Source organism: Rhopalosiphum padi, chromosome 4 (genome assembly GCF_020882245.1).
Source record: "Rhopalosiphum padi isolate XX-2018 chromosome 4, ASM2088224v1, whole genome shotgun sequence".
Lineage (NCBI taxonomy): Eukaryota > Metazoa > Arthropoda > Insecta > Hemiptera > Aphididae > Rhopalosiphum > Rhopalosiphum padi.
Genome location: NC_083600.1, coordinates 31,291,938 through 31,352,885, shown reverse-complemented (window position 1 = coordinate 31,352,885; position 60,948 = coordinate 31,291,938). Strand labels below are relative to the sequence as shown.

Below are 60,948 nucleotides of genomic sequence, written 5' to 3'. Positions count from 1 at the left end.
TATACAAGGATTTTTCACAGTACAAAAAATTTTTTATTTACTTATGGATCATAGTGCCGTTATGTAATAATTGTATTTTATACAACTGTGTATACTTTAATGTAAATGCAATATTATGTAATATTGTAATATAATTGCATACATTTATGTAATACAAAATATTTTCAATAAGTTTTAATAATTGTACAAAATATTTTCAATAAGTTTTAATAATTGTACAAAATGTTTAAGTGGTTAAGTCTAATATGATCATATTGAAAATAAAATAAATTCATTGGAAAATGTATTCTACATGCTTTTTATTTATGATCAAACTTCTAAGCTTCTATAGGAGGTCACAAATATTTTATAGTCCTGAATCCTGTTCTAAAATACACACAATAATATACATAAACTCGTCATATGAACTAACGTATTATGACTGATAGTTGATAGTTGATACACGTCAAAAGTAGAAGGATACCAATTGTATTTTCTACAAACATAAATAAGAACTGACGAGAACAACTGCCGTGGCTTGTTTTTCATTATCTTAACATTATTCGAATATCGGATATGGCCACAAGAATAACTATTTTGTATAACACCATTAAAAAATTATTAATTGCGTTATTTCATTGTCAAACCTATCATATCTATGTAAGTAAATGTGATAAATATGTAATATATATCAAAATTTAACATAATTTATATCTAATGATTAATATATAAATATTTATAAAATTATTCCAATTATAATTAGGTTAAGTTAAAATATTTTAGTTTATTATTTATATCACGCCAAACAGCATTTATAAAGTTATATACAGACAGGAATAATAAATAATAATAATAAACAAACATTATTGTAGTTATTAAGTCATGTCATAAAAATTGTAATGTATGGATTTTGATATGAATTTATATCAAACTCTGAGGAGCTCTTGCGGTAGTATTAGAGAACCTTAATATTAGAGTTATTAATTACAACAATAGACAATAGTAATGACAAGGTTAGACAAAGAAATTAGATAATATACTCACCGCTTACTAATAGATTTGTTTATAGTATTAGAGAATAGATATTTTATAACAGTATTAGAATACATACAATAGAATAAATTGAATAAAATAATACTAAGATAAGATAGAAAAATCATTACATAAAATTAAAATTAGATTTATACTTAGGCACTTTATTACAATATAATAAATAAAAAAAATAAAAGTTTTAACAGTCCAAACCGTTGTAGTATTTAGGGAATACCTACATTTTCCGTTATAATTACATTAATTAACAATGTATGAATACATTTTAAAATCACATACGATTTCATTATAAGTTTTATTATGCATACAATCTAAAACAAAGATCTCCGGATGAAAATAATTTTCTATTATCTTTTTTTTTTTTTGTCACTGCTATACAGATTGATGTATAAATTATAAAATACCTATATTGTCTATCAATATCACAAATCTATTCACACTCTTTTATGGTGACGTTGTAATTGAAAAAGTAAATAACAATAATATAATGTAGACAATGTAGTAATATAAATAATAAATATATACCTATTACTATAAAAATTAAATATTAATAATATCTATAAATGCAGTTTTCGGTAAAAATTAAATAAATTCACCGTAATACTTATAATAAAATAAATAACTTCAATTGCTATATCAAAAAAACAGGATCGTTAAATTGGGTCCCAGATGACCTTATCTTAGTAAATGAATTGGGACCTAGAAAAAAAAGGTAGTAAAAAAGTTGAATTCCGGAAAAAAAGAAGTAAGTAAATTGAGTCCTGGAAAAAAATGTTAGTACGTCGTTTATTCCATTTATTTAATATCTAATCAGATAAATAATAAAGATTTATTAGAAGTCAAATTTTAAAATTATGGTATAAGTATTATATATTTGGTATACATTCAAAATATATATGTGTTTTTATAACATTATTTCTAAATAAATATACGGTAAAAATAATTTAAAAAATCTTACTGTATAAATTAAAAAATATATTTCATTTCTATAAATATTAAATACTTTTATTTAAATTACAATCACGTTAGGTACCTAACGTTTTTTTTATCACGTTACATTACTTTTTCATTTAAAAAATAGGACGTTGCAAATAAAGTTATTTTTTTTTTTTGTCATTTTTAGATAACGCAGATAACAATTTGGTAATAAAATCATAGACATATTAGTAAATTCTTCATCAGTAATTAGTTGATAGTCAACATGAAAAATAATAAACATAATAAGTAATTATATTAAGATTTTTAGAATATTCTGTAAAAGTAAACTAGGGAGTTTTTGCATTATTTCATGGTATATCATTTTGTACATTATGTAGCACTATATCACCTTGACTAGACTACACAAAGGTATATTAAACATTATTAACGCAATTTAAAACTGGTGATGTGAAACATTGTAGCAATAAAGTAGGTTTATCAGTAATAAATGTCAAATAATAACATTAATTATTATTTTAGATAGACTAACAAATAACAAATCATAAGTCATTATTAATTTTAGATTTGAGCTAAATTATAATTTTTTATACTAATTCTTAAATTTTCTGTCAATAACATTAATATTTGACCACTTAGGTATCTCTAGTAATATTGTTAATTATCATTTTCAAAATAAAAAATTAATTTGATTAGTATTTAATTTTTCTCAAATATCCTAGCCCCTACGTTTTGTTACAAATTCTACATTTATAATCATATCTTATTTTAATAAAGTGGAAAATAACATGTTATTCCGTAGAAATTATTTTTAAAAAGGTAATGAAATTACTAATGTAATTTAAAAAACAATTTTGTTCAGTAATTTGTGATTTTTGTTACGTTACTATCTGGCACTGAATTCAATACAACCATTACAGTGACCATTACAGATTTAATATAAATATTATTTATTTAATTATAGTTGATCTTTCAGGGCGTTGCTTATAACAAATAAAATTAGGCACGTATACAGGGGGAGGTGTTTTGGAGGTTCATCCAAAAAAAAAAAAAAATGAAATAATTTCAAGGAGGAAAAAAATGTTGTATTATGTTGCAGCACAATTTTTATTGCTATATTTTGTAATCTCCCCTCCACCAAATTTTTTTTTTGTACACGTGTCTGAATAAAATAATATACTTACTAATGTATTTATTCTGTTTTAAACTTAATTAAATACATAAGCTATACAAATCATATTTTTACACATTAATTTGGAAGATTTTGACCGAATATAAAATGCAGGTGTGAAATTATATAAAGTTATAGTAATTAATGGAATTGTTTTATTTTTGTAACATATGGAAACCCAATACAAATAAAAAAAACTGTCGTTCTTCGTAAACTAACAAACCTTTTTATGTCTCGTTCTTTAAAATGAAATATTTTAACAAATTTGATTCGAGGATAAAACCGTATAGGATTACTTATATATTGAATTTCAGAACCTTGAATATTATGACTTACTACCTGTAAATCGCTAATATAAATATAATGATAACAACATTTTAATTTTAATTCACTTAGTTATAGATTATTTCGGGTACTTAATGTGTATCAAACTATCAACATATACTCTTACATTTTATAGTCGTACGTTGGTGGGTGGATATCGGAAAAATAATAAAAAACATAAATCACAACTGGCGTCTGGCAGTGTACGCGCGGTTACCAAATTTGCCAAGTAGGATTTAAATACAGTTTAATAGTAAGTAATGATGTGTGTATAATGCATGTATATTTGTATATATTTTACTATACATGATTAATCTAAAACAATAATATTTTGTGCCTGTAACATGTGCTTGTTAAATGTATACAATATAACCATTGAAATCAAATTAGTATTGTTTTTAATTATAACATTTGAAAATTTCTTTTTGACTAAGCATAGTACATCCTCAAAAATATATTTATATTTATAATATTTAATTATTTTTATTGATAAAATATGTTATAACATCAATTTAAAATAAAAAATTTAATTCCAGATTACTATATATATTAATTTATAAATAAACTGATCTACAAATTGACAACTGAAATATTACATATATCTTTTATTTACTAAATTAAATAAAACAAGCAAAGAATGAAAAAATGTTTCAATATTTTGACATCTCCCATGGTCTTACTAGGTTGAATTCCAACGCAACGCATCCAAGTAGTTTATTCTTTTTATTTTTTATACTTATTACGCCTTTATATTTTCCGTAATAATACACTTTTGGAAAGTTATGATCTTGTAAATACTTTATGTCGAGCCCTTTTGTTGTATATGTGCCCTATAAATAGATAATTAATAAGTATAATTTTACAATATAATATAAATAGTTTAACCTATAAGTTTATAATATATAACGAGTCTAAAAAAATTGTTCCGTTAAAAGTAGAAACAGGGGTTAATATTGGTTAATACCAGAGTGACATTAACCGTTAATTATTGGTTTGGTTCTTTAATTCGTCTTTGAACTTTATTTGCAATAAACGTTAAATTAAGTTATGTTTAAAAAACGTTTATGGGTCTAGCGTTATAAATTAAATGGGTTATTAAAAATTTTACTAGAAAAACGTTAAAAATGTTTTATAAAAACAATATTTTCTTACCCGAGGTAATGGACAGTGATTGGAAATATTGAAACTACTCGTGGCTGAAAACCAAACATTTCCCATCACATATTTCAACTTGCTACATGCATTATCAGTTAAATATACGTATGAATTTTTTTTCCAACCACCAATTAAGCTCCAGGATGACAGGTTAATATCTAGCTATAAATTAGAATACAAAATTGCAATATAATAACAGTTACAATACAAAATTAAATATTGTTATATTGTTTATACTACATGATTCTATTTAGAACCTATTTATGCATCGTAGTTTATATTAATGTTTTTTGTTCAATATTTAACAAAAATTTGAGTTTTATACAACTTTCATAAATCAAATTCTAACTTATCTAAGTTAATATTACCTTCACAATTTATAAATATAGTTACATAATAAAAGTAAAAACCTCTAACTTGTATTAGTTCAAATTGCGTTATACAGTTACACAATTACCTGCTACTTGGTTACCTACCTATCATAATACATCTCCGGTGATATACAAAATTATTTAAAAATTATAATAAATTGTATAACATGTTATAATATTGCAATTTGTATTATTTTAATCAATTTCAGGTACCTATAATGCCTTATACTTTTAACATAATTTCTTTATTTAAATTGCTGCTAGTGGATTGGCTACCGGTATATTTGCACCCTTTTTGCACTAAAAATAAATATCAGAGACGAATATCTACATTACGGTTTTATTGACTAGTCCTATATTCACAGAAAATATGCATCTAAAATAAAAAAAATACAAACTCAATTTCGTTAAAAATTGGACATGTCCTCTTTGTGCAATTAGTGATTTTTTAGTTTTTAATTATATTTCAAAAACAATAGTGATAGAGTTCCTTTTACATTTTAGTGTTATTATATCGTATTTTATTAAAACAAATCACAATGGCTGTTGATCAGTGGCGTACCTACCTATGTAAGATTTCTTTGGGCGGAAAGATATGACTAAAATTTTCAATGCCAAACGTCCCTGCATATTATCGTCTACTAATAAAATTATAAATGAAACAAACACAACTATTACCACATAAATATAATCAAAAAATAAATGATTCAAATGGGAAAAATTTCTCCCAAATCTATAATAATTGTAAACGAAATACGAATGATTGTATTTCAGAGCTACCACATAAAATTATTCATCGTGAACTAATGGCAATTGAAAATATAGACCTATTACATGATAATAATATTTATCTAGAACAAGAAAATCCATACATAGACAATGTCGAAAAATAATTCTCACAGCACCTACTTCATTAAACGAATTCATCCAACAATTATTAAAAATCAATATAATTCAACTACCTATTGTAATTCAAATTTTGTATTTAATAAAAGTGTTATGTAATAAATAATTAAAACCTCAAAATATACTTTTGGATTTTAATTATCTATTAATAATGCCATTATGTGTATTTTTCCAAATGTATAATTTAAATGTTGTTGGTTTTATCTTGAACAATCATGGTACAGACGAATTTGAAAATTGGGACTTAAACTGAATACGACATAAATGAATCGAAAATGTCATATTGGTTAAAGTATTTCTTTAAATTGGCTTTTCTATATCTTCTACTGAAATTTCAAATATATTTATAAACTATTTACTATTGTATCTGATGATTTTAAGATATTATAGCATTTTCTGAGCCGTTTTGATAGGTTAAGCAACCTGCAGACAAGCTAAAGACTACCAATAGTCCAGAATAATATGAATCAGCGTCGTTTGAAATAGTGTCACCGATTTTTGCCAAAAATTAACTTTCCATTTTCCACAAAATTATAAAAAACTATTTATTAAATTATAAATTATAGAATTTTAAAGTTTGGTAACCCTTACGTTAAGCTTCAATAATATTATATTTTTTAGTAATAAAAATGTGTATAAAGGTACCAATACACAGTATACACTATATAATAATCGTACATCTTCAACTGTTTAATTCATTACGCACGGTTTTTTCAAGTTTTTATACAATATGTATAAGTACAGTAATATTATAAAGATATTATATAAATTATTAAAAAGATGACCAAAACAAAACATATAAAATAAATTATTTTTCTTAGAACAATCACTAATTTAAGTATAATAATTAAAAAGTAATAAGATACAAAAATTTTGTTTTATATAAAAAAAAAAAAATTAAGTACATAATATTATTATTGTGTAAAGTTATTAATATATTTGCTTATTTACTGAATGCAGTAAATTTGCATAGTTTTGATAAAAATATCAAAGAACAATAAAATTGTATAACGCACACCCATCAATTGATAATTTTATTGAAGTATACTAAATGAACACCAAGCAAAGGTTTACATTACAATTTACAACGATAAAATGTTTAGTCATGCGAGTATTATAAACAAACAATTTAAAAACAAATATACAGGAAAAATTGTAATCGAAATGTTGAAAAAATACATCTGCTAGACCTTAAAAATTACTAAGTTATTTATAACAATGCACTAAATAATATACACAATTGCACAACGATGTTACATTAATGCAAAAAGCAATATACAAGTACGATAAGATAAGAAAAAAGTACACAATATTTCTAAATTCTCTAAATGAAGCTATATGGGGCAAGCCGGCAGGGCATATGGTTATATCTCAACTGAGAAAACAATAAATTTGTTTTTGGAACCTATGATTTACTAATAAATCTATAATAAGTAAACTTACAAATAGGGTTATAGAAATTTGATTTATATCAAACAAAATTCAATAATATAAATTAAAATTTTCATTTTTCAATCATTTTAAAATTACTAATATCTACTTTTAAACTACTTAACACGTTTTTATGTATTCTTGTGCAGTGATAACATGGATGTTGGTACTAAAAACGTTTATTTACAGCAACTATATTTGTAATTTTTCATCAATCCATATTTAAAACAATATTATTAATTAAAGAACACTATTTAATGTATTAATTTTAAACACACAACTTAAAATAATATACATTCATAACATAACATAAATTCATACATAAAATTGAAAATAATATCGATAATATTGTATGTGGCTAAAAGACAAATAAGTGTTACTTACTTTAGAAGAATCATCAAAAGATTCTTTGAATGTTAAATTTCCTTTCATTTCAGTTGTGTTTTGTGACTTTTTACTAAAATATAAATTCCATCCAAGAATTTGATCTTTTGTAGATTCACAAGGATATATTGCTAAAAATATAATCCTATACTCTCCCTGTAATAAAACATATTATTCTTAATTATTATTATCCTAAAATTAATTGTACAACAAAATTTTACATAATAATAATTAATGTACTCATAAAACATAATAATAAATTAATAAATAATAATATCGTAAAAACTATACATATACTATAATATACAATATAGAGTTCCATGACTTTTAAATTACCAAAGGTAAGTTTGGAAAAAAATTTATTTGTGGTTTTGCCATTAAACATAATCCAACTAGCACAATATACACTTTTAATAAAACCATTGTGTGGAAGTTATTTTTAAATATTGACAATTTTTTCCAGGTTTATTTTATATTTATATTTTTTAAATTTTTAAATAATTTTAAACAAAAATATATGACAATGTATAAATATTTTTTTATCAACTTTTACCATCTTTCAAGGTCCATCGATCGTTATCACTGTTATCAGTAATATATATTTTTATATGCACAATGCTAATAAATAATAAAAAACAAATAGGTATTACGGTAGAATCTCGGTAATACCACAGATATCAGACCACGCTACTGCTGGATTAACGAAAACGGCAGATTAATGAGGATTCACATAAAAACACATTTTTACTTATTAAAAATTTAAAAAATTATTTATTTGTTATTAAAAAATGAATAACCTTATTGTACTTCAATGTTAACTGAATAAAAATAAAATATCTAATAATTTTATTCAAATTTAATCTGTTATTACTTAGTTTTATCTAACGTTTTATCGTTTAAGACAGTAACTTTATATACAAATACATAATATATAGCTGGACCATTGGACGTAACGGATTATCGAACGGCCGGATTACCGAGATTCTACTGTAATATGTATGTCTTGTATGATTTGTATGTACCTAATTGTAAATACTTTTTTTATTTGCTTGTACAATTTGTGAACTAAGTGTATTATAATATGTTTTAAAATTAATTATGATGAATAGTAATTTTCGATGTAGAAGAATATTTTAAATCGATACCATTTACGTTCTTCTGAAGATGGTTTTAACTGTACTTATTTTGCATTTAAAATACCTTTTTTTCTAATTTAAGTGCTTATTTTATTGTTTATACTTTATATTACCTCAAATTCTGAATCTTATTTTTTTACTATTCGTAAATTAAATTTTTCTGTCTACTGTGTACTGATCGTTAAGTATAATAAAATTATAAAGCGGTGGAATGGAACAACATCGTCCATATAATTATTCTAATAGTCAAAAGCCATGCATCCTTCTGATGTATTTGTGCGACGATATCCCAGAAAAAGATTTTCCGCCATCAAAGTACAAGTGCAAGTATTGCATTCAAATATTCGATATAATAATTTGTTCATCCACATCAAGAATAACGACGTCGATAATGTCTGATCGTTAGAGTTTTCGTAAATACGATATTTTTTAATAAATTTGTTATATTATACAATATACAATTTTAATTATGTGCATTTATTAAGCACTGTGATCTCCGAGTTATATCACGTTTTTAAATTTTTAAAATAATAACTGTTTATGGGATAACTAAATCATGAACAGATTGAATAGCGATATACTAACATTAAGTTATCCAACTATGATACACAATACGGTAAGACAGTACTCTGCAGTGTGCACCGTCTGAAAGGATATAAAAGAATTCGTAGAAAACTATATCAGAAAACTTATCGAGTTTAAGAATGATGAGATCCTGAAATAAATTAACCGGTTGTTATGAATATTAAGGAAGTCAGGATAGGACAATAGATTTTCATTTAGTACAACTCCATTATATTTATACAAACTAAATAAATACTAACTAAATGTTAGCGAGATCGAAAGTCTATGAATGTGTAAAACGATTATTTCTTTGATGAAATACATACATCATATTATATAATGCTAGACGAATTACGCTGATGTAGACTTTTTTTCTACATGCCTTTAAACTACATGTTAAATACATACTCTATAATAGTATAATCTATATTATTTTTATTCAATATTCTTTACACATGTTATTAATTACTGAAAAATTATGAAAACGAATTCCAAATTAATTACCTTATACGACTGTAGCTAGTTTCCGATACACTAGTTAAAAAAGATGATACCTTAAACCATATGGCTTATACATACTAAAAACAAATTTATACACATTTTGAAAACTGTGACACTTAAGCTATTGAAAAGTAATTGTGCGACGAAATCCCGGAGAGAGATTTTCCACCATCAAAGTACAAGTGCAAGCAATGCATTCGAATATTTGATATAATAATTTGTTCACCCACATCAAGAATAACGACGACGATAACGTCAGGTTTTCGTAAATACGATATTTTTAATAAATTGATATTAGATTATGCATAGAATTTTTATAATGTGTATTTTTTAAACACTGTGATCTCTGAGTTATATCAACTTTTTAAAAAAATTTGGATAATATCCGTCAAACAAAATCATGAACAGATTGAATAGCGATATACCATCATCAAGTTTTCAATGAAAATTAATTTATGCAGTAACAGTCTATCAGCATATATTTCTAATTATATTTTATTATTTAGTTGTATCGTTAAAACTTATAAGCTATAAGTATTCATATTTGACAAAAAAAAAAACAAATTTCTTATTATAATATTATTTAATTTAGTATAACTCACTGTTCTTAACTGATAAACCATAAACATTACTAGTGTAGGTTTTCTTTTATAATAATTCCAGTAAAGACGACTTTATTAAAAAAAATTGACAACAGTGGTTATGTCTAATTATTTAATTTTGTTGGTAAAACAGTGGTGAAAAACAAATGCCGATAAAATAAAAAACTGCATTTTATTATATTTTATAGTATGTACACTGATTTCATTTTAAATGTATTCAATTACAATATTTCCTTACACCACATGTATTTAATTATACGCAAGATTCATTCATTAAATTGATTCCCATGGCCGTACAAAGCTTAACTCAGCAGCTATACAACCAAGTAGCTTATTATTTTTGTTTTTTACTTTACCTACATATTTATATTTTCCATAAAAATATACTTTAGGAAAATTGTTGTCATTAAAAAGTGTTGTGTCGTATCCCGATGATTTATATATACCCTGTAAATATCCAATAACAATATTAACAATACGTCAATAAAACATATAAATTATTTAATTAAGTATTTTTAATTTTTACTATAAAACATGTAATGAATTCCTCTGTTTCTTTTAATAAAAATGTATGAATAAAATAGCTTGATTTTTTTGTTAAAAAAGGTGTGGATACATAATATTTATTTCTATAGTCTTATTTTAATATTTTTGAAATTTTTTATTAAATGGCTATTCTTTTATAAATATATTATTGAAATTCTTTATTGAAATGTATTTAGAAACATTTATCTATAGTGCGCCGATCCTCGTTCGAAATTTATAAATTTATAGTACTAACATTATTACTTAAATATCTTAATAAATAGGGCCATTTCAAATGTTTTAATATAGTTCGAATTCAGAACGTCAGAAATCGTGAACGCATCAAAGACAAGCGGCTAAAACTGCGATATCAAAAGCATATACGTATTTACGATTCATTGATTTTTCTTGCATAAGAGAAAATATGAAGTATTATTCTAAGTGCCCATACTGTAATCAAACAGATGTTTGTATATGTAACTTGATCATGTTCCAGTTTTTTAAAGGCCATAGAAATTTTTTTAAGTATGTAATTATTGTGTTCATACATTTAATATAACTGGTCGTTTATTCCTTGTACTCAGGTTAATATTTCTTTTCATTTTATCAGAAATAGATAAATGTAAATATCTAATTATTTCAGTAAGCATATGATTTCAAATGATTTCATTTTATAATTTTATACCATTCGAAATGATCACATATAACTTAAACCAGAATTTTACAAACAATTATACAAAATATAAGTTAACATTAAATATTACCTTTGGTATCGGGCAGTTTGCTGTTGATGCATTGAAAACCTTTGTAAACGCAATCCATGCATTTCCAAGAATACTTTTCATTTTAGAACAGGCATTATTAGTGACATAAATAAGAGAATTTGGTTTCCAACCACCAGTTAAACTCCAAGAAGAAAAGTTGACATCCAACTAGGTATACACAAATTTAAACCATATTCAATGTTATATTAGTAATTAAAAATTAAAAATTGTTTAGCTGATAATAGATCATCAATAGTAATACTAAATGGTAAATATATTATACTCATTAAATAAACTGTTGTTTTCCGGTATTTACAGAAAGATGTTATTAAATTTAGATTAATAAAAAATGATTTGTTATAGTAAAAATATTAAATATATATTATTAAATAAGTAAATATTAATAATATATAAATCAATATACTCCAATAAATGTATATGAATCTACTGTACTATAATAAATAAATACATTTTTATGTTTTTTTTATTATTTTTAGATTGTAATGTACCAATATTAAAAATTAGGTTGACAACCGTCTCCGCTACTACGTTTGTTGAATACAATAAATTATACTATATAATATTACGTAAGTCATTTTATAGGTACTTAATGCACCTACAACAGAATGGTATTTCGACCTACCTTAATTTTTAATAATTGGTTTTTAAAATAACTTAGACAAAATTTGCTATACTTTTTAAATAGTATTATTTTTTTTAGAAAAAATAATTATTCAATTTGTAGTTTAAAAACCTAATATTTAGCAACAAATAACAATTATTGTTGATATAGACGATATAGTTACACAAGATATACATAATTATTATTATTAAATTATATTTTATTTGGTACCACCTAATAATAGTTATTTCTAAAACATAACTTTAAAGAAAAATTATATAGTTTTATACATAGCCAAATATTCCATTTTTAAATGAATATTCATAATACCTATCCTAATAATATATAATAATTATGTGTTATTACATAATTTTACAGAACCTTATAATTAATAATTTTTGAATTATATCATAACAAAATTATGCACTAATACTGAAAATATATTTATAATCCTATTGACCAACTCCGATTTAAATTTTTAATAATTAACAATTAAAATTAAAAATTATTTTAATACTATAATAATAAAGGTATCTTTATTATTAGTATTATCACATACTATGTAAAAATCTATTGAATTCAATTTATTGTAAACTGAAATAGCATACTATTTAAATATACTTACTACTAAAGAATCGTCAAATGGTATCTCCAATGTTAAATTCCCTCTAATTTCGGTTATATTAGATGACTTTTTACTCAAATATAAATTTACCTTGAACGGTAGATCTTTTGTTTCTCCACATTGATACATTGCTGTTACTATTATTCGATATTCTCCCTATTACAATACAAATTATGTAACAGTTAAAACTTATTAAATAAATGTATAACATAAAATATGTTTTTTTTTTAATAATCTAGGAATTTATTAATTTACCAAAGGCAAGTTGGGCATAAATTTTGTTTGTGCATTAGATACGGTTAAGAAGCCAATTAACAGGTACAATTTTAAAAAAATCATTTTGATATTCTTCGACCAGCTTTCATAAAACTAATAATCAATTTGTATATAAGTTATTGAGAATGAAATAAATATATTATTAATTATTATATTGTGTAACTGTTGATATAGACTGTACATTTAAAATATGGATCATGAATCTAATCTAGTATACATTTACATTTTACTTTGCATTGTATTAGTAACGTAAGTACGTCATATATTACAATAGATTTTTTATTGCCATGACCGTAATATAATTTTTTCACACTATAAAAAACACAATGCACCATGGATAATAGGTAAGTAATACAAAACAACTTTAAATATAAAATAATTTAAAAATTAATGTGATATTGATTCTAATCATCATCCGTTTTATATTTTTATTTAATGATTTTATCATTGATATTATTATTCTATTTTTATTATTTGCATTTACTGTACTTATGTAATATAAATATTAATTTATTGTATGTTTTACTATGTGCACAATTTGATCTCATAGTTATATCAAATTTTCAATAGTTTAAATATATAATCATCCATTTAATGGGATAACTATATTATCATGGACAGATACAACCATGAAACACAATAGGGAAGGACAGTTTTCTGCAGTGTTCACTGAAGGGGTATACAAGAATACATAGAGAACTGTATCCAAAAGTCGATGGAGTTAAAGGATGATGAGATACTGAAGCTCAATTAACAGGTTATTAAGAATATGCACCAGGATTATTTAAGGACGTCGGAATAGAACAATAGATTTTAATTTAGCATAATTTCATTATATTTATACGAACTAAACAAAAATATTAAGCGAGATCGAAAGTCAATTACACTGTAAAACGATTGTTGCTTTTCTATAATATACAGCTCCTAAATATTGCTAGACGAATTACACAAGCATAACACTGCTACTCTAGCATAGTGTTAAAATGTTACCTAAACTTTCCTGCAACTGATATGAATTTCGAGTATACTAGATGATTGCGTACTATGTATGTCACTGTAAAGTTGAATTGTATTATAAACCATTATTTATGATGACAATTATTGTATGCAGTAACAGTTTATTAGCCTATGTCTCTAAGGTTATTTTATTGAATTAGTTGTATCGTTATAAACTTATAACACTTATAATTACTATTCATGTTTGACAAAAAACAAATTTTTTATTACAATATTATTTCATTTATATGTACTAACTGTTCTTAACTAATAAACTTTCATAAAATTAATAATCAATTAATTTAAGTTATTAATAATGAAATAAATGTATTATTGATTATTATGTGTAACTGTTGCTAAAGACTATACATTCGAAATGTGTATGGATCTAGTCTAGTATACATTTACATTAAAATTTGCCTTGTATTAGTAACATAATATATTACAATAGATTTTTTATTATCACGACCGTAATATAATTTTTTTACACTATAAAAAACACAATACAACATGGATAATAGGTAAGTAATACAAAACAACATTAAATATAAAAAAAATTACAAATCAATGTGATATTGATTATAATCATCATCCGTTTTATATTTTTATCTAATGATTTTATCATAGATATAATTGTTATTGAATTTTTGTTATTTGCATTTACTGTATGTTTTACTATTTCCATACTGCGATCTCTTAATTATATCAAATTTTTAATATTTTAAGTATATAATCCGGTTATAGATGCATGAAACATAATAAAGAAGGACAGTCTTCGGCAGTGTGCACACTATGAAGGGATATAACAGAGTTCGTAGAGAACTACATACAAAATCCTATCGAGTTTAAGGATGATGAGATCCTCAAATTGAATTCACGGGTTATTAAGAATACGCACCAGGATGATTTAAGGACGTCGGGATAGAACAATAGATATTAATTTAGTACAACTATAATATTTATAAAAACTAAATAAAAATGTCAGCGAGATCAATGTCTATAAACGTGTAAAGCGATTGTTGCTTTAATGTAATACATATACATCCTATATAATGCTACACGAATTACGCTGGCGTAAGACTACACACCTCTAGCACTGTGATAAAAAATATTTTTTTTATTTTTTACTACAATAGGTACTTTATGTATATTAAACAACTTGTTAAATACATTCTCGATATTATTTTTATTCAATAGTCTTTACTCATTTTATTGTTTACTGAAGAATTATGAAAATGAGTTCCAAATTAATTTGGTACCTTATAGTTATAAGACTTTAGTTTCCGTTACACTAGTTAATATAGACTATACTTTAAACCTTGTAAAAATATATTGATACACATTTTGAAATAATTGTAACTTAAGCGATTGATAATAGATAGAATATCATTGGTCCTTGGCTGTCCCGTCCGTATTCGGGACCAAACAGTCTTATACTTTAGTAATTTGAGGTAGGTATTAGGTTTATTTAAAGAAATATAATATTATTTTACTATTATTACAAAAAGAACATACAAACTTATAAAATTATGAATCTATGTTTCATAAAAATCATTTAAATTATAACAACGATACAAAATAGTATACAATGAATAGGTACAATGCGTAGTATGTAGAAAGGAAAAAACCATGGAAATGTAACCTAAACTTGCGGCTGTAATGAGTGTCGAGTATACCACATCATTATGGGTTGAAAAGTTGAATCGTATTATAAACCATTATTTATGATAAAAACTAATAGTATGCAGTAACATTTTATCAGCATACATTTCTAAGAATATTTTATTATATAATTATTAATTATACCGTTATAACTATTCATATTTAAATATTTGGCAAAAAAACAAGATATTACGATATTATTTAATATAGCATTACTCACTGTTCATGACTGATTAACTATACAAATTATTAGCATAGGATTTATTTGATAATAATTCTAATGAGAAAAATTTTATTTTAAAAATGACAATAAAATAGAAAAATTGCATTTATATTACATTTTCCAATTTTACTCTGGTTTAATTTTAAATGTATACAATTACAATATTTCCTTATAACACAGACATTTTATTTTAACTACTATAGGTAATACCTAATACACAATATTCATTCATAAAATCGTTTCCCATGGCCGTACAATACTTAACTCAGCAGCTATACAACCAAGTAGCTTATTATTTTTGTTTTTTAGCTTACCCACATATTTATATTTTCCATAAAAATACACTTTAGGAAAATTGTTGTCATTTAAAAGTGTTGTGCCATATCCCGATGATTTATATATACCCTGTAAATATCAAAAAAAGGTATGAATACATAATATTTATTTATTTAGTCTTATTTTGCTATTTGTGTTAATTTTTATTAAATGGCTATATTTCTACAAATAGATCATTAAAATTTCTTATCGAAATGTATTTAGAAACATTTATCTGCATATCGTCAATATTTCCTTGTTCAAAATGTATAGTAGTATCACAAAAACTTATCTTTATAAATAGAGCTATTTTTAAATTGTAATTATAAGTACGAATTTAGTACGTCAGAAATCATAATACAAATTTAGACGCATTATAGACGAACGTCTAAATCAGCGATACCAAAAATTTACCTATCTTCCACTCATTATTATTTCTTGCAATGGAAAAAATATGAAGTAACATTCTTCGTGCCCGTCCTATAATCGTCAAACAGATGTTTGTTTATGTAACTATTGTTCTCTTCACAACCGTCTTTTATTATGGCATCAACATTTTTTCAAATAATTGTGATCATACATTATTTTGTAACTGTTCCTTTATTCTTTGTATCCTAGTTAATATTTCTTTTCATTTTATCAGAAATAGATAAATGTAAATATCTAATTATTTCAGTAAGCATATGATTTCAAATGATTTCATTTTATAATTTTATACCATTCGAAATGATCACATATAACTTAAACCAGAATTTTACAAACAATTATACAAAATATAAGTTAACATTAAATATTACCTTTGGTATCGGGCAGTTTGCTGTTGATGCATTGAAAACCTTTATAAACGCAATCCATGCATTTCCAAGAATACTTTTCACTTTAGAACAGGCATTATTAGTTACATAAACGATGGAATTTGGTTTCCAACCACCAGTTAAACTCCAAGAAGCAAAGTTTGCATCAAACTAAGTACACACAAATTTAAACCATATTTAATATTATATTAGTTAAGTTTTAGTTTAAAATTGTTTTAAGGTTTAGTTAAAAATAGTTAAACAATAATACTAAATCGTAAATACATAATAAAAAATTTTTGAGTTGTGGATTATCTAGATATTTTTTAAAAAAAACATTGATGGTCAAAAATGTTATGTAATAAAATAAAAATATTATAAAATATACCCGGCGGTAATTCAATTATTAAGCCCTAATCAATATTACAAGATTATATTAAATATTGGTTCTTAGTATTTTTATTATAGAGTAGTTAACGATTAGGGCTTTCAATGGACGCTAAAATATAGTCTTTAATAGTGGTTTTCAACCTGTGCATTGCGACTAACAGAGGCGTCGTTGGTTATTCTTATTATCAAAGAAGCTGCGTTCATGTTATAAACCAAAAATAAAATTGCAAAAATCTTTTTTTATTATTTCCATTATTCATATATGAGAGCCGTATAGGTATGTGATTCAAAATTTAAAAGGAGCCGTGGAACCAAAAAGATTGAAAACAACTGGTCTATAAGACGATTAATACGTAAACCATTAAGTTTTAATTTAAAACATTTATAATAAAAACCCAATTGACATTAAATGTACGGAATAGCTGATCAACTTCCCTGCCTTTATAATAACTTTTTTTTTAAATAATAGGGACAATTTAAAAGGATTTTTAAATAGTATGGTTCTCCTTTTTTAAAATAACAATACAATTTATAGTTAAAAAAGATAAAACTTTAAAAAAAATTTTGGTGAAATTACACTATACATTTTTAGTAGTATTAAATTATACATTTCTACAACATAACTTTTAAGAAAAAATTAGTTTTATACATACTCTAATATTCCATTTTTAAATTAAAATTCAAAAATATTTCAAAAATGTCATAATAATATGGATATATGTTATTGTTTAATTTTACAGAACCCTAAAATTAATATTTTTTTAATTATATCACAATAAAATTATGCACTAATACTAAAAATATATTTATAACTCTATATTGACCAACCCGAATTTAAATTTTTAAAATTCAACAATTACACTTAAAAAAAATGTTATGAATACAATAAAGGAGGTATCTTATATTATCATTAATATATAAAAATCAATGTTATTCAATTCATTGTAAACTGAAATCGCATATGATTTTAAATAGACTTACTACTATAGAATCGTCAAATGGTATTTCAGATGTCAAATTCCCTCTGATTTCGGTTAAATTAGATGACTTTTTACTCAAATATACATTAAACTTGATCGGTAGATCTTTTGTTTCTTCTGCACATTGATAAATTGCTGTTAATATCATTCGATATTCTCCCTATTACAATACAAATTATGTAACAGTTGAAACTTATTAAATAAATGTATAACATAAAATATGTTTTTTTTTTAATAATCTAGGAATTTATTAATTTACCAAAGGCAAGTTGGGCATAAATTTTGTTTTTGCATTAGATACGGTTAAGAAGCCAATTAACAGGTACAATTTAAAAAAAATCATTTTGATATTCTTTGACCAGCTTTCATAAAACTAATAATCAATTTAAATTTAAGTTATTGATAATGAAATAAATATATTATTAATTATTATATTGTGTAACTGTTGCTACAAATAATATATTTAAAATGTGGATCATGGATTTAGTCTAGTATATATTTACATTACAATTTGCCTTGTATTAGTAACGTAATATATTACGATAGATTTTTTATTACCATGACCGTAAAATATGTTTTTCACATTATAAAAACACAATACAACATGAATAATAGGTAATTAACACAAAACAACTTTAAATATAAAATAATTTAAAAATCAATGTGATATTGATTCTAATCATCATCCGTTTTATATTTTTATTTAATGATTTTATCATTGATATTATTAAACTATTTTTTTCATTTGCATTTACTGTACTTATGTAATATAAATATTAATTTATTGTATGTTTTACTATGTGCACAAAGTGATCTCGTAGTTATATCAAATTCTCAATAGTTTAAATATATAATCATCCATTTAATGGGATAACTATATTATCATGGACAGATACAACCATGAAACACAATAGGGAAGGACAGTTTTCTGCAGTGTTCACTGAAGGGATATACAAGAATACATAGAGAACTGTATCCAAAAGTCGATGGAGTTAAAGGATGATGAGATACTGAAGCTCAATTAACAGGTTATTAAGAATATGCACCAGGATTATTTAAGGACGTCGGAATAGAACAATAGATTTTAATTTAGCATAATTCCATTATATTTATACGAACTAAACAAAAATATTAAGCGAGATCGAAAGTCAATTACACTGTAAAACGATTGTTGCTTTTCTATAATATACAGCTCCTAAATATTGCTAGACGAATTACACAAGCATAACACTGCTACTCTAGCATAGTGTTAAAATATAACCTAAACTGGCTAAATTTACCTGCAACTGTTATGTTTGTCGAGTATAACACATGATTGTATGTATCATGTATGTCACTGTAAAGTTGAATTATATTATTATAAATCTTTATTTATGATGAAAATTAATTGTATGCAATAACAACTAACAGTTTATCAGCCTGAATTTCTAAGAATGTTTTATTATATAGGTGTATTGTTATAAACTTATAACACTTATAACTTACTATTCATTTTTGACAAAAAACAAATTTATTATTACAATATTATTTAATTTAGATTTACTCAATATTCTTAACTGATAAACTATACTAATTATTAGCATAGGTTTTATTTAATAACAATTCCAATAAAGACGACTTCATTTTAAAAATGTAGACAACGGTGATTATTATTTTTTTTTACTTTCTTGGAAAACAGCTGTGGTAAACAAATACTAATAAAATAGAAAATTGTATTTTTATTACATTTTCCAATATTTAGACTGATTTCATGTTAAATTTATACAATTACAATATTTCCTTATACCACAGATATATTTTTTTTTTAACTAGGTAATACCTAATACGCAAGATTCATTCATAAAATCGATTCCCATGGCCGTACAAGATTAAACTCAATAACTAAACAACCAAGTAGCTTATTATTTTTGTTTTTTAGCTTACCCACATATTTATATTTTCCATAAAAATACATTTTAGGAAAATTGTTGTCTTTAATAAATGTTGTGTCGAGTCCTGATGATTTAAAAATACCCTGTAAATATCCAATAATATTATTATTAATACGTCAACAACACATACAAAATATTAAATAATATATTTTAATTTTTTACTGTACCTAATGAAAACACGTAATGAATCTCTTTCGTTCTTTTAATAAAAATGTAAGAATAAAATAGCTTGATTTTTGGTAAAAATTTGTGAATACATTATTATTTATAAAGGGAATACTATGTGTATAATATGTATGTAGGCTCGACTAAAAGGGCTATGCTTCCACTGTGTGTCTGTGTTTAAAATGTTATCGGATATTATCGTTGCTATTAAATTATGAAAAATGAGATCAGTATCACTACGGCCGCTACAGGTTTAGCTCACCGCGTATACATTGTACATACCTACTATTCGTTTATCTGAATTATACAAATAATTAAAAAAAGGAACACTCATGGGATTGTTGAAAATGTGTGAAAATGTATTTGTTACAGGAACGGCTAAATGGCCTAACACTTATGGTAGTTTATAAAAATATTTAATTACAACAGAAGAAATTTTAGACGAACTAACAAAAAAAAAGAGAAAATTAGATTTGTTAAATTAATTTTTATTATTTTATTTATATATTTAATGATGTAGCATATCATAATACAAAAGTTTTGACTTTATGGAGTATTGGAGTGGATAATCTTCCATATTGTGTTTATTGTGAACATCGAATCAATTCAAATTATATTCATTGTTGAATTGTTCCATATTTGTTCCTATATTTTACTCCTAAAGTAAAAAGTTTTAAGAGGGTGGGGGTTATTCCAATTTCCCCTCCCATATAACTATATATATATGTCGTTTTCTTTTTTTGATCCCCCTCCCCACATTCAGAAATTATGTCTACGCCACTGATTACATAAACTAAAACTTCACATACAATTTTACAAAAATATAAGTTGATATTAATTATTACCGTTGGCTGAGGGCAGTTCGCTGTTGGTATATTGAAAACCTTTACTTACGTAATCCCATGCATTTCCAAGAATATTTCTCAATTTAGAACAGCCATTATTAGTGACATAAACAATAGAATTTGGTTTCCAACCGCCAGTTAAACTCCAAGAAGCAATGTTTACATCCCACTAGGTATACACAAATTTAAACCATATTCAATATTAGTAAATAAAAGTTTAAAATTGTTTAATGTTTAGCTGAAAATATTTCAACAATAATACTAAATCGTAAATACATATTAAATCATTTTTGAGTTGTGAATTATCTAGATATTTTTTTAGAAAAACATTGATGGTCAAAAGTGTTATGTACCTCATAAAATTAATAAAAAATAAATATTATCAAATATACCCAGGTAATTCAATTATTATACTTAATCAAAATTACAAGATTATATTTGCAATTGGTTCTTAGTATTTTTATAATAGAGTACATAACAATTAATAACCTATAAGGCGTAAATACCAACTCCGTTCATAATTGTTTTTGAATTAAGTGGAATATTATTGAATTTAATTTAAAACATCCATAATAAAGACTCACTTGCCATTTAATGTACGGAATAGCGGATCAACTTTCCTACCTTTTATTAAAAATAATATGGACAATTTAATAGGATTTTTAAATAGTATGGTTCTATTTTTATACATAACCATACAATTTATAGTTAAAAAACATAAAACTTTAAAAAAAATGTTGGAATGGTTACATTATACATTTTTTTTAATATTAAATTATATTTCATTAGGTATCACTTAATAATTGTTATTTCTACAACATAACTTTTAAGAAAAAATTAGTTTTATACATACTTTAATGTTCCATTTTTAAGTTACTATTCTAAAATATTTCAAAAATGTCATAATATAGCCTTTAGGTATATATATGTTATTGTTTAATTTTATAGAACCCTACAATTAATATTTTTTTAATTATATCACTAATATAAATTCATAACACTATTGACCAACTCTGATTTAAATTTTTAAGATTTCACAATTAAACATAAAAAAAGGTGGGCAAGTGGGTATCGCTCTGCTGTATAGTAGTGATGGAGAATAGGTCACTATAATAGATGTGTTAAATTTTAATGCAATGACAAGTATCATTATATACGAAAAACGATTCTGAACGAAGATGATCTGTCAATCTAGGATAATAATTAGTAGGATATATTATATTATTACTTATATTTAAATTGTAATATATCATTATTTAACTCGATTTCGTAAAAAAAAAAATTTCATACGCTCATAAAATGTTTTCTATATTAACACTGGAGTTTTTTTCTACAGTTATCTGAAGAAAAAGTTATGGAGAACTTAGTGTTGGGTTTTTTAACCTTAGATATAAATTGCAACAATTTTATGAATTTTCAACTTCTAAATTCCTTGCAGATTTTCGCGATTTCGACATATTTTGTAAACATTTGAACTTTTAATGCTTATAAACAAAAATTGTTACTAACGATTTTTGATTTTTAATTTACTACAATAAGAACAACGTATAGCCTTGTATTAAATTTTAAAGATGTTTTGGAAAGCCAAATTTTTTTTTATCGGCATTTCAAGAAAAAATTTTTAGAAAAATCAAAAATTTCAATGGTATATAAATAGTTTAAAAAGATTCTAAATATTTTGAAAATGTAATAGTTAATAAATAACGTTAATATAAAAATTTTGTGAACATTTCAAGTATTTACAATGATTCGTTTTTGAGTTACAGCAAAATCAAAAAATCGATTTTTTCGAAAACTGAAAAGTGGCTATGTGTAAAAATTCCCGTTTTTCCGTTACTTTTACAGGATATTTCCCGACGCTTTTGAAAAATACTGAAAATTGCGTATAATTGTAAATACACTTACTACTGTAGAATCATCAAATGGCATTGTATACGTTAAATTCCCTCTGATTTCGGTTATATTAGATGACTTTTTACTCAAATGTACATTAAACTTGATCGGTAGATCTTTTGTTTCTTCACATTGATAAATTGCTGTTAATATCATTCGATATTCTTCCTATTACAATACAAATTAATAATTATTTAACAGTTGAAACTTATCGAATACATTTTCAATGACATAAAATATTTTTGTTATTCTCCGACCAGCTTTCATAAAACAAACAATCAATTTGTATATAAGTTATTGAGAATGAAATAAATATATTAATTTTTATGTGTAACTGTTGCTACAGACTATACACTTAAATTATGAATCGTGGACCTAGTCTAGACAAGTTTAGTATTCATTTACATTACTACGTATATTTGCTTTTGTTAGTAACATAAAATACTACAATAGGATATTGTAGTATCATAACCGTGATATCATTTTTTTGCACTGTTAAAAATACGATACGACGTGGGTAATAAGTAGATAACACAAAAGTACAAAACAACTTTAAATATTATATAATTTACAAACCAATCTGATACTGATTCTAATCATCTTCCGTTATTTATTTTGATATAATTATTTCATCATAGATATTATTATTCAGTGGCGTATCCAGCACAAAATAATTTTTGTTAAAATTGTAGATGCTATTCTAAAAGAAGTACATATAATTTAAATTTTTTGACCCTTATATTATAAAAAACCACTATAAACTTTTGATTTTAAAGTGGCAACATACAATAAAAATATCATAACTTAATAAAACTTTATTTTATGAATTTTCGTGTCAATAATTGTATTTTTCGTTAATATCCTGCCGAGTTATAGAAAATTTGTCATATTAAATATAATTACAATATTATTAAACACTTTAAAAAGAGAAAAAAACTAAAATTTTTAAATAAAAAAATAATAAAAATAAAAATTAATAAAATATAACAGAGTTATTTATTATATACATAAAATCTTAATTCATAAATATTAAATATTAAAATTTTGAATCAAGACAAATATTTCGATCAATAAGATCCAATGAAACGTATGTTGCAAGAGAATACTCACCAAGAACGATTTAAAAATGTTTACATTTAATTGAATATTTTCCAAATTGTCTTTAAATGTATTGTTATATAATTATTTATTTAATTTTACAAATATAAATGAAAAAAAAGTTTAGTAAAAAGTAAATAATTTAAATGTGTTTTTGAAATTGTTTAAGTTTCTTAAATATTTTATTAATGATTAATAAAATTTATAACACACAATTTCAGTATATATTGAATAAATTATTACGATATGCATATATTCTGATTTCTGAACTCCCCAAAAAACTGATTACTATATTCGTAACGAGATATTAAATTTCAAGTAGGTACCTAGCTATTATCTAATAAGGCTCAAATTAAAATTATTAATAATTGTGGAGTACACAAACACAAAATTATTTACTCTATTATAATATAAAAAATCATACAAGTTAAACATTTTTATAAACAATAATTTTAATTACTTTTACATACATATTATAAAAATATAAAATGCAATTTATGGTATTTATCTAGTAATATTTTCATATGATAATATTGATAGTTGACAATGTCTAACGTCTTCAGTTTTTAGCTATCTCGATAAATTTTTACTTTAACACGTGACTAGGTATAATAAATATCCCCACGACATTATTGCTCTACATCAATAGACCTCCTCTTTTGATAGGTCACACGATTTTCTATTTTTAGTCTATATAACAGCTTGGCGAACAATTGGAAAAAATCACCCACTACTTATTTTGAGGGTTTTAAGAGTAAAAATACATTTCTCGCTTCGCTCAGATCATACAATAAAATACACTATAAAATCTATGACCGCTCTTAAACTACATATTATTTAAGTTACATCATGAATAGTAAAATATACTAAAACGTCTAAAACCCAGTTAGAGATTTATAATTCATCAGCTAATAAAATGTTTAGTTTAATTTATAATGAAGCAAACCAGATATTAACATCGACTTTTTCATCAAAAATAAAAACCTTTACGATTATAATGACGTTTATTATCTTAGTTATGCTCATTCCTGTTTGTACCAGATGGGTCGTACTAATAAAATTTATAGTTTTTGTGTAGGAGAATAATAATTTTTGGAGTTTTAACTAAAATATTTAAGTAATCACCTATGTCTATATTTATGTTAACTTTTATTATTAATCTGTTTAATAAGTATAATATTCACATTATTTTACTTCGCCTAGATAATTTTAACAGGTACTCGATTTATTTCATTGTGACTATAAATCTCTGTCAAATCGAAAATTTATGTGTGGGAAGAAAACGTTAAAATATAATTTACATAAAGTACGTAAGTACTAAGTATGATGTAAACATGGTGTACACAATATATATTTTAAATATTAGGTAGGTATACATATTATATTTGTTCTGTAATAAAAAAAAATAAAATATTTTATTAATTAAATTGTGATGACAAGATTTGAAATCTTTAAATATATAGAATTCATGGCATAAAATATAAATTAATAATTTATTGTAATGTTACCTACTATACTGTTTAAGTTTATCTTTGACCTGATTTATACAGTACCCATATACGTTCAAATTTAAAAAAATAGCACTTAAAGATTATAAATAAAAATATTTCGATATCAGATTTTTTGATAAGAGACATTTTTACACAATATGAATCGTACGAGTATTGGATATACATTGCGTAAAAATGTTTTTGGATGGAAACTTAATTATTGAAACTGCGATTGCCATTTAAATAAGCTGATTAAAATGGCAAGAACCATCAGTCTAGATTATGTTATATAATTTAGTTTCAAACACACATAATATTTTTATACTAACCAATAAACAAATTCAATGTAAATTTATTTTTAAAATTTTTATTTTAATCTACTTTGTATAGAAATTATTTTTATCAGTGAGTGCTGAAAGTACCGTTCTACGTATACATAACAGTGTAAACGTGTAATTTTATTCAAATTATTATAGGAAAAAAAAAGTATAATAACAACTTCCGAGTTTCGACGGTCGACGAGTATCTATTAAAATATTTTATACCGTCGAACCATCGCACATACGCGCAGTGATCGTAATAATATTATAATAATATCAAATATAGTATATTAGTATAGCACGTACACGTAGTATTATATTTATAAATATTTTATTTATTTATTTTATTATTAATATATATCATGTATAAGGTGACGACGTTTCAATGAAAAATGCCCTATGTCTACGGCACGTAACTACGCGTGCGGCCGTGGCAGTCGTGCGTCGATAAGCATTCGACGTGTGAGATTATTAAGACAAGTGTCGTACCTACCTATATTATCTTGTATTTTGGCATCGAACATTGCTCGTCGTGCGTGTGTATCGTAATGGGCGCGAGTACGGCACACACCTACATTTGCCCGAGGGCTGGGTTTAAAAATAATTTATAACGTTCTTGAAGTCACGTTGTCATCTTTCGTTTCTCGGCCGCGGTCGCTTTTTTTTGGCAGTTCAATAACGGCCGCACTCGCCGTCGCACTGCGCACTCTTCGTTGTGTCGCCACCGTCAGTCGTGTAAGGTGTCATTTTGTTTTTGTTCGGTTTTTATTATTTTTATTATTATCATTATTATTTTGGTTTACAATAATATGTTTTGATTTCGGATACGATGATAGTGCGCTGGTGTCTGTAAAACTCTAACGATGTCGTGTTACTGTCCGAACTGGATGAACGAGAGCCCGCTGGAAGTGCCCATCAATCTCGATCATCAATCGGATCTACTTAAGGTCCGTAATAAAAATAGCACAACCATAGAACTATATAGTAGTAGAGCAGTGGTATTGTTTCTTAGTCTGCTGTAATAAGAACCTATGCATCATACAATAAACGAATTACGATATTATGTGCTATTATACTCGAGAAGATTTAAAATGATGAGTCATCTCGATAAAAAAAAACATGCCGGTAACCTTATAAAATGATCAAATTAAATAATATTATACCTAATGTTAGTTATTATATTTTAAATGGTATGTACCAACCAGTAACCGACTATCGCTGCATAGGTAAGAATGTGTATGCATTTCGTTGCTACAATAATTATTGTTTACGAAAACTGTGGAATATTATTTTGTTTTTTTACAATGTTTTCGATTACGGTTAATTTTTAAATTCAGGTCGTAAGTTTAAAAATACTTTTAGACATTATGTGGACTTAATGACCACTAATAGTCGACAATATTGAGATCGGGATAGCTATTTCGGGAAAACGAGGAGCTACGAGCCACCACGCGCTCGTTAAATTATGTTTACTTGCATACCTATGCCAAACAATAATTTGTTAATTCAACGTACACGTACCTACCCTGTGCATGACTGTTTGAACACTTTATTCGTCGTCCATTACAAATATTCAATATGTGGTTTAGCTTACAGTACATGATTTGTAAGAAATAGTTTAATCGCTTGGTTGAAATATAATCAATCAAAATACAATGTTATTATAAATATTTTAATGATATAACAAGTGTTAACGAGAGCAATAAATAATAATATAATAATAATAATATTGGGATAAGTTAAATGTTTTGATTAGTATTGACAAAATATAAGATAATCATCTTAAATCGAATTACTTTTAATAAGTTATTTAATGCAAGTATAAGTAGGTACCATCTAATTTTTACATTAAATTATATTATTGATAACTAGGTATCTCACAAAACTTAAAATAAAAATATAACGTAGGTATAATACTTCGTTATATACTATCAACTTAGAATTTATTGAACAAAATCTATCGGTTCTTTTCAAAATTAATTGTATTTATTTAATTTTGATGGATAAAACAATTTTGGTTCTACATCAAACCTCTACTTATAGGTATAAAATATTAATTATGTTATTGTATAAGTACTAAGTATTTTTAATAGTTTTTATTTTACAAAACGTAAATTTTTATAAGGGTTCAAATGATTAATGATTATTTGGCTTGATTCTACTTTATAATAATTATTAACAATGATATAAAATAATCTTATATTATAAAACTTGACACATATTTTTTCACTATTTAGATCAAGTGTATTAGCAATCATTATGTGTCTAATACATATTAATTAAATTCTAAGATACATTTTCTCCACAACGCCAGACAGTAGTACAGCACGACGTTTATAAACACTATAACCATACCTCGGACCGGTGTTAACTCTAGACGTCGGCCGCGTCAAGATGCTACAGGGAAACCGCACTTGCCACTTATGTACATTGTACAAATAATAATTAATATTATATATATATATATGTATATGCCATATGAATATTAGTTATACATAAACATAAATTATATAACATCCACAAGAAAATTTTAAAAATTCAACCCAGTTATACATACTTGAAACGATCGTGAGAATACAACCACTTATCAAAAAAAAATTCAGACTATCAAATAAAAAAAAAAATGATAATGGTAATAGTTAAGTACCTACTATTAATATAAAACAACAAAAAGGTTAAGAATTGTTTTCTCATGTTCCTAAATGTCTAAAAATATTGTTATATTTATCTATCAAATATTGGGTACAATTACAATAAAAAATTTAATTTAGTGTTGGAAGTCAAAATTGTATAAATCTGTGGAACATTGTTTTACTTTAACACATACCTACTGATGATTGACACATTCAACATTACACGGAGTACCAAATACTATGGTCGATAAATTTGGTTTTTTTTTATTATTTATAGCAAAACTGTTTTGGTATGTTTTGTATTGATATGAAAATGATTTGATTGGACTTAACCTTAATTTTTAACGCTTAAATTTATGGTAAATATTAAATACTTTTCAATGTGATCAAGCATATTATATTTTCATAATTGTATTACAATAACAAATAAAATAAATTATTATGCCCATTATATTCATAATACAATTATTATTATGTTATGGTGTCTACAAATTTACTATTTATTTGTCAATAGAGAATATTTAAAACATAATAGTGTTATTTTTTATTACAAGCAGTAAAAAAAGTAATCACTAATATAAGTAATAACTAATGTCGTAAAAATAAATGTATTTAATTCTTTTTTTAAACTAAATTTTTAACAATTTAAAAATTGTATACATTATGACATTTTTACACTTAACATGTATATGTATGTTATAACGTATTTTTAATTGTCTTATTTTAATTTCATATGTTTTTAATAATAACTCATTATTTTTTTTTAATGTAAACATACCTATTAGTTATATTAATTTTAAAACTAAGTTATTGAATAAAACATTTTGATCGTGTTAACTTTATGTCAAACTAAAAGTTGATTATTTTACTGCATGTGTATATTTAGTTATTTTTGGTAACGATTAAAATGAATTAACCATTTTTAAAAAAAACACTAAGATATTAAAATCACATAAATATTACATTTTATAATCCTCGGTCAAAACTTTTAATTGTTCTAATATAAATATAGGATTTAATATTATCTTGCATTTGTATGTTTTTTTTGTGGGGGCCGTAGAATATTTTAGGTAATATAATATATTTCGTACGTGAAATTATATAAAAGTTTGATTATGTATACTTGGTTATATTTACTAAAAAAGGCATACTTCAATATTTGATAAAATAAATTATTTTATTTAATAATTATTAATATTATATTGAGTTATAATTTTGTGTGCATAAAGTTTTACCAATTTTTTTTCCTATAATTTTATCTGTGCATTTAAAAATATTTCTAATACAATAAGACTGGAACTTTTATCATAAATTATAATAAACCTGTAGATATATTTATAATATTATTTCAAAAAATTTCAGAGAAACAATTTTTTTCTAGAACTATCAACTAAATTGTATAACAATTTAACAAATTTAATATTAGACGAGAATAGAATAAAAATTATTTTATAACTGCAAAGAGTTGTAAGTAATTAAAAAAAAAAATAAATATATCTTATTAATTTAAATAATAATATATGTATTTCGGGTATGTCGAAAATAAACTGATTTTTTTAGTTGTTATCAATTAAAGTTTGCCAAGAAATCATAAACAAATCTTAATAGAGCAATCGAATTAAAAATGGACACTCTTAGACTATTCACAAGGTCATAGGCCACCTATTTTTATGTTTTCTTTTTTTTTTTTTAAGTTTTTGTTACAAAATAATGATGCGTTTATTAATGACATGAATATTTATTAAATACCAACTTTCAAATACTTGTGTAACCTTATCAATATATTTATTTATTTTTAGGGACCAGAAATTGTGCACGTTTCGAAATTTTATAAAGAAGGAATAGAAGGAAAATTTTTAAGCAATATAGCACCAGATGCTAGGACTCTGTACGAGACGTTTCGAAAAGGCGCAAAAGTTTCAAGTGATTCATATTTTTTGCCATACATACGCAATGAATTATAAATTATAATTTACTGATTTTTCGTGTATTTTTAGACAACGGAAAGTGCCTAGGCTGGCGTGAAAATATTAGTAAACCATTTCAATGGATTCATTACAACGAGACATTACTTCGTGCTCGAAATTTTGGTTCAGGTCTATTAGGTCTTGGTTTTCCAAAAGCTACTCAGATTTTCATCGGAATATTCAGTCAAAACTGTCCCGAATGGATTTTAACAGAACAAGCGGCTTATTGCTTTTCTATGGTGGTTGTACCACTTTACGATACATTGGGCCCAGAAGCTTGTTCATTCATTATAAACCAAGGTATTGTTAGTATTATTATGTATTTCGTGTGGAATTATGTTAACACAGCGAGTCAATACCGTTAAGATGGATCAAAGTGGTTGCTTATGGTTAATCGTCTGATGTGATAACTTAGCGGAAATATCAGTGGTGGTGGTCGATACGGACGAGAAATGCAACCAGTTATTGGATAGATCGCCCAAATGTCTTCGGCGGATAATCGTCATCCGCGGTACCCGACCATCAACTAGCCAGAAAGCCAAGAACCGTGGTGTTGAATTATTGACTTTCGACGAAGTGGAGAAAGCTGGTGCATCTAAAACGTTTCCAGAACAGGTAAATCATTTAAATACACAATTAAACTTTAAATACGATATGTTATGACTTATGACCAATTATTTGTATTTATGTTAGTATTAATATGTAGGTATTCAAATAATTGACCTATAGATAAAAAAAAATGTATATACAGTATACATGGTTTGTTTTGGTCTGTATTACTGAAATTATCTGTATATTATCTGTATTTATGTGTAATTATCTGTATTATCTGAATTACTGAAACCAATCCTAATTGGCTAATTATAAGAATTAATTAAGAGTATTGAAAAGATATTTATTTTTATTTTTTGTCAAATTAATAATATTATATTTATAAAAAAAAACACTTATAATAATATATATCTTAAAAAAACTAAATAACTACATTTAAAATAATATCTTCTCAGCAATAATAATAAAATGATTTCATTTTAATTAATTTATTGGATCTGTAACTTGGATTAGAACATAAATAATTCGTACACATAATTTATTTGTCTATAAACAGCCTCCAAAACCTACTGATTTGTGTACAATATGCTACACTTCGGGCACCACGGGATTACCAAAAGGAGTGATGCTGACCCACGGTAACGTCGTGGCAGCTGTCAGTGCCATTCTAGTACAACTTTCTCAGTACAGGCCGAGCGTGGGTGACGTGATGATCTCGTACTTGCCTCTAGCACACATGTTGGAAAGGTGTTGTGAAGTAAGTACAATTAGTACAATTAATATTCGACTAACTCGCACGTCCTGTTTAACGTCGATAATGTCCCTGTGCCCACAGAACGGAATGTATTTGGTCGGAGGTTCAGTCGGTTTTTACAGTGGAAATATTAAGTTTCTGTTTGAAGATATGAAGGTGCTGAAGCCGACAATCATGCCCAGTGTCCCTCGTCTGCTTAACAGAATCTACGAGACGGAAATGGCGAACATTGTTCCGCAATTTTTTAAACGCGTCATGTTCAACATGGCGCTCCGGTCGAAAGAAAACGAAATTAAAAAGTTTGGTTTGTCTCCTAACTGTATTATCGTTCAAACAACTTAGTCGCTTTACTCGGCGATTGTTTTATTTTTAGAGGCATTATCCGGAAAAACAGTATCTGGGATCGATTGGTGTTTGGCGCTTTGCAGAGAAACATGGGCGGTCGGCTGAGGCTGATGATTACAGGCTCGGCCCCATTGGCCGGTAACGTTTTGACTTTCATGAGATGTGCACTCGGGTGTATAGTGAGTTTAACTAAAATAAAATATATTCATATGACACGCGTTGAATTCACATCATTGTGTTCGTCAGGTGGTAGAGGGATACGGCCAAACAGAGTGTACGGCGCCCATAACGTTGTCGATCCAAGGTGATATGAACACGGAGCACGTAGGACCGCCAATAGCTTGTAATTTGGTTAAGCTAGCCGACGTACCGGAAATGGAATATTACGCGACGTCTAACCAAGGGGAAATTTGCGTAAAAGGGTCCAACATCTTTCAAGGGTACTTTAAAGATCCCGATGCCGTTTCGTTCGACGATCACGGATGGCATCATACCGGAGACATTGGAATGTGGCTTTCTGTGAGTGTCACAAATACATTATATTCGTAGGTTATTTATCCTACACGATTAACGTTCATGCTATACTATAAAATAAATAATAACTAAAATTAGAAATAGGATGTCGATGACCTAAAAATATACCAAACAAAAAAAATTAATGAACAAACACTAAATATTATTTAAAATTATTAAATTATATTAATTATTAAAAAAAAAAAATTGAGCTGTAGTGCTATGACATTTTTGTCTGGCATAAAATTAAAAAAACTATAAAATAATAATTTTACATTTCAATTTGCATGATATAATACGTAAAAGTAATAAGAGAAAAGCATGTGTATACACGTGACATAAACATTTTATTTCAAATCTAAAATTTAAAAAAATAACCTACAATAATGAACAAAAATTATAAATAATTACATTAAAATATAAAATAAAAATACTTTTATACCTAAAAATGTCCAAAAATGCAAGTCATCTACGTCCTATCGATATACTAAGAATTAATAACTATTATTAACTATAGAACAGTATAAGTAGTATAATTTTTTTTTTTTTTTTTAGAATGGCACACTTAAAATAATCGATCGCAAGAGACATATATTTAAACTCTCTCAAGGCGAATATATTGTTCCAGAAAAAATTGAAACAATTTATCATAAAAGTCAATATGTAAAACAAGTATTTGTTCACGGAGAATCATTAAAGGTAATAATTTACATAATAGATATTAATTACTACTTAAATGTTTTTTGAAAACAAATTAGAACTTGAAGTTATTTAAAGTTAAAATAAGTTATAACTTTTTAAGATACATTCTTATATACTTTTTACATTATAGCTGGAAAAATCAATTTTTTTTCAAATAATACAAAAAAAATGATGTAAAACGTTGTTTTTGTAATATTTTAAAAAATTTAAAAAAAAACAACAATTTTTTAGTCTACAGCAATGATTTGTTTTAAGTGTAATATACAAGTTCATTATAAAGTAACATCATTCTTATAGTATCTACACCATATGGTTGTATGTAACGTCATCTATACTAACAAAATGTATATTATTTCATAAAAAAAATATACAGTTATACGTTATTTTTTTCAAACGTTTATGTATAAATTTTTTTAAACAAAATCTCTTGTTTAAAACACATACCAACCCTGATTTACATAAATGGAAAAATGAAATTAAAATTATTTCTATTACTGTATTTTAATTGTACTTAATTATATGTTATAAACATTTTAAATGCTTGTATTTTATCATCTATCTGCCGGCTACTTGTGACGGATTTAACGGTCATTTAATCAGAAAATAACGACGGACCTTTCACATATATTTAGTTCTTAAACTCACCTGAATTCAACGAAAATAATTTGTAAAAGTATATATCACGACACACTGATAAGTTTTTTACAAACCTTTCTTAAGTTTTTTTCCGACAATAATTTCATTCTTATAAGTCTATTACTATACCATATTATACTTTAATATAGTAATATATTGTATACATTTTTTATGTGCGGGTATATTTTGACTTAGCTCTTAACCCAAAATTTATAAAATATATTACAATATATATTAAATCATGCATATTTTATCGTGCATATTTATATTTAATAATTAAATCTATCTATTCCTCTGTTCAAGACCTACAAATGATACTTTTTAAGAATCTTAATCAATTTTTAAAAGTTTATTTATTTTTATAATATTGGAATACTACAAGTTTTATGTGTATATATTATATGTAATACAAATTATATGTTAAGATACATATATTTAAGTTTAATTCATCATATATTTGGCTATTTTCCAAATCAGTAAAATGTTAATGTTTATACATACTATTAGTCTTAGTACTATTTAAACTTTAAAGTGTAAATAATAACATAATTGTCTTTTATGAAGTTAGGTATCTTTCAACAATCAAAATATTACTTTTAAGTCTGTATGTGTCCAACCAACTGACATTTATTAATTAACTGATTAAATTAATTAAAAAATCTAAATATGAAAGGTTTAAGAACAAAAATTTAAATCAACCTTAAAAATTTGGGCAGTAATTCAAAAATAATCGTCTGGATATTTTTAGATCTATTTTAAATTATTTTTATATTTTAGTCATCTTAACTAGCCAATATTTTTATACGATGTTAATTGATAATGTTCTCATAATATTAAAATATAATAATAGGTATATATTATATATATATTTATAGTAATTAATACTAATAATACAACGTGATCCTATATCCTATAGGCTATAGGTATTAATAAAAAAAGTTTCGTCTCGCACTACTTTAAAATAATTTTCAATCCTAGTAATAGAATACTTAAAGTTATTTTTGTATTTTATATTTTTACCGTTTTAGTCGTGTATCATAGCCATAGTGGTCCCCATGGTGGACGTCATTAAATCGTGGGCACAAGAAAATGGCATATCCGGTACGCTATCAGTGTTGTGCGCGAACCCTGAAGTCAAAAAGCTCATTATGGATGACATGACAGCGTGGGGAAAAGATGGTGGTCTTAAGTCATTTGAACAAGTATTAACAGTTTTTTATTACTTACCTATTATATTAATATAATTACGTTTATTGTTATTGCGTTTGATTATTGATGTGTTCACGTAAATGTGTGTGTTAGATAATCGAAAAAGCGTTATTTGGTTTTAGGTGAAAGACGTCTATCTGCATCCGGACCCTTTTTCTGTGCAGAACGGACTGTTGACACCTACGTTCAAAATGAAACGTCCACAGGTCAGGTCTTACTTTGCGCCGCAGATCGAAGACATGTATATGAAATTGAAATGAATGCCGAATGGATACATATAATATACATTATACATAAATTATTCAAAATGTTAAGTACAATAATATGTAACTGCCTGTTATAGTAGACGCGATATATTTTCTATTTCTGTTTAACGCGTGTTTAATTATTATATCAGTATTATAATATAATAGGTATATATAGGTGTTGATGATAATACGATTACTTTTGCCCCACGATGTTAATAATAATATGTTAAACATAATACGAGTATTTCTGTAAGACGTGTAATAAAATTTTGCTGAAGATCATTGTTATGTTCTAAAGACATATTATGCGTACCTACTATTTCATATACCAATATCCAAGCCCGTTCCGCTTTAAAACTATATGCAAGTATAACTAGGTACCTATTTATATAATGACATAGAATAATAGGTAGTATAATTTTTATCATTCAGTCAAAACTCAAAGTAAATACATATAAATACAAATTTTATAAAATAAGACAACTAAGTAAGTTCATTTATATAATAATGATGATTACATATTTATATTTAGGTAGGTACTTCTATATAGACATATATAAAAGACTTGAAAAGTGTATACCATTTACTGCTGTTCATTGATCAAAACGTCAAAATTTGCAAGCGTTTCTGGTGATGGATTTTTATCCCATCGACAGTTTGGGATTCCTATAAAAATTATTATTACAATATAATATTAGAAGATTAATAATTAATGCCTATAAGCCTATAAATTATAACGTAGTAAGTAGCCACAAAAGAGATTGAACGTCAATTTTAATATTGTCTATAATATAGGTTATAATACACATAGTTGTAGGTGTACATGGCATAATTAGTACATAATACATATTTTATTATAATATATATATATATATATATATATATATATATATATATAATATATAATAGGTAATTTAAAATATAAATTTAAAAAAATATTGTTTTAATCGGATTATGTACATATTATTTATATATTTAATATAATTATTGGAACTATTTTTTTTTTATCTAAGTTGTGGAACCGACCTGACGGTGGTAAAACAACGGACACAATACTGTCAATAAGTTTGGACTTCAGTAAGTGATCACTGGAAGTTGTACACGTGAGCGACGGTGACGAGTTCACTTCAATCAACCAAGGTTTGAGATCCTGGTCTACAATGATATCATAGCCATAGCATTCGAAACAATGTGTGTCGTGAGACATTACGCTACAAACAGCCTTCAACGAGTGCACAATTATCCATGATATGTCATCGAATAGTTTTTGAGTACGTTCTTCACCTCGTGTACTCGCCAAGTACAGTTTTAGATTTTCGGTGGACCATTTACCTCCATGGATACTATTGTAGTCGTCACCTATAATATAATATTATTTAAACATATAATTGCAATAGCCAATTATATTTTAACACACACTGTACTAATGTAATATGCATTGGTGGAAAAGGTAGGAGGATTTAACCACTTCAAATGGCTTTTAAGTCCTCTAAAAATAAAGATAAAAATAATTGACACTATATATTTTCCTGAATATTGTTCAGAATATCCTATTAAAATTCCTAAGTACCACTTAGAATATTTATTATAGCACTAAATATTTTAACTGAAAAAAATCTTATTTTCTTTATGTGAATGGCATCCGATCGCCGATTGACCACACTCCACTTGCATTTTATAAATTGAATTAATTTGAAATTTGAATTCAATAAATTAGTAATAAGTTCAAAGATCAAAAGTATAAAATATATACCTACCATAAATCTCATATTGTCAATCTAAATTTATTTTAAAATTACCACAATTCTATTACGTAGTACTATTGAATACATATATTAAATAATATTCATTACCTTCTTTCTGTACTGATACATTCGTCAAATGAGCAAATAAGCAATTAATGTCGGTAACATTTGAGTTATATTTTACACTGCAGAAACGACAAAAGCCAAATTTAAATAAATAAGCTTTTAACGGATGAAATGATGTAACCAAAACATAAAGACGTAAATCAAACTTTTTTCCACTTATCAACAAAGGATTTTCAATGTATCTGATCCAAACCAAATAGTAAAAAACATAGTTAAATATTGACCGTATACATATTGTAAGTAATATACAAAATAATATCAAATAAAGAAAATAAATTGGTAGGTAAGTACCTAGATATTATATAAGTTTCTTTTTTAATTGATAAATTGTTTAGATATTTTTTTTTCTTGGACCATTTCTTTAACTGAGACAGTTTATCTATTAGAAATATCCCTGCACCTTGTGATTTCCCACACGGTTTCACAATCCAAGTACTTGGATTTCTGCGATATTCTTCTAAGAATAAATGATAGTCAACGGGTAGTACATAAGTCGTAGGAATAAAATCCAAGTACAAAAATGTACCACGGAGGCATTTTGCAATGGGGGTACCACTTTTTAGTATTTCTCGGCGATAGCGTCTTATATTTCTGTGAAATGTAAACGAAAATGTGTATGGTTTATACATAATTATTATAGAAGTGTTATAAAACTTAAAACGTATAATTATTATAGTTGTCGCAATTCTGAAACTAGATGATATTAATGTTCGTTACAATAATATTTTTATTTCGGCTATGAACTGATTATGAAGTCCTATGACAAATTTTCAAACGAAAAATTTAAGCTTTAATTCTGTAAGTATTTTTTTTTTTTTTTTTTTGTGTGTGTGTGAACACATTAAATGTGTTCACAATTTTACAATAAATGTAAAATATTAAATTTTAATATTTTACATTTATTTGTTAACTTAATATACATCTCGTCGTAACGTTACGTTTATACTTTAATATATATTTTCCAATATTGATATAATAATTTTAAGTGATCACTCATACTTTAAGTTTGGTAATTTGTTTAAATTAGTAAGCTGAGGTTTGTTGTCACAAATTATAAAGAGCTTGTTGTCAGGTGTATTTAAATTTAATTTATTAAAAAAAGAAAAATAATACGAGTTATTTTAGTCATCGTTACAAATAAAATGTAATATTTTTGTATTTTTAAATTTTATGGTTAAATAAAATACAAATTTCAATTAGTATTAACATAAAACTTTATAATATACCTAATAGGTACTATTTTAAACTAGATACAAGTACAACTAATTTTGATATACATTATACACATCTGATATATCTACCAATTTTTTTTCAAAATAATTTTTACCCACGTTTAAAGATACTAACCATAAAATCTAAAGATTACCTCTCTGAAGTAGGTAACATCTACTTTTGATTCTCAGAATAATATTTTTATTTTTTTAATCTTATTAGTTATATTCTTTTGTGTTTTAGTTTTGATTATATTAAAATACAAACAACTAGTTACCTATGCTTAAATACCTACCCAAAATCAACATTAATCCGGACTATTTAGCGATAAATTATGTAGGTATATTTTGACACTATATATATATTATATATGTAAATATGTAATCTATAAATGTTATGGTATATTTTATAATTATCAGATTATGATATATATTTATATAGATATAATTATTTACAAAATATTTTACCTTATAAGTGAATCTTTTCGGCCAAGTTCATAGTGATTTGGAAAATGATTTATTATCTGATCATCTTTCAGCCTATAATCTTTGTCCGCATTAAACAGACAACGACAAGTTTGTATACTGGTCCAATAGAAATTCCATTCGTCTTCAGGTCCTACGTGTATCCATTTACGTTTTTCAAAATTACTTATTAACACAGAACGATCTAAATCAACACAATACTTCATCTTAATCATATCTAATTATGCTTTTTTTACATTACATATAGCAAATGAGTATGCATTTTAATAACTATCAGTTAAGCATGTTAATTTGAGATCTCTCCTTAACAACCGATTATTAAAAAAGATAATAACACAAATAAACCTATATTAAATAAACAAAATATAGACTTGAAAGCTAAGAACTATGACAACAGCCAACCAAAAATGTACAGTTATAATGATATTATATTTGTCTATAATTTATAGCACGGATGACTTTCTATACTCCCGTATAGATTATAGCATCTATGATTAATGATTATGAATTAAACGAATATAATAAAATTAATAGGAATATCAAAAATCATGATATTTTTAAATATTATACGGTCTATATCTATTTTCGATCTCAAAATGTTACTTTAAATAATATTTATTATTGAATTAGTAAATTAAATTATTTTAACATATTTATGAACATACAAGACGTTTATTTAATGCATTAAGTTTGTTCTGAAAGACTTGGATATCTTGACAGTTTTTGCCTTTTAGGAATCAATATTATTGTAATATCCGTAAGCCTAGATTAAGGTAAATTAATATTGGACAATTTTCGCAGATTTTTTTTTCTTATTTAATAGTTTTCAATAGATTAACAACATACTTAATAATATTTTAGTTTAATTACCTATGTGACGCAATGCCACCACCATTCAATAGCTATTAAAGAAAACCAATTTTTTTTTAACTATCACATTTATCATTTTAAATAATAACCAATTCTTAGACAAAAATGTTTTAATCCGGATATATTCACATTTATATTGTATTATTATTATTAATAGTAATAATAATCAACTGTTTAACGTTCGACTCCGAAGTCATTCCTATAATTCTTATAATATATTATATACAGTGGTAATAAAATAAATACGTTAATAAATACGAGGGTGCACAACATCGCAATTGCACCCCATGGAAATATATAGCAGATGGCAGGTGCTAAGATATGCGTTTGCACCTGCTGAAATAATTTTAACCCAAAATTCGATAAAAATATAATTCTAAATTATTTTTGTTTTATTGAATTGTTTGATAACTCATAGCTATATAATATTATAGATAATGTTGTAAGTAAATAATTAATAATAAATATAAATAAATTGAAAATTTTCGTGTAGCTAAAAACATTTTTAACAATTCCTGCGTCGTGCATGTGAAAGAAGCTTTTCATGTTTACGGCGTTTAGAAACATATCTGCGGACAAAGATGAGCCAAGTACGTCTCAGTTGTTTATTTTTGTTACAAATTGAATAAAACAAGTTTTTGAAGAATTCGATAGTAGCGTGTCAGTTTCTGGACACTGCTTATAGCTTTAGCATAATTAATAATTTTTCAAAATAAGAATAACTATGTAAAATCTAAGAAAAATAAATGGAGATTTTAACACTTATCTAATATATTATATTAGTTATTGTTATTTGTTATGTTTATGCTCTGCACACAGGGGAACTCCAAGACTTGGTTGGGGAGGGGGACTAAGTCATACTTTTCACAAACCTACATAACAAAAGATGTCGTATATATATTATATTATGTTCTTGGGGGGAGGGAGACTGGAGCCACGCCTGTTTGCACCTGCTGAAATTTAATAGAATTACGCCAATGTATATAATATTATACATTATAATATATTATATTATAATCAATGGCATTATGCTAGTAATGTTAGTACCGGTGCTGTATACTCGTATTATATACCATATTGTATGTATATGACACACGCTTGAGGCTAATCGCGTTAACATGTCGCGGCGGATGACGCTGCATAACCGATGGTAGGTATATATATAGATACGTGCGCGGGTGACAGCGCGGCTCAGGTGTCGCAACGACGTCAATTCCGACTTATTGGCGTGGCGGAGACGGTACGGATGTGTTGAGCGGAAGAAAAACGTCATCTGCGGTGCCGCCGACTCTGCACGTAGTTTCCGGATACGGTGATGCAAGTGTGCGAGGTATCGGCGGTAACCGGACACAGACATCATGACCGACGGTGCGATATCACAATATAAATAAGCGGACGGATGCGAATAAGTGTAAATTATGTATCTATATATCTCGTTTGTATTAACGAATTATTAATTATTATGATCATTTTATTTTTTTAACGAATAATGTATTCATATCAGGCAACATTCATGACCGGAACCGCTATTTTTGTTTGTGTGCTCCCGCATGTTTCCGATTTAATACATCATTTGTTTGGTATAATATAATTGCTATTATTATTATTAATTAAATGTCTGGAGTAGACATGCCGGTACTGATACTGTATAATAATTTTCTTCTCGTCAGTATTATTATGTCGGTAACTGGTCGGCGGTCTGCGCCGATGTCGTTTACCAACACTGCCCGAGTAGGCTGGGTCGACCCTCGACACTGATGATATTAAGTATTATATTCCACGGCGAATATTACTGCCGTAATACTCCGCGTGCGATCGTGCCAAGTCGTTATTATAATAATTCACCGTCATCTCTACGACAGGGCCCATGTCGTCGAAGATGAGCGCACATGATATTTGCCGTTCTATTAGTACATCGCGCCGGTACCTTTAGCAGCGGCGACATAATATTATATATTTTGTTTTTCTTTCACAACTAATATGGATATGCGTCCGTACAGAGACAATTATTGAAGTATTTCGAGATTCGACTGCGCACTCGGCAATACGCACATACGATTCGGTGGCATTCGAATCATTGTATTTAAAAACAATATGGCCTCGCTATTGCGTTTATTTAAAGAGCAACATTTAGCATATTATCTAATCTCGTCGTCGTCACCCGGGACTATAAACTCATAAAGTCATCATAAGTCATTATTTACTTTGTGTGTGGGGGATTCAATGCGAGTGCAGTTTCCCTCCGCACCATCGTCCAGGTTGTTGTAAATCGTAATCGTTATCGCAATATAATAGGTAACATACGTTTATTTATAAATGTGCAGGTCTATAATAGTTATCGGAAATTATGTTTTCTAGTACGACAGTAATAATATTAAATAAAAAAATGAATACCATTATTTATATTATACTTGATCAACTATTTCTATATTAATTTAATTGGGTAGAAAAAGTGTAGATTTAATGCTATTATTCATTTTGTAATTGTAATTTTGTAGTGTGTAGTTATATAGTTATTTGCCTAAAATATTATGATACTTTCGAATAGGTACACTAAGGTAAGATCTATCCCTTAATTAAACGTCTGGTGATCTATCAAAACATAATATATAAACATAATTTATAACAAATATCACTTAAAACTAATGAATAATTACGAATTATAGTAGATATATAGATAAATATACAAATCTGTTCAAAAATACAAGGAATACTCGTAGTAAGAAGATCTTATAAAAACTAAAAATTCGATTTTTTTTTATAACAATTAGAAAGCAAATTTTGAAACAACATTAGTAATACACAAAAGCAATAAAAAACATTTTTCAAATAGGATTGGCGTGACATAAATATTATTAATAATGACGTTATATTCAATTTTACGAATAACTTATTTTAAATGTTGAATAAAAAAATGGTAATATACATAATGTTATTATATAGGTACTAGTAGAATTCATTAAATTATAACATTACAATGGTAATAATATGTGCACTTGCTCGTCAACGTCAATTTTTATTATTTGGAAAACGTGTCCGTATAGTTAAATTGAACGCAGTATAATAATATGAAATTAAAAAATAAAATATACGCTTTCCGATAGACACAAATCAGTGACGAACCGCTGAAAATAAGACATTTTAGATATACTCTGCACATTGTTATTTCTGATTTATTTTCGTTTGTGCTGGTAGCTTAGATTTCATATTTTTTTAATCATTGGCCTTTGGCTTTTGTCTCTTATAAAGTATTTTGCCACATTGCCCACATTTGTCCAATCGTATTTCTCACATAGTATGATTCGTATTAACTTTTTACTATATTATGTTTATTATTAATTTATTGTTCACATATATAATAATAATTAAAAATTATTAATACAACGACGGATAGTGTTGATGTAATCATCCAGACACTACTCGATTATGACTAATCAAAATAGCGCACGTTCTATTTCAATAAAGCAATGTTGACGTGTGTACCGCTGCTTTTCTCGCTTACTGCAAATACCTACGGCAATATCTTTATACGTTTATCATCGTCGTCCGGCATCTTCGACGATCGTCACTCGTTACATCGTACGTTACTGCAGTTCCGTAACGCGACCGCATATTATACTCATTTTGCCTCGTTACTTTTGCAAACGTATCTATACGATCTCACACTCATTAACCGTGATCCAACGTGTCGATTGCAGTTACGTGCCATTAGCGTCACGCCGTAGTACCGTCGGTTGCATTGTTACATAACAATTTATTGCCAAGCGATCTGAACGAAAGTCAATCTGCGTATAATTGAAGTTGCTGACTCCGTTATATTACTTCGAATATCACCAACTCAGGCGGTCAAGTCAGCCGTATCACATTTATTAAAGATTTGCATGTATATAATGATTTAATCTTTATCGATAAAACAATATATATATATATATATGTTATATATAATCGATATTTTTTTTTATAAACGAAAATCCAAATCCTTAATACCTAGCGCCCCCCCCCCAAAAAACCACTTTTTTGAAAAAAACTCTTATGCAAGTTTTCGCGGTGAAGGATTTATTTTTCAACTCTAAAACTTTACACGAATCGTAAGACGGGTTGGCGAAACAGTTATCGCGCAAGAAAACACGAAATATTCGAGATTTTTAATTTACATTACGGCCGGCCACGGCACCTGTTAGTTTTTTGCCGTTTTTCACCTAAAAATCTAATTATTCGAGTTTTTAAGATGGAAGCGTACTCGCGAAGGGTTTAAAAACGTTGTAGCGTGCATGAGGCACCGTCGGACTTTCTTTCTACATCAAAAAAATCGGGAAAATCTTAATATTGACCACCTAAGTACTGTAAAAACCACTTTTTTGAAAAATACTCTTATGCAAGTTTTCGCGGTGAAGGATTTATTTTTCAACTCTGAAACTTTACACGAATCGTAAGACGGGTTGGCGAAACAGTTATCGCGCAAGAAAACACGAAATATTCGAGATTTTTTTTTATACTACGGCCGGCGATTACTTTTTACCGTTTTTCACCTAAAAAAACTAAATATGCGTCTTTTTGAGAGGGAAGAGTACTCTAAAAACGCTGTAATGTGCACAAGAAACCGTTGGCCCTTCTATTTTCATCAATCAAATAACGAAAATCCAAATACTTAATATAGCGACACCAAAAACCATGTACCTATATATTATTTTAATTTATAATTACATAAATAATATTCTTACATCACAATTCACAATATATATTTTATATTTATATTATATATTGAAAAAAGTATCAAAAGTAATTTACTAAATTAATTATCAGTATTACGTACTATTATCCAAATAATCAATGAATATACCTATACGTCGAGTTGTTTATCAAATTTATATGGGTAATACCAAATTAATAACAAAATTAATATAATACAACATAATAATATAATATTTCACATTTCAAATTTTCGTATAAATAATATTCGGGTTTAGAATATTATTATATAATAATGTTGCAGGAAGAATACGAGTATTAATAAAAATGATAGGTATAGTTGTTTTGTCGTTTTCCGCTAATAGTTATTATACCGTCGCTCGAATTTTGCGCGTTGCGCGTGGTATTGAAAAACGACCAGTGAATTATGCCAATACCAGTGTCGTATTATATAATACCATCATATTATATTATGTGTGGCGCGTACACACGCTTGAGGCTCGTCGCATATTTGGGCGGCCGACACGAATCGCGACGGTACGGCGGAAATAGCGTCATGTACCTACTCATGACGCTGCAGAACCGATGGTATAAAATAGATACGTGCGCGGGTGAAAGCGCGGCTCAGGTGTCGCAACGACGTCGATGGCGACATAATAATTGGCGTGGCGGTGACGGTACGGGTGAGTTGATCGGAAGAAAAACGTCATCTGCGGTGCCGCCGACTCGGCACACAGTTTCCGGATATGGTGATGGCATCGGCGGTGACCGGACACAGACACGGTCGACGGTACGATACCATAATAAAGATAATCGGACGGATCCGAATAAGTGTAAATTAAATACCTATATCACGTGTGAATTAACAAATTATTAATTATTAATTTTTTTTTTAACGAATAATTTATTCACACCAGGCAACATTCATGATCGGAAGCGACTGTGTGCGCTCTTTGTTTGTGTGCACCCGCATGTTTCCGATTAATACATCATTTGTGTTTGTTATAATGGTATATCTACATGACTATAATATAATATTATAATATTGTTATTATTATAATTATTGTTAAAATATGTGAAGTAAACATACCGGTACTGATAACTGATAGTTGATGATAGTGTTTAATAATATAAATTATCTTCTCGTCAGTAATATGTCGGTAACTACTAACTAGTCGGCGGTCGCTGCCGATGTCGCTTATCAACTACACTTTACCCGTATAAGCTGGATCGACTCTCCACACTGCAGCTGACCATATGTATTTCCAGTTTTCCACGGTGCATTACTGCCGTACACTCTCCGCGTGCCGTCAATAAGTCGTTATTATAATAATTCACAGTCACGAATTCATCATTACTGCAACAGGGGCCACGTCGTTGAACGTGTCCGTACCAATAGTTGCCGTACCATATAGACGAAGAGTGGTAAGTATAGGTAGTAGTCTACCCGGTAGATTCTACGGTATAGTAGTAGTCCTTCGTGCCAGTAATTTTAGCAACAGTGACATAATATTTTTTTATTTTTCTCGGAGATTATAGATATGCATCTGTACATAAATAATTATTGAAATATTTCGAGATTTGACCACGCACTCGGCAATACGCACGTCGCACATATACAACTCGGTGGCATTCGATTCATTATAGTTAAAAACAATGTTATTAAAATATGTGTTTTGTGAAACAGTAAATAGTGTGGTCAGAATAAAAGCGATTTAATACCAATAAAACTTGGTATAAAAATAAATAAATTAATTAAATTAATAACTTAAATATTTTCATTTAATTGGAACGTAAACGTATAAATGTCATTTGAAAAAAACCAATGTACCTATCTAGAAATTTCAACAAGACTATAAAATGTCGGATGTATACAATCGTTGTTGTAATTGTACTACGACGTACTGTTTATGATTGGTGTTATATTATATTGTTGAACATTATTGTGAGTTATAATTTGTACACCGTACACGCATATCCATGACTTTTCTACAGTTGCATAGGTAGTACCTATAAGCAAAGATAATTTACCTGTCTATTTTATTTTTTAGTCTTACTGTAAGTCCTATTACCAGTGAAACTCGTTGATAAGCTACATTTTAGACAATAGTCAATGTATCCCAATATCAGGTAGGTATCATCCGATCTTGGGGTGTTAATAATTAACACATTTTTATATACTATACACATGCCTAACAGTTTTTTTTTTTTTAATGAACCATTAATAATTAAATTACAAGCACATAAATGAAGAATTTACTATTTTAATAAGCAGATTTTATTTATTGATTGATTCTTTTTAATTATATTAAGTCTTATAGGTACTGCTTGAATCCATGACATTTATCTTTTCTGTTCTTTCCTGTAACATATTTTAAAAGTAATTGCATTAACTATAATAATAGGAAAGTTATTACTCTATTATTTTATTAATCGGTAAATATGAGTAGGTATATAGGTCTAAGAAAAAAGGAGAAAAAATGAAAAATATATAAATAAAAATAATCTATTTTAGATTCGGGAGGAGCAATAAAAAAGCTATTAATTAACAAATATTTTTTTTTTAATGTAACTCAGAAACGAATAACCGTAAATACGAAAAATCATTAACAATAACTCAGGTTCGGATAAACCACGAAAAATCTACCTAAATCTAAATCAACGCCTTTAATTCTGCGGTTGTCAGTGTGTTGTCGATGCACTGGTGGCTAGTGGGTCAATCGATCAGTTTCGGTACACCGTTACGGATGTCAAAGCCACCGCCCCAAAAATCTACCACTTGATCAGCTTGAACGCGGTGGTAAATTTCGATTTTCGGTGAAACAGGTGGCATGCCACTGCAGGAGTTACACCGCTACATCGGTACGTCAGTACATCACGCTGTCTACCATTAAGGGTATTATGACATCATACTGGTGGCTCACTGATCCAACTAGTACGTGGAACAAACCGTCGGTCACCGAAGCTACTCGACGCATCCACGGGGGCGCCACGATCGCTGACTGCTGGCTGAGTGGTACCCGTAGGTCCCACTGGACCGCGTATTTTTCGGCATTGATTCGCCCCTCGCCCTGCCGTCAGTTGTTGTCTGTCTGTATTCAACATAGTAGCTGACCTGGGATCTTTTATTCCGCGCGCGCGTATTCTGGTGATCGCGATTTGGTTGAGTTCTAAGTAGTCCTCATTACTTCATTAGGCCTGCCGCCTTCCGATATTTGTGATTTTTTCACCACTCTATCAATTTTTACAATCCGCTCCACAACTATGTCAGAAGACGATAATCATTCTGTCGATATCGACAATCCTGAAATTCCGGTGCCACCTGCGGAACGATTGGTCGTCTACCGTAGAGGCTCTGAGTCTTCAAGCTCATCGGATACATCGGGAAGCTCAGGTATATCCGGTTGTTCTGAACCAATATCAGATTATTGGGATTATTTGAATACCATCAACTTCGAAGACATGACTGCGGAATTAAGTGATTACGGAAGCGAGGATGAAGTCGAAGGAGCCTCTGGCGACTCAGTGCCGCAGAGAAGAAAGCAACTCGAAAAGTTCAGGAAGAAACTGGCCACGATAAGGAAGAAAGTAAAGAAACATCTGCTCTCGATGATGGCGCGTTTCAACGACGATGCTGAAGTCTAACGTCAACGCCGAACATGATTTTCGCCAAAACATTATATATATATATATATAAATATATATAAAAAAAAAAATCGCGTTATATTATTGTCTCGTTCTACTAAACTAATAAATGTATCGTTCACTCTTAAATTTAATGATGTTCATACAATTATTTAACTATGTATAATGAATCAATTAAATGAATGTAATTTAAATTTTACTGTTTAGTTAATATTTTATTTCGTAGAATAAATTAATTCCTACATAGGTCTACCAAAGGCTTTGGTTTACCTTTGGCCACATAGATGGAGCTCGATAAATTTAGTTCAATGGGCTCAATGATACATAGCTATATTGTTGCATGATAAAAATATATATTTATTTATTTATTTATCAATTATATTGGACCCATAAATTATGTACACACTACATAGTAAGCAAAGCAATTTCCTATTTTTCCTATTTTTAAATTTAAAACAAAAAACAAAAATTGTATACAAGAAATTCATAATTTACATCATATTAAAGCAGATGTTCTTATCCTCAACACTACAGACAGATCTTAAAATTGAATACAAAACATTTATATTTACTATCATACAGCATAGTATAATTTTAGTATAACTATCTAATGCTAGATTGATTTATATTGATTCCAGTACAAACTAAAAATGTGATACATCTAACTTTTAAAACCCAGTCTTGGTATATTATGTTACCTTTGCAGGTATACTTTATTAATATTAAAAGGTTAGTAACTAAACAAATAATAATAATTTTTACTTTACAGAATGAAATTCCGATTTAAATTTTAAACAGACAGTGTAGTACAGTGTAGTGTAATATAAACAGTCTATGATATTTTATACATATATTTATAAATTTATAATAAATATAAATATAATATATAATTTTTAATTAAAACATAATATAAGTAAGTATAATCGTAATATAACTATTAAGTAGGTATATAAGTATATTGTATCATATGATAATATATATAAATATATATACCTAGTGACAAACAATGAGTTAAGTGTAAGAATATAATATTATTAAACTAGGTATGTGAATACCTAAATAAAACTATAATGAACATTCAATATTATAATAATAATTTTAAACGATTATAATTGTAATGAGAATTTGGAGATGTATTGAAGAAATCCAGTTTTTTTTTTCTGCTGTTGCCCAGGGACATTGAAGCATTACATGGTAAATTAGTATCTGTGAATACAATGTAAACTGTATCTTTATTAGGAATTGGCTAACATTGATACTGTTATAAGAAATTGATTTTATTACAATCATTTGTCTATGATTTGACAAGACCATCTATGTGTTAAACTATTACTGTTGAAATACTTAATTTAGTTTTATTTCAGCATTTTAATAGAACTGGAATATCAACAAGGACACTTTATTCCAATTACGACCGATAATACAATTAAAATTATCAGATTTTCAAAAGTACAAAAAAATTCTCCAGGTAAAAAAATACAATTAAAATAAATGAAAAAATTAACTTAACATAAGTTGGATTTTAATTTAAGAATGAGTCCAAAAACATTTTTTGCAGTTTCTGTTGTTAAGTATTAGGCAGTTTAGTCAATTAAAATAACAGTGGCGCCTAATAGCTTTTAGTTAATATTTTATTTCAAATATTATCTCATAAAACCATTCAAATTCTGCAATAGTGTAAAGATACTAACATAGGAATGACTATATTTCATTTGATCATGATAGAATTACACTATATGACAAATGTTGGTTAATTTTTTAGCAGATATGCTATATTTATTTCATTTTATTTATTTATTTTATTTTAATACAGGCCACAGGCCAAAGTACAGAATATCAAATTAAACATAATATAAGTACAATACAAAAATGTGTAGTAGATATAACAATTGAAATAGAAAAGGTAATAAGACAAAAGAAAAGAATTACAAATATTATTATATGAATAGTGTTAAAGGTTGAAATATTACAAATACATTAAATCAAGCAACCTTGCACCATTTTATGAATATAGTATACATTTTACCTGGACATATTTTCTGTGCAAGGAGTAAGTATTTGCTGTTTTGTATGCAACACATCCTGAAAAATAATTTGGATATTAGTGTCATCTTCACTAAAGTTGGTCTTGGTGTCAACATGAATAATAACAGCTAAACTATTGTATAAGGGTAAAATAAATGTAAAATTAAAAATAAGTAAATAATTAATAAATAAATAATATTTAAAATTTTTAATTATAAAAATATACAAATTATAGTGTATGCTAATAATTGTAAAACCACAGATTTCAGTTAATCTGTGGTAGAACTATAAGTTATAAAATTAATGATACCTATCAATAAAATTCAAGCTCAAAAAATAAAATAAATAAATACATACATGAAAATATTGAACCATTTATTATTGTGGGCAAATTTCCTGATAAAATTGAAATAAAAATGAAAGAGAATAATATCATAAAATTCATAATTATAATAAAGCCCAATTAACAATCAGATTACTTTCCTATCTTTATCAAGATCCACACAAAACTTAAATAAATATATAGTGTTGGATAAATGGTCCAAATTTTAACAGCTGTATATGTGTGCAATAAATTAATGAACAAAAAATAGTTTATAATTTATTTGATAAACAAATGGGATTTAGAGAAAGAGAAAAAAAATATTATCACTCATTAGGTAATCAGTACACATTTTTAATTTATTTCAGTATGTGCAGTATGAATGACTTTTTGATTTAGCTGACGTGATAGAAATATTTCAACAATTAACTTCAAAATATTTTGAAAATATAAAAAAAGTAAATGTGTATTTTGACTATATGCTGGTGAGCAACATGCAAAATAATATGGTATAAAATGAGAAAACGAAAAAAAAATTTTTTCTTATATTATTATATATACCTATATTAATTGTATATGTAGTCATTGTTATTATACCATGTAATAATAAATTATTATTTTATTATTAACTCATAGATAGTAAAACAACCCAAAAATATATTATATATTAATATATATATATATATAATAATACCTTTGGTAATTTTAAACTTTAAAAGTTTTCAGATGAGTATAATATTAAAATAATTAATACCAGTTTTAATTTTTAAAGGAGTAATAGACTAGCTTAAATGGCTGTTGGAGTAATGCAATCGATGTTTAAAAAATGTTTGAAAGAAGGCAGTGATTTAAACTTTTAATTGTTAAATAATAATAACTGTTGCAAGTTTACTTTACTCTATAACTATTAACTAATAATTATTAAGCTTAGAACACTGATAAATAATTTTAACACTATGCATAAGCATCAACTAAACATAAAATGTATATCCCATGTTCTATGTGAATTGGACTAACATCCGTCAAATAAATAAATAAGAAATTGAGAGGATATGAGAATATTATAATAATGATAATCCAAAATATAATATATTAAATGCAGGTAAAAGAGAAAGTGGTTTTTATTTGGGAGATAGTATATTTATTAAAAAAAATAAAATAAAATGTGGTATAAGTATCCTAGCTTAATTATCAAAAAAATTGATTAAGGATGATAAAAATAAAGTTTTAAAGTTGTTTTTTAAAAAAAATGTATCATACACATTTCTTTAATAGTTAAATTTATAACAATTTTACAATTCAAAGAGAATAATGATAATCAATATGGTAAAAATACTACAAATTAAAAAAAGAGTTAATACAAACTACAAAGTAAAAAAAATACTTAGATTTGTGTTGGACAACTACCTACCTTAACAACTGTTATAAACAGTTATAAATTACTATATAAGGAAATTACTATTTAATAAATTTATTGTTAATTTAATAAGTTTTGTTGTAAATAATGTATACATAATTTAAGTTATCTACTCTTTTGTGAAATAATTGTTAAATTACTTGTTAGTTTGTTACTTATTTTTTTTTAATACATAATATGAAAAAAAAATGATAATATATTTATAGATGTAAATATAAGTATATAATCACATAAATATTTTTGTAATAGCTATTTGACAAGTTTTATATTTAATAAGTTTGAAAAAATTAATTTCAAAATAAAGAATGATGTACTTATTAACAGTGGCTTAATTGTGGTGGGCAAGAGGGAAGCACTTGAATGATAATTTGTAATTTACTAATTTAATTATCAAAAAAATTAACTTCCTCAACACTAACTATGATTAAAACAAAACACAAAACCAGGATTAGGTCTACTATAGTATTAAAAAAAAAAAAAAAACACAAGTTTTTATATTGCTATAACTTATAACTTTAATATATTTTATAGTTTAAGATGTTGTTTTAATAATTTCTATAAAATGTTAAAAAAAATTCATTATTATTATTATCTATTTTACATAGGTAAAATTTGAACAATTGTATTTCATTGTTAAGACCTTCTATATTGTTTTAAAATTTTTATACTATTAGCTTGATAATAATTTCAAAATGTTTAAAGAGAAAGATATTCTATAGGAAGTTGTAAATATTTAATCTTATTAATTATATAACTGTAGATGCGGGTACAACTTCAAACTGTATGTTTTGTTTTTGTGGTTATGTCGCTTAATTTTACTGTATTATTATATAGGTAATTACTAATTTATTGTATTATTAACACTGTACCTACTTGATAGAATAGTATGTGTCATTGTAAATTAAAAGTATAATATTTTTAATAAATAAAATAAGCTACTAACAAATATATAATTTTGCTACCAAATACCACTCAACATTGAAAATTAATTCATTTCTTCTAATATATGTCATCAGACAAAATAAAAATATATTAACTACATCATATTGTAAAATTAATTAAATTAATCTCATCACCAACAATATTTTTCAATAAGTACTTAATTAAAATATATTTTTCACTGATGTCTATTGTATGGTACTTACATACCAACATCTATACAAATTCATGAACAAAAAAAAATTACAAATTTTATACTGTTCGCCCACTGACAAAACAATAAGTTTAAACCATTTCATTAATTTCTTAGTGGTGTAGTAGTACCTATAGGAGCCCAAGCACTAATTATTAATTATTGTAATTACTTTTGCAATTTGCAAGTATAAATAAGTACCCATTGGCCATTAATCATTACCATTAGATTTTTGAACATGTATAGTTAATTAGATATCGTTTTTTTTTATTTAAAATGCCTGTATAAATATTTAAATTTGAATATACTGGTTATGAATTGTTTATTTGTTGTGGTGTACTAATGTGGGCATAATATTTTGGCTTACTATATTTAGTTAATTTTTGATTATTGACCAATGGCTTATGAATTATTGAATACTTAAGATAGGTACTTATTGTTGGTACATTATTAGCAACATTTGTTAAACTGTTATCAGTTTCATTATATAATTTTATATAAATAATTTATTCTTTGGTGTCCTTTAGATAGAAGAATATACTTACATAAATATGGATATAAGATTTCAATTCCCAAAAAAATAAAAATACTCAAAAAAGTAGAAAATAGTAATATAATAGTATAATACAATTAATACATAAAACAATATGACAACTAAAATAAATTACTTAAACTTAAATATATAACAACTTATAAGGATTAACAATTAAAATGTAACGTTCCATGGTTTGTTATTGAAACTCACTCACACCATCCTCATACTAATAGTAGTAATAATTAATAGTATAATATAATAGGTGATAATAGTTTATTTTTTTTAAAAAAATATTTTCAAAAATAAATTTTAAAAAAGTTTCCTGTTGAAACAAATAGGACCCAATAAAACAAACTTTAAGTAATCACTAACCAGTATTCAGTAATACCGGAAAGAACGTTTTACGTTTACAAAGTTATAGGTACACTAAACACTTTAATATTTTATATATGCTTAATATCTAACACATTGCGGATACTGCAAAATAGTAAATACCAAAGTATAATTCATAATTCTTGTACAATGTGTAAAAATATTTTAAAACATATTAATTAGTACTTCAAAGACTCATTAAAAAATCATCAATGCACTAATGGCTTATTTGTCAAAAAAAAAAATATATGTTGTTAAATATGACCTAAAAAAAAATTATACGCTCATATTACACTAAAAAATAACATTTTTTCTTTATATATTTTATTAAGATATGTTATTATTTATTTAGTAGATGCGCTTAAAAAAAATTAAATCAGTTTATACAGTATACAGACATGATAGATATACAGTATGGTATACATATACTGATATACTACATAGTACATTGTATTATTTTTATTTTCATATTGTTGCATTACTAATAATATTCATATATAATTCATATATAGTCTCTAATCTCAGACCCACCTCAATTTGGTTTTACTTATCAGCAAACAATTAGATAATATAAAACTTATATTCACTTTTATGTGTTGTCTGGAGATTATATTTTAACGATTGTATTATTGATTAGGTATTGGTATAATGGTATACACATTATATTATATGATTTGATTTCGAAATCCCCTCGTTGTGTAATCTCTTCACTCAAGACTCAAGCCCACAATTCCACATGCCTGAAAGATCAATTAATAACTATAGATTTCATCCTATCGTACTAAGAACATACAGATCGTTGAATTTCTCTTAAATTAAAATTATATATGTATAAAATATACATTATGTGTACGATTGAGTAACCCACACATTTAACGAAAAAACCAGTTTTTATTCCACCCTAAATAGTTGTAAGAAATTCAAGGTCGATAACAGGAAGATTCCACGAGAAATTGTTTTCCAACGATGTCTTAGCACAGAACAATACTAAATAATACAAGTTATTATTATTAGGACTAGTGATAATAATATATTGATATTAAACCCATATAATATCGTAAAATAAAATGTAGGACTCAAGTAAATAAATATAATAAGTTATACAGAATTACTGAAAGTCGAAATAATAAAAATTAAAATTGTTTAATCGAGGAAATTAATAGTATGAAAATTTAATACGATCTTCGTAAAAAGTGTGTCGTTTTTCTATCGTCAAAAGATAATTTCTTATATTACCTATAGATTAGGGGACGTTTTTCATAAATTATTTTCATATAGTGCCCATGCCCCGTATACTGATATACTGGACATGTAAAAATATTATACATATACGCGGGATTCCAGAAAGTTATTATTTGCGTCAAAAATACACGGCATGTGTAATAATTTATAACGTAGGAGGGTGCCTGCTTTAGAATAATCCGGCGCCAGTTCGAACGTTACCCGCGTATAACGATTATACACCAAATTCCGGGACGGCGGCGGCAAGGGTTTGTCCATTGTCATGCTGCGGACTGCGACAGTCTATAATATTCTCTTTTCTTGTAATCCATCGAGACACTATGCGTGTGTGTGTGTGTGTGTGTGGGGTATAAAAGGTAAAATACACGTACACAATACTTTACAAAACAGCCGTTTGTACAAAGTATATTATTCATTATTGTTATTATTTGTAACTACGCAGTGGGTATGCTGTAAAACGTGTTTGCTACTCACCCATGATCCGGGGCGGCTACAATATTATAATTCATTTATTATACGATCCTTATCGAGCATTCGGCCGTACGTGTACATTTTTAAGTACATACACGACAAGATTTTTGTACGATGATGCCGGATTTCTATAACTTCAATATATTTGATTTTGTTATAGCCTTTTACATTTTATACCTACACAATTAAACATAACCAAGATAACAAATCGTATACGTATACTGTATAGGTATATTATTATGCCGTCTTTCCCTCAACATTTAAATTTATTCAATTGATTTTGTTTCGTTTTTAGTTATTTGTTTTTATTAAAATAATTAAAAAAATGTAATTTTGTAAATTAAATACTACATTTTTGTTATTATTTAAGAAAATTAAAAGTAAAATTATAATAGAGTAATAATAAACAGCAACCGTCATACAAAATAATTTTATACAATCGACAATCGTGTTCTTAGGCAGTTCGTTGTTAAAAAAAAACGTAGATACACTACGATTTACCGATACAATTTATTCAATTATTGATATCAGAAACTGTCTAGTATGAAGAATTGATAACTTTAAATTTAATTTATAAATAGATTTTGGAGTACATAACTTCATAAGACATAAGTGGGTACAACCAAACGTCTTATTAATTTCTTATTATTTAAAAAAATAAAATACAATAACACGTAGGTGATTATATATACAAGAAAATGTTTAGTTTTAAAATATAATATTTTAATAATCAATTAGCAAATTCATTAAGCTGTGGTCAAATGGAGCGACTCTTTTATTTTAGATAGAAAATGTATCTAATTTATTTCTTTAGTTTTGTAAAAAAAAATGACGAAAAAAGATTATTTGTGATTTTATAAACATGTTTTTTTAAGCTTAATAGTTAATGTACCTACAAACCTTAGGTTAAACTGGTTAAAGTATAAAATATATATTATAGTTATAGCAAAAAAAAATTATTACAATTTGCATGCTCTTGACAATACTTTTAATCATAAATAATTAAAAGTCAATAATAATAATAATAAATTATTTGCAAAATAACAATCCATATTATATATATAATATTATTAAATTATATATTATATTAATATGTTATTAATAAAATAATGAAACAATTAATCTATGAGCACGCATAATAAAGATTTCCATTTTCATATTTATATACATAATAATAATATAGAAGGTAATAAATACGTATTTAAACTGGGAGCCCTCTCTCCCATTAGCAAAAATTTTATAACAACAAAAAAATGTGAATTTTTTCACGCTCAAAAGTAGGTAATGACTAAAATAGATACAATTTCATATACTATATTTATATTTTTATTATTTACTAGCTCCGCCCAAGATTTTAATTAATAATAATTAATAACTAATTATTTATTAACTTTATCCGACTAAATTTATGCCTAAAACCTTCTCTGTGATGTCCTCTTTAATTTAAAAAACTGCGCGACGATTGAATAAGTAGTTTCGAAGTTTATCCCGAACATACAAACAAACGCTAACATTTTATATATTAATATAGATTAATTAAATAACTAATTTCATGCTAAAATTTTAGTATAAGTGAAACATTATACAGTGGCCGGCCCGAGATATTATGGCGCCCTTAAAAATATAGCTTAAATATATATAACAATTTATTATTATAAAGAAATGTAATTATTACACACCGTTATTATTTAAAATTTTTTTTTACTAAAACATGAGTTTTTACAATTTTTTGAGCACTTACAAATCCTTATTCTGTAGGCGCCCCGGACGACCGCTCGGTTCGCCCGTACCTTGGGCAGCCACTGACATTATATATCAACAAACTCATCTCTTCAAGTGGTTTTTGCTAACTAAACAGACACGCTAGTATAATATATAACAATATTAGTACCTAATATATAAACCTATGATAATAAAATTGTTGAAATAACATGGTACGATTGGTACGGAAAGTATTTTACTACTCAAAACAATTATTCATATCTACTCGCCGATAAAACACACACAAAAGAAAAAAGGTCAGATTACAGGTAGCTGGAAACCCGTGGGCCGCCGTAATAATATATGGTGTCGGCACCGATGCGGTCGGGACATTTGCGGTCGGCACCTTTTTTGTGCCGTTTGCGGTCAGATTATTTCTATCCACCTGATTATCTAATCTAAGGTATATATATATTATATTATGTACTAAATAATTATATATTAAATTGATTCTATATTTATTGTAAAAATATGTTTAAAATCTCGACTCTAGCTCAGTATGAAGTTGACAAAAATTTGACAAAATGTTTGAATATCATTGCTAATATTCAAAAATTAGAATAAGTAATATAATATTATAATTTATAATATAATATTAATAAAAATGATAGTAACAATAATAATAATAGTAATAATAAAAAAAATAATAATAACAATTATAATCTTTTAAACACGCCAGTAAAAAATACTGTCAGTCCTAAGCCTGAAAAAGTGTGAAGGAAAGTTCAAATATAACATGTACCTACTTATATATTATAGTATATAGAATAAATTTATATATTATATACTTTAAATTTAGATATAAATAAGCTGACCGCAAACGGCACGAAAAAGTTGCCGACCGCAAATGTTCTGACCGCAAATGTCCCGGAACCATAATATATATAGGTCTACGATTTATACGTTTATTTTAATTAAAAATAACTAATTATTTATTAATTTTATCGGACTAAATTTATGCCTATGTCATTCTCTGTGCTGTCATCTTTACTTTAATTTAAAAACAACTGCACGACGATTGAATAAAACATAATATATAGTTTCGGAGTCTATCCCGAACATATAAACAAACGCTATCATTTTATATATTAGTATAGATTAAGGTACATTGTATAATATATTTACTTATTCTCTTTTTTATTCATTTTAATACAAAACCTTTAAATAATTATATTGGTAAATGAGTGATATCGAGAAGTTATAGCTTATTAGTATTTACTTTTAGTTATTATTTATTTACTTATTTAGTATTATTGACCGTGTGTTGTATTTCTTTATGTATATAATTCTACTGTATGTGTGTAGTGTGTACCTATGACACTGAACACCTCCTAAACGGCTGGACCGATTTAAATGATTTTTTTTGTATGCGTTTGGGTGACGCCCTGTATGGTTTAGATTCACAAATCAGCCTGATAAAGTTAATTATTAATTCAAAAATTAATAATTAAAATAAACGTGTATAAAATTGTATACCTGTATACTGCACAGCTCAGCAACCCGTGGGTTTCAAGCTACCTGCAAAATGCAACCTGACTCTTTTTCTTTTGTGTGTGTCTATTCGGTAATCGGTACATATGTATAGTTGTAACCATGTAGGTATGTCGTATAATATAAAAACATTATGATATTCAATAAAATAGATTCCTACTATTTACCACGGATGTAGATACTATGGTTGCACAACGAGCACGGATATGACGGCTCAGAATGTTCCTATCAAGAATGAATAGAAAGTCGCGTCATACTAGCGCTCTCTATAGCCTCTATTATTGTTATTAGTTATGGTAACATCACAAACTAAATGTAGTCTGTGGTAACATGGTACAAGATTTCTATAATAATGACTGTAGAGGGCACTAGTAGTACGCGACTTTTTGTCAGATTTGATAAGAACATTCTGCGCCGCTCAACGCCGTGATCCAATATAGGCTGTCGTGCAACCATAGTATCTATATCCGTGCTATTTACTAATTACGAGTTTATAGTTGTATTAGTATAATCGTATTATTAATACTTTTAAAATAATTTTATTGTAAATAAGTAGAAATATTTTATATTTCCCTTATTCAAAAATTATAACTTATTATTTGTTATTTTTAATTTAATATATTAAATATGATATTTCTATAACAATACATAACTAATATCTGTTTATAAAAATTTGGTGTACGACGCGCGGGTATGATGTTCTCTATGTATTCCAGAACTACTCAACTGATTTTTATAAAATAATGATCAATATGTAAGATAAATGTATATATTATATATGACCTCAATATATTACCTCTTTATTATGTTTAGGACTTTGCCATTATTAAATTATTAAATCGATTATTTGAATAGGTAGTAGATTGTTTTTTAATGATACATAATTGGTTAATCGATTGAAAAAATGACTTAACCTTACTGCAGGAATATCCCGAGTGTGACCTGTTTGTAATTTTTACCTTTTTCATAGCCCGAGTGCGTCCGCAGTTATATCAACAAATTATATTGAATATATTAATATAAATAAATAAATAATTTTTTTCTTCAAATTTAACAAGTTACTCTACTTGCGTAATAATAATAACGCAAGCAAACATGTGCATTTTCAGAACACATAAGATCATTTCACCACTAAGTTAGCGATGGTGGCATTTTAGTTTTTGTGTTCCCAACTATAGTAATATAATTTAATTTAGTAATAAATAACAAACATAACTATACTCTTTCCAGCGAGAGAACGCGCAGTGTCCCAACGAAAATTTGATCTTCTATGCACTCTCACCCCCTCACTCGACACTTCGTCATTGAGACTAATTAACAATACCGATAATAACGTGGAGATGCGCAGAATTGGTGCTTGATCTGGCCAGGTATAATATAGTAAGTTATCTATAAGAAATTAAGAAATATATGAAAAAATAAACA

General features: G+C 26.4%; 6 protein-coding genes and 1 long non-coding RNA gene across 7 annotated transcripts; 1 reads left to right on the top strand and 6 right to left on the bottom strand.

Moving 5' to 3' along the window:
* Positions 1 to 4,110: 4,110 nt before the first annotated feature.
* LOC132928916 (uncharacterized) lies at positions 4,111 to 8,130 on the bottom strand. The gene is made up of 4 exons (XM_060993864.1): positions 8,044 to 8,130; positions 7,708 to 7,863; positions 4,613 to 4,777; positions 4,111 to 4,290 (listed from the first exon to the last, which is right to left on the bottom strand). Exons 1-4 carry the CDS (start codon positions 8,128 to 8,130, stop codon positions 4,111 to 4,113), a joined length of 588 nt encoding a protein of 195 aa, XP_060849847.1.
* Positions 8,131 to 10,663: 2,533 nt separating this feature from the next.
* LOC132930665 (uncharacterized) lies at positions 10,664 to 13,593 on the bottom strand. The gene is made up of 4 exons (XM_060996654.1): positions 13,302 to 13,593; positions 13,047 to 13,202; positions 11,800 to 11,967; positions 10,664 to 10,957 (listed from the first exon to the last, which is right to left on the bottom strand). Exons 1-4 carry the CDS (start codon positions 13,383 to 13,385, stop codon positions 10,784 to 10,786), a joined length of 582 nt encoding a protein of 193 aa, XP_060852637.1. The 5' UTR covers positions 13,386 to 13,593; the 3' UTR covers positions 10,664 to 10,783.
* A 2,793-nt stretch (positions 13,594 to 16,386) lies between these two features.
* LOC132928911 (uncharacterized) lies at positions 16,387 to 19,025 on the bottom strand. Its single transcript, XM_060993858.1, has 4 exons — positions 18,942 to 19,025; positions 18,684 to 18,842; positions 17,316 to 17,483; positions 16,387 to 16,608 (listed from the first exon to the last, which is right to left on the bottom strand). Exons 1-4 carry the CDS (start codon positions 19,023 to 19,025, stop codon positions 16,432 to 16,434), a joined length of 588 nt encoding a protein of 195 aa, XP_060849841.1. The 3' UTR covers positions 16,387 to 16,431.
* Positions 19,026 to 20,519: 1,494 nt separating this feature from the next.
* Positions 20,520 to 24,116, bottom strand: LOC132928907 (uncharacterized). Its single transcript, XM_060993855.1, is given in 5 exon segments — positions 20,520 to 20,696; positions 21,624 to 21,653; positions 21,655 to 21,792; positions 23,529 to 23,684; positions 24,093 to 24,116. Coding segments are annotated over 5 exon segments (525 nt in total).
* A 2,897-nt stretch (positions 24,117 to 27,013) lies between these two features.
* On the top strand, positions 27,014 to 36,265 carry LOC132930091 (long-chain-fatty-acid--CoA ligase 5). Its single transcript, XM_060995761.1, has 12 exons — positions 27,014 to 27,159; positions 27,261 to 27,371; positions 30,857 to 30,980; positions 31,055 to 31,324; positions 31,440 to 31,639; positions 32,133 to 32,333; positions 32,412 to 32,629; positions 32,704 to 32,854; positions 32,922 to 33,194; positions 33,744 to 33,887; positions 35,555 to 35,728; positions 35,858 to 36,265. The coding sequence occupies exons 2-12, from the start codon at positions 27,288 to 27,290 to the stop codon at positions 35,993 to 35,995; spliced, it is 1,977 nt and encodes a 658-aa protein (XP_060851744.1). The 5' UTR covers positions 27,014 to 27,159; positions 27,261 to 27,287; the 3' UTR covers positions 35,996 to 36,265.
* Positions 36,266 to 36,566: 301 nt separating this feature from the next.
* LOC132928906 (polyglutamylase complex subunit TTLL1-like) lies at positions 36,567 to 39,816 on the bottom strand. Its single transcript, XM_060993854.1, has 5 exons — positions 39,534 to 39,816; positions 38,146 to 38,445; positions 37,837 to 38,036; positions 37,010 to 37,342; positions 36,567 to 36,649 (listed from the first exon to the last, which is right to left on the bottom strand). The coding sequence occupies exons 1-5, from the start codon at positions 39,764 to 39,766 to the stop codon at positions 36,567 to 36,569; spliced, it is 1,149 nt and encodes a 382-aa protein (XP_060849837.1). The 5' UTR covers positions 39,767 to 39,816.
* Positions 39,817 to 47,303: 7,487 nt separating this feature from the next.
* Positions 47,304 to 58,102, bottom strand: LOC132930869 (uncharacterized). The gene is made up of 3 exons (XR_009662291.1): positions 58,013 to 58,102; positions 50,782 to 50,837; positions 47,304 to 47,472 (listed from the first exon to the last, which is right to left on the bottom strand). It is a non-coding gene; the product is annotated as an uncharacterized LOC132930869 (long non-coding RNA).
* Between the last annotated feature and the right edge of the window lie 2,846 nt (positions 58,103 to 60,948).

Coding starts and splice junctions, on each gene's coding strand:
- LOC132928916 (XM_060993864.1), bottom strand. CDS start 8,130: ATGGTTTTATTAAAAGTGTATATTGTGCTAGTTGGATTATGTTTAATG. Junction 7,864..8,043: donor TTTTTCCAAACTTACCTTTG/GTAATTTAAAAG, acceptor GTTTTATTACAG/GGAGAGTATAGGATTATATT. Junction 4,291..4,612: donor ATCACTGTCCATTACCTCGG/GTAAGAAAATAT, acceptor ATCTATTTATAG/GGCACATATACAACAAAAGG.
- LOC132930665 (XM_060996654.1), bottom strand. CDS start 13,385: ATGATTTTTTTAAAATTGTACCTGTTAATTGGCTTCTTAACCGTATCT. Junction 13,203..13,301: donor TTATGCCCAACTTGCCTTTG/GTAAATTAATAA, acceptor GTATTGTAATAG/GGAGAATATCGAATAATAGT. Junction 10,958..11,799: donor CAAACTGCCCGATACCAAAG/GTAATATTTAAT, acceptor GGATATTTACAG/GGTATATATAAATCATCGGG.
- LOC132928911 (XM_060993858.1), bottom strand. CDS start 19,025: ATGATTTTTTTTAAATTGTACCTGTTAATTGGCTTCTTAACCGTATCT. Junction 18,843..18,941: donor TTATGCCCAACTTGCCTTTG/GTAAATTAATAA, acceptor GTATTGTAATAG/GGAGAATATCGAATGATATT. Junction 17,484..18,683: donor CATTTGACGATTCTATAGTA/GTAAGTCTATTT, acceptor GTGTGTACTTAG/TTTGATGCAAACTTTGCTTC.
- LOC132930091 (XM_060995761.1), top strand. CDS start 27,288: ATGTCGTGTTACTGTCCGAACTGGATGAACGAGAGCCCGCTGGAAGTG. Junction 30,981..31,054: donor AAAAGGCGCAAAAGTTTCAA/GTGATTCATATT, acceptor GTGTATTTTTAG/ACAACGGAAAGTGCCTAGGC. Junction 35,729..35,857: donor GTCTTAAGTCATTTGAACAA/GTATTAACAGTT, acceptor ATTTGGTTTTAG/GTGAAAGACGTCTATCTGCA.
- LOC132928906 (XM_060993854.1), bottom strand. CDS start 39,766: ATGATTAAGATGAAGTATTGTGTTGATTTAGATCGTTCTGTGTTAATA. Junction 38,037..38,145: donor GAAACTTATATAATATCTAG/GTACTTACCTAC, acceptor GGTTTGGATCAG/ATACATTGAAAATCCTTTGT. Junction 37,343..37,836: donor TGTATCAGTACAGAAAGAAG/GTAATGAATATT, acceptor ATTATATTATAG/GTGACGACTACAATAGTATC.